The following is a 72,089-nucleotide window of genomic DNA, read 5'->3' as shown; positions in this document are numbered from 1 at the left end:
CTTGTTCATAAAAGTGAAGCTTTTCAAGCTTTAGAAAACTAGCCAAGTTTATTGAAAATGAAAAATCTTTGAACATTGTTTCTATTAGAAGTGATCATGGGGGAGAATTTAAAAAATCAAGATTTTGAAATCTTTTGTGATGAAAATGGAATTCAACACAAATTTTCCGCTCCTAGGACTCCACAACAAAATGGTGTTGTAGAAAGCAAAAATCGTGTCTTGCTAGAGCTTGCAAGAATAATGATAAATGAAAACAATCTTCCAAAATATTTTTGGGTGGATGCCGTAAGCACCGCTTGCTATGTTATGAACCATGCCTTTATGAGCTTTACAAAGGAAGAAAATCAAATGTTTCGCATTTTTGGTTGCAAATGTTTTGTTTTGAACAATGGAAAGGATAATCTTGGCAAGTTTGACTCAAAATCTGATGAAGGTATATTTCTAGGATATTCACTCACAAGTAAAGCATTTAGAATCTATAACAAAAGAACTATGGTAATTGAATAATCGATTCATGTGATATTTGTTGAGACTGACTCTTCATTGTCTAGAAAAGATATTTGTGATGATGATATTATAGAAAACTTAGGCAACATGAACTTGAATGAGAAAAGGCAAGAGGAAAAGCAAATGGAAAAGGAGCAAATTCAAAATGAAGGAACATCTAAAGCTTAACAAGGAAGAACGTGATCTTCCAAAAGATTGGAGAATGGAAAAAGGACATCCCATGGATGTGGTAATAGGCGATATCTCAAAAGAGGTAGTGTAAGAACTCTGCACCGCTAAATTAAGAATTTAAATAATTTAATTATGAGTTTAGAAAATAATTTCATAATTGACTTTGGATAAATATGGAAAGAGCATAATAATTAATATAAGTCACTTAACTAAAGGAAAGTGTAAACACCAGGTATTTCACAGTTTAAATGGATATCAGCGAAGTAATCCAAAAAATAGAAATAAAGATATGAATATTCCTATAAAAATATCTAGGTTAAGAATATCAAGTTTGGGGTAAAAATAATAAGCAGTGATGTTAGAACTAATATCGGCTATTTCGCTGTATAAAATGTGTACCAGTGAAGTGTCTTGAAAAATTAAAATAAAAATATGATAATTCCTAGAAAAATGTATAGGTTAGGAATATAAAGTTTGGTAGAAAAATAATTAATGGAGCTATTAGAACTAAGACTGTTAGTTTAAGTGAGTGTAATTATAAATAAAAAATGGCACACAACCCTAGGACATTTTGAACACCCTACTAGCAGCCCTATTTGTGCATATTGTGGCTGCTATGTTCTCTTCACCATAGTGTCATAGCCTTCTCTTCAAAGAACCTACTCAAGCTCACACCTTTTTCCTTCTTCCTTTCATCCAAACTTTGTAAACACTTGAGCATGCCTAGTGAGGGAAGGAAAGATCACTTCTTGGTGTGCCATTGCCACTGTTATGTAGTGTTTAGGTGCTGCCATGGGGGCTGTTGAAGGTTTATTTCATTTGTCTGAGGTGCCTTTCCTTATGGGGGTGATTAAAACCATTTCTATACTTCCTTGAAGCTCCAAGAAGCCATTTTTACCAATGGAAATTTGTTGTCTTACTTGGTCTGATTTTGGGAGTGCATTGGGGACCTTAAAGGTCCCTCATTTTTCTGTTTTCTAAGTCCCCAAGGTAACCTTTCACCATTTTCTTTGTAAATTCATGATAATGGCTTGTTTTGAGTAATGAAAAAGAGAAACTTGAATAATTTGTGTTGGGGGTTGTTAATCTAAGTATAATAAAGTTAATTGAACTTCTGTAATTGGGTATATCGAAGTCAGAACCTTTGGGATGCCATTAAAGCACCTCAAAAAAGGAAAAAATGCAGTTTTTCTGTATTCTGTCGTGGAGGAATCGATTCCCTACAACTGGGAATCGATTCCCGCTTGGAAAAAATGACAACAACGCACTAGTTTAGTAAAATTGTGATATCTCGAGCTATAGAGCTCCAAATTGAGTGAGTTTTAGACCTATGTGAAGATAACACATAGGTCTGCAATCCTACAAAATTTCAGATCCATTTGACAAGTGGATTTGATTGCGGTTTGAGTTTTAAGTTGCTGCCTTGCAGTGGGAAATTCTATTACCTTGCAAAAAACATAACCGGAGTTATACAACTCCGGTTGTGACATAAAATACGTCGTTGGAAAGCTTGTGATGTCTAGTATAACATAGTAACATTTTAGAAGTTTTGATAAAGAGTTGCAATTTCAGTTTTAAAAATAGTAAAGACGATTTGTGCTTGGGGGCTTTGGAAGAAGCCTGCAGTCACTAAATGAAAAAGAAAACATGTTCCATTTGACAGTGAAATTATAGGATATGATTATTGATGATGTGTTTTCCATTAAACCAGATTGTGACTCACTGGATTATTTGGTTGTTGATGACTACGTTGATACTGAGTTGGTATTAGAGGACTTTACCAATACAGGTAAGCTTTTGGTCCTCGATTTTATCTGTTGCTTGTTCTGCCAAACCTCATGGGGAATTGGTTTATGTGCATGATATGTTTTTTGAAAATTATATATGTTTGTTATGAGCATTGGATATGTTGTTGAGCTGGATTATAGAATTAAATTTGTTTATATTATGTGTATTGGATATGATGTTGAGCTGGATTATGATATAGTGCATTTGCCATATGTATATGTATGTGGGATATTTCACACGAGACGGTAATCCCTGCGCATGTCGGGCCACAGGCAATATAGTAACTCCGTGTGTGAGATCCATGGTAGACTCTTTGTATTGTGGGTTGTAGACGTACGTAATGCCTACATTTTGTTCTCTGGCTAGTAGAATGTTTACACACATGACATGGACATATACGGCATTGCACACTCATTTGATGCATTGAATGGCATGCTCATTTTATATACTGCATTGTTTACTGCTATGAATGGCACGATTTTTCCATTCCTCTTATCTTGTTATTAATCTGCTTCTTTATATACTACCTGCATTGTTTTAGAACTTATATTATACCTATAAGTGAGCTTGGGATGGAGGATTCCTTGAGGACCCCCTGTCTTCTTGAGATTTTTGTTAGAAATCTCATCCCTTCTGGGGCACATTTTTCAGGAGATGACGTTCGTGAGAAGGACATTGATAGAGACAAGAGGTCGGCACAGAGATTTCATTATTATTATGAGCCATGCATATTATGACTATCTATTTTATCTTGATAAGGCTTTAATGGGATTAGACTTGATGGATTATGTTGTTATTTGTGGTGAGCATAGGGGTTGTCTATTCCACTATTAAATAATCTGTTTATTTGTTGACTTGAGTATTTGTATTGTAGCACCATGAGTTATGGATGCTTCTGAATTGTTATTTATGAGTATGAGGTATTTCAAGATTTATTTTATCATTGCAATTACATAAGGATTATTATTAAAAGAAAAAGTCAATCCACCATGAGGATTATTAGCCTTGTTTATTTATATAAAATAATATATTGCTTCTGCGATTAATTATTGCAAGTTGCGCTTTAAATACTATTTGTATGTTAATACACCGGCTGCAGACGAGGTGTTACAGGTAACTACTAGAAACTCAATTAGAAATATTTGCAATCATTTAGCATTTGTTTCAAAAATTGAACCTAGGACCATTGATGAGGCAATTATTGATGAACATTGGCTCTTAGCAATGCAAGAAGAATTAAATCAATTTGAAAGGAACCAAGTCTGGGAACTTATGCCAAGACCTAATGATTATTATAACACCTCGTATTTCTAAATATATATTTTTATGTGATAATGTGGGTTAAAAGGGTAGGATTAGCGAAAATCCTGAAATTATGGTCAAAATACATAGAAAGGGCACAATGGTAATTTACCAAACGCGTATCCCTATGCATGAAAAACTGAGTAGAAGGTCACAAATGATAAAAATAATGCCGGAAATGGATTCAGGACGAAAAATCGAGTGGATAGACAAGTTTCGGAAAATTTGATGAATAGTGATTTTCCGGTGTAAAATATACTGCGGTATAATGGTACCGATAAGCGTGAAATTTTGATCAGTGTTTTTAGGAAACAAAAATATGACGCAACGAGAAAAATACGTAGGATATGAAATTGTGGCTTAAATTAGGTGATTCATTAAAGTTAATTCGTTTGTGGGACCCTCCTAAGGATTTAAGTGACTTAAGTGACTTGGAAGACCACTTTTACATCATTTTCTCTCTCCTCTCCTCTCAAAACCGTGGAGCTTCCATGGAAGCAATGGCCAAGCTTTTCATGGTTTGATTTCACTAACTTCCACACTTCAAATCACAAAATCTTAAACATCAAAACCCCTCCAAATCATCTAGTGAACAACATTCTAGTGGTAGGTTTTCCTCAAAAGTGAGTGTGTGGAGAACTCTTCCTCCATAACCATTTTGAAAATTTGAGTGGATGAGTAGCTTTGGGGTTCTTTTGGGTTGATTAATTGGTGGAAAACCTATCCTTGCATCATTTGAAGGCCATTGGTGGTAAGTTTCTACACCCTTTTTGATTGTACCTTGAGATCATAAAAATTAGTAGGGCTTTGATGATGTAAGTTGGGTTAGGGTAGTTAGGAGCATTAAATGGTATGTCTCCTTTAGAATTAAATGCTTAGAATGATAAATGATGATGATTGATGCAATAAAATTTATGGTGATGTGGGAATTTTAACTTAGGCAAATTTTGTGTTGAGTTTTTAAGACTTTATGAAATTGGTATATGATGTAATTGAACAATTGAATTATGGAGCATTGGTATAGGTTAATAATAGGATTATATGATGAGTATAAGTGTTGAATTGGATTGAGAACCTTGTGGGGTGTCTCCTTGTGAAATTCGAACCATAGAGTGAAAGTAAGGAAAATTGATTTGGAATTATGGTTTAGTTAATGGTTGAAGTGTTAGTGAGTAAATTGATGAGTAATGTGATTGAGATAGATGAATTTAATGAAGTTGACCATTGGGTCTTGAGGGTTATGTTTAAATTGTATTATTGTGAAATTGTGTGAATTCTTGAAATTGAATGAATTGTTGCATTGATTGATGGTCAATCTTGTTGATCAGTATAGGTTGCCTCACACGGACGCGATAGTGAAGGATTGAACTGGGAGCGTACGTTTTGGAACAATACTCTTGGAGTTGAGGTAAACCTTTGGAACTTGGGTTTTAATCCATTGTGTGCTCCACCACACCTAGTGGATGGTTGTGGTTGGATTTTGTGCCTTTGGACATTGTGTTAATATGTATGTTCATTCATTATTGATTGATTGCGTGACATGCTTGGAGCATGTTGTGTGTGAATTGTTTGGTCTCTGGCCAGTAGATGTGTGTTGGTTTGGACTTCCGCTGGAGATATCCTTTGGGGATTCCGGTCAGGTTTTGCCGTGGGGCCGACTCTGGGAGCGGTACCAGGATGATCCAAACGTGGGACTTCTGCTGGATAAGGCTCATGAGGAGTTGCAGTTGGGTTGTGCCATGAGGTCGTCTCATCCATGGGAGAGGCACCAGGAAGATCCCGAAAGTTATATGATGGGGTCCTCGAACGAAATCCTCGTCGGGTGTTCTTGGATTTGTCCCCAGTTGTTTGTGATATTGTATGTCATGCATCTTTACATAATGTTATTGTTGCACATTGAGTGAGCCATGGGGTGGAGTGATCCTCTAGTACCCTTGGTTTACTGAGATATATTTGTATATCTCACCACGCGTTTGGGGACATCATTTCAGGTCAAAATGAGCGTGGAGGATCTTCGGGCAAGAGGCCTGCCTAAATGAAGATTGGATCATGGAGTGCATATGGATAATATAGCTTTTTGGAGGATCATTTAGGATTGCACATACTAGCATTATTTTGTACCTTGGACTTAGAGTATGAACATTGGATTGCATGTGATTATATTGCCATGCCTTGGTTGTTCATATATTGTTCTAAGTCATTTGATTATGGGTTGTATTTTGGATATGAAATTGTATATCTCAAGTGTTGTATATTTTGGATATGGTGAGCATGGGAATTGTCCATGCCACTTGGTTTATGCTTAAAAACTAATTGTTGTAAATGATGTTTTATGGAAGTTTCAATTGATGAATGATTATAAGTTTATGGATTGGTTGAGCTGGGAATTAGTCAAGTGTAGATTTTGATGAAATTGAATTAGGTACATAATTGAAGAATTGGAAAATGTTGAAAATACAAACAAGGTGCTGCCCAATTTTTGTCTCATATATGATGGAATTGGACCTTTTGGCCTTCTTGGAAGTTATAGAGCTTTCTATTAGCTTTCCAATGAGACCAAGATTGTATAAATTGGATTAGTATAACTCAAGTTATGGGTAAAATACGAAAGTAGGTCGAATTGTCCTATTTTGGTGTCTATCTCCAGACCCCTGGCGCTATTAGCGCCGTGTGGCGCTAATCGCACCAACATACAGAGAAGAGATGAAATTCTGGTGCTGATCGCGCCAAGTTGGCGCTACTCGCGCTGGAATTCTAGAAACCTTCTATTGCACGGCGCTAATCGCGCCGGTTTTGCTCTGTTCACGCCGAAATCTGCGGGTTCAACATCACATTCTTAGAAAATTTATAACTTGAGCAACGGTGCTCCAAATCGAGCGCGGTTTGAACCCACACGTAGCTAACATAGAAACCTATAATATATTAATGAATGAGTAGCATTTGAGAGGTGAAGAAAGTTAGTGTTAAATTGGAATATTATAAGTTTAAGCTTTGTGGGTTATGGGAACCACTTAGCATTGTGTAAGTGAAAGTTGTATGATGTTAAGCTGTGGCATTATTAATTCCTCACAAAGTTTCGGGTTATGATCACAGTTAGTATATTGTCGGATACGATTATTTAAAAGGGAAAACGTTACGAAAAAGAAAAAGTTTTCCCGTAAATTACAAATAACTACTGTGATTGTAACTGTGCTTAATATCATATTTGATGATAACACACCGGTCCGGTAACGGGGTGTTACAATTATCCAATAATTGGCACTAAATGGGTCTTTAGGAACAAGCTTGATGAAAATGGAATAATAACAAGAGATAAAGCTAGACTTGTTGCTAAAGGATATAATCAAGAAGAAGGAATTGATTTTGATGAAACATATGATCTCGTGGCAAGATTAGAAACAATTAGACTATTGCTTGCATTTGCATGTAAGATGGACTTCAAAAATTGATTTTGATGAAACATATGATCTCGTGGCAAGATTAGAAGCAATTAGACTATTGCTTGCATTTTGCATGTAAGATGGACTTCAAATTATTTCAAATGGATGTTAAAAGTGCCTTCCTAATTGGATATATTCAAGAGGAAGTTTATGTTGATCAACCACCCGATTTTGAAAATCATGACTTTCCTAACCATGTTTTTAAACTTAAAAAAGGATTTATATGGATTAAACCAAGCTCCAAGAGCTTGGTATGAAAGGTAAAACAAGTTTCTTTTAGAACAAAGTTTTGAAAGAAGAAAGGTTGATACAACACTTTTTATAAAAAGAAAAAATAATCACATTTTGCTTGTTCAAATATATGTTGATGATATTATATTTGGTGCTACTAATATTAAATTATGTGAAGAGTTTGCTAATCTCAAGAAAATTGAGTTTGAGATGTTAATGATGGGTGAACTTAACTTCTTCCTTGGCCTTCAAATCAAACAAGAGAAAAATGGAATTTTCATCAACCAAGGCAAATATTGCAAGGAGTTACTCAAGAAGTTTGGAATAGAGAGTTCAAAAGCAATTGGTAAACCCGTTGTACATTAGACAAGGATGAAGGAGGTAAACCCGTTACGATCACCAAATATATAGGTATGATTGGCTCACTTCTTTACTTAACCGCAAGTAGGCCGAATATTATGTTTAATGTATGTATGTGTGCTAGATTTCAAGCCAATCCTAAAGAATCACACTTAAGTGCCATAAAAAGAATCATGAGATATCTTATCGGCACTACACAAGTGGGACTATGGTACCCTAAGGGTGCTCTATGTGAGCTTATAGGTTATTCCGATTCCGACTTTGCCGCTTGCTAATTGAATAAGAAAAGCACTGGTGGCACTTGCCACTTTCTTGGTTATTCACTAATTTCTTGGCATAGCAAGAAACAAAATAATGTGGCATTGTCCACGGCCGAAGAGGAATATGTTGCGGCCGATAATTGTTCTGCTCAAATTTTTTGGATGAAACAACAACTTAAGGACTTTGGGCTTGAACTTGATCATATCCCTATTAGGTGTGACAACACTAGTGCTATCAACCTAACAAAAAATCCCATTATGCACTCAAGAACTAAACATATTGATATACGACATCACTTTTAGAACATGTTGAATCCTCCAAGCAATTGGCGGATATTTTTACAAAACCCCTCTCAAAGGATGTCTTCACAAATTTGAGACGAGAAATTGGTTTAATAGATCCATCATGCTTGTAAATGTGTATGCTTTCACTCATTCTTAATCTTAATCACTAACTTGAGCGTCAGAGCTTTCCCTATGGTCATTTTGCAGGTACTCTATGGGCTTGATGTCTTGGGAAAACATTGGTATAAGGTAACTTGGGTACATGTAAGCTCTCAATGTATAATTCTAATCATACCCTTAGAGGTAAGCGTCTTGAGGTAACTTACAAAATTTAAATCCAAAAATCATAATGTATGTATTTCATCATGATATTACATTAGTTTGAATATGTGTGGTGTGAAAAGTTTGTCATTTCTATGATCTGCACTTGAAAATTTTGCCTTCTGCATAAAAGTATCTGAATACTTTATCAGAAGTATCTGAATACTTCTATTCTGCAGAAAGTATTCGAATACCATTTGAACAATATTCGAATACCTAAGTGAAAGTATCTGAATACTTCAAGAGTAGTATTCGAATACCTTACTTTTGCAGAAAATATTCGAATACTACTCAAAAAGTATTCGAATATCAGTGCATTTATTGCTCTGGTATGTGTTTTTATTCAAATATCCAGCCAACACCTTCATTCTTTTCACTCTCAGAACCCTAACTCCCTTCCCTCTCCCTCTTGCACCTACAAACACTCATAATTCCACCGTTTCACTTATTCTCCAAGGTATCCACACCATCACCATCATTCTTCCCACACTTAATCACGATTTTAGGCTCCTTCGCTGTCACTCTTATGCACCTTTCTCCTCCTTCTTTGCAGGTTTGCTCTTCCCTCTTTTGGTTCGATATTCTTTTTGGATTTCTCTTCCATTATTTTCTAGTTCTTCCTCTTGACTAACTTCACTTAATATTATTTTCATCACCCGCGGTTGCTGGTTTTAGGGAAATTTTTTAAGGTTTCTCCTGACTTGTCTAATTTCATGCTTCTGTTAATTGCCCACAAATGTATGAGTACATGCCTTATTTGACATGATTGAATTTGTTGAATTGTAATGGGTTTATGCTAAACTTGTTAACTGCGCACTATAAGTATCTGAATACCTTATGAACGGTATTCGAATACTTCACTTTCCCAGAAAGTATTCGAATACCCCTCAATAAGTAATCAAATACTTATGTGAAAGTATCTGAATACTTCATCAAGTATTTGCATACTTCACTTTCCCAGAAAGTATTCAAATATCCCTCAATAAGTAATCGAATACTTATGTGAAAGTATATGAATACTTCATAAAGTATTCTACTTCTATTTTCCAGAAAGTATACAAATACCACCCTTTGATAAGTAATTGAATACTCAGGAAAAAGTATCTGAATACTTCCTTATGCAGAAAGCTTATTCCTTGCTGGTGGCTGTCTTGGTGTCTCACCTTTGAATTCTTGATTCGTTACTTTGAGTACTTGTTGTCTATTATGATTTTCTCCATTATTTAAACCTATTGTTATTCTTGGATTGAATAATTACATTCCACTTTTTGTGGTTTTTGCTTGGTTTATTAAAAACTTAATATATTTTTTTATTTCGTGACCTGCTAATGTTTGTGGTGAGTGTTAGTTTCCTCAGGTATCCTTATCATCATCTTTATGGCTAGCTCATCCACTCCTCTTCGGACTCGCTCCAAGACTATGCCTAATCTTCTTACAGCTAAGGCTTTAGATTTCACTCGCTATTTTCCTGGTGACAGTGCTTAGCAGAAGAAATTTGCTTCTCAGTATCTGCGTAGGCGCATCATTAAGCCTAAGTATCTTGATTCTGCATTTTTTGAGGAGCAAGGATTTGAGATCACTGGCATTCTTAGGAGAGTTCACTTGCTTGGATTTGTTGAGCTTCATCGCTAGTATGTTGAGCCCATGGTTCGAGACTTTTATCAAAATCTAAACTACAATGATCGTGTGTTGACCTCCATGGTTAAGGAAGTCACGATTAAAATATATCTGCAAGATTGGACCAATTTAATTGGATTCGTTCGCTTTGGGGACTTAGAGTTTGACGGCTCTGATTATAGAGGCTATGAGGAGTATCACAGAGAGGATTTTGATATATACAAGATTAAACAAAGTAAAAATAAAACAGTAATAACTATAATCAAGAGACAACAAGGTGGATGGTTTTAAAAAACAGTTTAACAGAAGGAACGAATTCACTGCTCCATTCTTAAATAGTTATTTCCTCTGCTCAAGACTTAGCACTTTTTGGCTTTGTCCCAATTTCTTATCTGCCAACTCTGATTCCTCAGCTCATGGACTAGATGGCTCACAAGTTTCCATATTCCTATGGCTCCCTTGACTCCAACAGGTACTTAGTACAGAACCTTAAAATGGACGAAGTGGCCCCTTATTCCTAAGGTGACCAATAGTATTTTTGCCATAACACTACCTTTCCCCAATGGCTAAGCTGTCTGAAATCCCTTTCTTAAGGAAGTTCCTTTCTCAGTATGTGTTCAATTTCCATTGGTACACAATGAATATAGCTTACTTAGCCAAAGAAATACAAAAAGCTTCAGTCAAGAGTTTTGGAAATAATTCTTTAAGAGTTTTGCAGCTTATCCGTCCCACAAATAATTTAGCCCATGGCTGATATTTTATACATAATTATTCTAAACTGAAATCCCATAGACCCGAGATTCAATTCAGAGATAACAAGTGGAAAGGAAAGAAGAAACACTTATATTGAAATGAAACAAGAAAGATTACAACAAAATATCTAATGGAGAAGTTGGTTAATGCTCGTGAGGAGTCTTAATGGATGATACAGAGTAAGGGAGAAGGGTTGTCACTTAACTACAATTACAACTATACAAAATTAAACTACTAACTAATACTAGGTGATCTATTCTTTTAGGACTTCAATCCTTCCAGAATTCGATGATATTTTTGTGTTTGGAATGTCCTATTTATAGGTAGAAGAAGGAGTGGCAGTCCTGTAAATCCTTTGGAGTTGGTTTCTTGATTGAAGGAACGGGGCGGTGGAAACAGTGTTTGGAAGCTTGCAAATTGCTAGATGGGACAGTTTTGTTTGATGATTAGCCGTTTTCTTGCAGTCCCACATGCCTTGCTTTCTTCTTAGCCAATGAGAACTCTTGATTCTCTGCTGTTCACGTTTCTTGGTGCTTAAGTGGTGCACCGCCTTTGCTTTTAGACGACGTCGTTTCCACGTTTCCTGCAAAATGAACAGAAGCATTAAATGAAAGGAGCAGGTGTAATAAATGCTCTCAATCCGTTCCCTTTTTAATATGTTTTCAAAGGAATACGTCATCATCCGTTCCCCCACTGTGTTTTTTACACAAATGTGCAAAACAAGTGATTTTCATGCTGAAGTTGCTCATCAGATGAGGGAACAGATGGTATTTTGCCATCAAAATGGGCTTAGATGGGAACGAATTTACGTCCCATCACTTACCGTATAGGTGAAACATCACATGCATATCATAAAGGCAGTCGCATGTAACAACTCAATAGCATTTATCAAAACAATACATGAAAACAACATCATGCATATAAACCATCCCCCATGGGACACGGTGGAACCAACAATTGCTAAACCGAGGACACGAAAGCTTACCTTGAAAGCTAACTATCCAATGCCAAGAGTCCACACTAGCTCAAAGCCCAAACACAGCAGAATCACAATTTGTTCCGGACCAACAATAATATCAATAATCAAACTCTACAAGCATATTCATAAAGACAACGCCTTTCGCTTACGTTCTACGTCTTTAGGCTTTTCACAAAGTCACAAGCCCTTAATCATTTAGATTCTGACCTAGTTAAATTATTACAGAAGTTCAACTTCATCAATCTAGGGTCCACAAACCCATAACTCAGTTCTGTATGAACAGTGCAGCTACTGTTCTTCGAAAACCTAGAATATTCGGATATATGTCGGGGGCGTATCGGATATCAATATCCGGATATCTCTCTGCCAATATCCGGATATTCAGATTCCCATATCCGGATATCATTATCCGGATATCATATTCGGATATTCATATCCGAATATTTCACGACAGAATGCAGTTCTGCATTTCGCGATATATTCTTCCCAAAGGTGGTTCATTTCATGCATACAGAAGCTCAAACATGCGATTTAAGGTGTGTTTAACATTACCCAACCTTAGGTTATCATCTTAAGTTCATTACATGCATCAAGGTTCCACTTTTAACTAAGAAAGCTCAATGACATGGGTGGTGATCATACCACAAGCTCAAAACAGAGCAAGAAGATGCTCTTGGAGCTCTCCCTTCAGCTCCAAAGATGCTGACTTGCTAGTGTACGGAAATGGCACACCCCCAAGGCTCCTCCTCACCAAAAATGGCTTCTTGGACCAACACCAACAAGACACAAGCTCACAACCAACTCAAACAATGAAGTCAGCCCCACAACTCTACACACAGTAGCTGGACATCCAGAAAAAGGCTACCTCTCACCCTCACAATGCTACACACAAGTGTTTACAAGGAGAAAGTGTGAAGAATCAAGCAAAAGATGGCAACTTGGCTCACAAGAGGTGGAGGAAGACAATGGAACAATGTTTTCTGGTCAGCCACCCAAGGAGTCTCACGAAGGATAGTGTATGGCCTAGGGTTTTGGACCAAAAAGTTATATTTATAGCCCACTAAGTCTTAATCGCACTGTTTTAGCGCTAAATGATACGCATAGCATTTTGATCCCAAACTTTAGAATCTGAACCTACTCATTTTTCTAAGATTTAACATATTTTTATTTTATTCTTCGCAGCACCTTTCCGGTACGCGCTTTTCCATGGCCAGTATCAGTCCTGGCATCAGTTCTGGCACTAGTTTCTAGAAATATTCATAAACTTATTATAATTTTCTAGGATACTTCATCGGTACACATTTATATCGAGTAGCAGAACCGGTATCTGCACTTTTCGTCAGAAAAGCGACTTTCAGCATTATTACTCACTTACTATAATTATTAAAGCCTCAAAATAATTATTAGGGTTAATTAAGGAATTATTTCCTAATTCTCACATTTAATTAATTAATTTCCTTAATTAACGGTGTGGGTTCTTACATTCACCCCACCTTTTTAGGATTTTGTCCTCAAAATCAGAAACATACTTGTCTCGAAAGTCGGGATACTGCCGGAGAAGCTCATCCTCTCGCTCCCAAGTACACTCCTCAGGAGTTCTTCCGGTCCATTGCACTTTGACCATCGGAATGATCTTGCTCCTCAGCTTCTTCTCGCCACGATCGAGAATCTTGAGTGGTCCGACGGGAGTTTTCAAGTTTTCTTGAACTTCAACATTATCCGGTTGCACCACGTGCGAAGGATCTGCTATGTACTTCCAAAGCTGAGACACGTGAAACACGTCGTGGATGTTGGCCAAGTTCGAAGGCAAGGCAACAGGTCCTACTCTACCAAGGATCTGATATGGCCCAATAAAATGCGGGCTCAGCTTCCTCACTCTGAGTGCCCGACCAACACCGGTGACAGGTGAAAGTCTCACAAACACGTGCTCACCCTCACTGAACTCCAGTGGACGATGCTTGACATCGTAGTAACTCTTCTGGCGATTCTGCGCCTGCTTCAGCTTCTCCCTGATCATCTGAATCTACTGGGTGGTATCTTGGACAAAGTCCAAGCCAAACAACTCCTTCTCTCCAACCTCAGACCAGCAGGTAGGAGTTCGACACCTCCTACCACACAACGCCTCGTAGGGTGCCATGCCCAGGCTAGCATGAAAGCTGTTGTTATAAGAAAACTCCACCAATGGAAGGTACTTATCCCATGCTGAGCCTTGCTCCAAAGCGCAAGCCCTTAACATGTCCTCCAAGGTCTGGATGGTCCTCTCAGTCTGTCCGTCAGTCTGAGGGTGATAGGCGGTACTCAATCTCAACTGCGTACCGAAAGCTCCCTGCAGCGCCTCCCAGAACTGAGATGTGAACTTCGGGTCCCTATCACTGATGATACTCTTGGGCACCCCGTGAAGCCTCACGATCTCGCGAACATAAAGCTTGGCCAACTGCTCTGCAGTGAAGCTCACCTTTACTGGAAGAAAATGGGCAGACTTCGTCAGTCTATCCACAATGACCCAGATAGAGTCGCAGCCAACCTGAGTCTTCAGCAAACCCACCACGAAGTCCATGGAAATGCTATCCCATTTCCATTCCGGAATCTCAAGAGGTTGAAGCTTACCAGACGGCCTCTGGTGTTCTATCTTCACCTTCTGGCAAATCAAACACTTGGACACATACACAACTATGTCCTTCTTCATGCCCGGCCACCAGAAATTTCTCTTCAAGTCTTGATACATCTTTGTAGCATCAGGATGAACAGTTAACTGGCCCTTATGGGCCTCCGCCATAACCTCTTCGGTCAAAGGACCTCGAAGAACCACGATCCTCTTCTGGAACAACAAAAGTCCATCTTCATTCCAAGACACATTGTCTTGGTTGTTCACGTAGTCCAGGCACTCTCTCTGAACTTGTGCATCTTGGATCTTCTCCATAAGCTCATTCTTGACTCTCACAATCTCCATCTCGAGAAATGTACCCCCAAAAAAGGAAGTCACCGACAGGTCTCGAAATCTCTCAATAACATCAAAGTCACCAATCGACAAACTGGATAGACTCACGAATTTCCGACTCAGAGCATCAGCTACCACATTGGCCTTGCCAGGATGATACTTCAACTCAAAGTCATAGTCCTTCAGAAACTCCATCCATCTTCTTTGTCGCATGTTCAGCTCCTTCTGATCAAACAGATACTTCAAGCTCTTGTGGTCGCTGAACACCACAAACTGCATACCAAACAGATAATGCCTCCAAATATTGAAAGAAAACACAATCGCAGCCAACTCCAAATCATGAGTCGGGTAGTTCTCTTCATAAGGCTTCAACTGCCTCGAAGCATAAGCAACAACTCTGCCGGTCTGCATCAAAACAAAGCCCAACCCCTTTCCAGAAGCATCACAGTAAAGCTCAAACTGCTCCTCAGGATCAGGAAGGATCAACACAAGTGCAGTAGTCAATCTCTCCTTCAACTCCTGAAAGCATTCCTCACACTTGTGAGTCCACACAAATGGAGTCTCCTTCCGGGTAAGGCAAGTCAATGGTAGGACCATCATGGAGAATCCCTTAATGAACCTCCGGTAGTAACCTGCCAAACCCAAGAAACTCCTCACTTCGGCAACCGTCTTGGGCCTCTCCCAATCCAACACAGCTTCAATCTTGTTGGGATCCACTGCAACTCCCTCAGCAGAAATCACATGCCCAAGAAACTTCACGGACTTGAGCCAAAACTCACACTTACAAGGTTTAGCGTAAACCTTTTTCTGCTTCAGCACTTGTAACACAATCCTCAAGTGGTCTGCGTGCTCCTCCTCCGTCTTGGAGTAAATCAAGATATCGTCAATGAAGACGATCACAAATTTATCCAGGTACGACTGGAAAATCTTGTTCATGTAATCCATGAACACAACAGGTTCATTTGTGAGTCCAAAAGGAATCACCAAATACTCAAAGTGACCGTATCTCGAACGAAATGCTGTCTTAGGGACATCCTCCGGCTTCACCCGAATTTGATGGTATCCGGACCGAAGATCAATCTCTGAATACACACAAGCACCCCTGAGCTGATCCAGCAAATCATCAATACGCGGAAGAGGATACTTGTTCTTGATTGTCACCTTGTTCAGCTGCCTGTAGTCGGTGCACAATCGCATTGTCCCATCTTTCTTCTTCACAAAGATGACCGATGCTCCCCAAGGAGACACGCTCGGTCGGATGAAATCTTTCGCTGAAAGATCCTCAATGTGCTTCTTCAGCTCTGCCTACTCCGGTGGAGACATCCGGTATGGAGATAATGAAATAGGCCCCACACCAGGCAACAGATCTATAGAGAACTCTATTTCCCTCTGTGGCGGAAACTCAGGAATCTCCTCAGGAAACACCTCGAGGAATTCCCTCACCACAGGAATGCCAATGATATCCTCCTGTGTCCCACTCACCAAACCTCCCAACATGACATAACCATATGTCCCTACTCTCAAGGCCCTCCTAGCCTGCAGCACTGAAATGTAAGGTGAGGAATTGGCTGTGGAGTCACACGGAGACATCACCACGCGCTTGGTACAACAGTCAATCAATGCACTGTTTCTGGACAACCAATCCATGCCCAGAATAATCTCCAAGTTGGCCATCGGCAATCTTATCAGATCTACCGAGAACTCACGGCCATCCCACTGAAATGTTACATCGCGATGAATAGGGGAGGTAACACATTTTTCTCCGGTGGCGGTGGTCACCCGCAACGGTGGAGAGAGCACAGACATGGGCAACTCAAGCCCCACAGTAATCGGGGTGGCAATAAAGGAATGCGTAGCCCCGAAGTCAAACAAGATATCAACGAAAGATCCACCAATGGTAACAGTACCTCTGACAAGGTTCGGAGCTGTGTCCGATTGCTGCAAAATCTAAAGTGTACACGCGTCCAGTAGCAGGTGGCACTGTAGGTGCCGCTGGTGGTGGAAGGGGAACCATCTGCAATGGAGCTTCTTGAACCGCTACAGCTCTTGCCGTCAATGACAGACAATCTCTAGAGTAGTGGCCCTCCTTGCCACACTGGAAGCATATCAGCTGGCCTGAAGAACACGGCCCAACATGAGTCCTCCCCCATCCCGAACATTTGGGAGAAGGAGGTCTCGCTGTACTCCCCTGAGCGAAAGTCCTCTTAAACTGACCAGGTGCCTGCCTAGCCGCAAACTGCTTCCCTTTTCCTTTGCTCCCAAACTTCATGTCCCTCAAGGAAGTGGAACTACTAGTTCCTTTCGTCTCAGTAATCTTGGCCCTCTTGGCCTTACTCGAGTTGCAGAAGTCCTCGATGTCCCGACACTGCTGCACCAGTGTCCCGAAGTCTCTCGAAGCAGAACCAGCGAGGTAACCAACAATATCATCATTAAGTCCCCTGCGGAACTTAGCAGCCAAGAAGATCAGAGTAGGCCTCTCCATCCGAAAGTGAGCGAACTTAACCAGCTCATTGAACTTGGCAAGGTACTCATCAACAGACAACGAGCCCTGTAACAACCTGTCGAACTCCCCATGTTCCTCTCCTGCGCATCATAAGGGAAGTACCGACCCAGAAAGCAATCCTCGAAGAATGGCCATGTCATGACATGACCCTGCATCCCAAAACCACATATCCGGATATCCAATTTCCGGATATCTGTTCGACAAATATCCGGATATTTCACGACAGAATGCAATTTCTGCATTTTCGTGAAGATATCCCTTAAAGGTTCCCTTTTACCGATTTTAAACACCTAATCATGCATTTCTAGGCGTGTTCAACATTACCCAACAACAAGTTATCATCTTTTAGTCATTAGATGCATCAAGGTACCATTTTTAAGCCTTAAAACTCAAGTTAAAGGTTGGTACAACATACCAAGGCTCAAAACTCAGAATGAAGATGCTCTTGGAGCTCAACACAGCTCCTCACAATTCTGACTAAGAAGGTGCACGAAAATGCAAAACAAGATGGCTCCTTTCTCCATAAAGATAGACACTTGGAGTTCACAAATGGCAAGACCAAGGCTTCCACTACTCAACCTCCAAACTCAGCCCTCAAGACTGACTCAAACAGTGGCTAAGACTCAGAAAAAACCCTCCTTTCACTCCCACAAGGATGCTCCCAAGTGTTTACAAGGTGGAAATGTGAAGAAAATCAAGAAAGATCACAACTTGGCTCAAGAAATGGAAGGGAAAGCCAATAGAACAGTAACCAGCAAATGGTCATCCCCGAACTCACGTATAGAAATCTGATCCTAGGGTTTTGTGCCCATAATGGGAGTATTTATAGCCCAAACACACTTAAACACACAGTATTAACTTTAATTGCTACGCTTATCATTTTAATCTCAAACTTTGCATTCTGAAACTACACATTTTTCCAAGAATTATCATATTTTTCTTATATTTTTCTAAGCACCTTTCCGATAGCGCTTTTTCAAAGCTAGTACCGGTTTCTAGCACCAGTTCTCATTATTTGGACTTGAAACTCGTTTTACAAGTCCTACATATTATTTTAGTAATCATCATGCACTTACTTTAATTTTCTGGGATACTTTTTCGGCACGCATTTATACCGACTAGCAGAACCGGTATCTGCACTTTTCTTCCGAAAAGCGACTTTTAGCATTCTTAATCACTTATTATGATTATTAAGCCTCATAAATAATTATTAGGGTCAATTATTGAATCATTTCCTATTTTTTCATAATTAATTAATTAAATACCTTAATTAACGGTGCGGGTTCTTACATTCACCCCACCTTTTTAGGATTTTGACCTCAAAATCAGAGACATACCTGGTCGAAACTCGGGGTACTGCCGGAGAAGCTCATCCTCTCGCTCCCAAGTACACTCCTCAGGAGTTCTTCCGGTCCACTGCACCTTGGCCATTGGAATGATCTTGCTCCTTAGCTGCTTCTCGCCACGATAGAGAATTCTGAGTGGTCCGACGGGAGTCTTCAGGTTCTCCCGAACCTCCACATCATCCGGTTGCACCACGTGCGAAGGATCTGCTATGTACTTCCGAAGCTGAGACACGTGAAACACGTCGTGGATGTTAGCCAGGTTCGGAGGCAAGGCAAGCCGGTAGGCAACAGGTCCTACTCTACCAAGGATCTGATATGGCCCAATATATCGCGGGCTCAGCTTCCTCACTCCGAGTGCCCGACCAACACCGGTGACAGTGAAAGTCTCACAAAAACGTGCTCACCCTCACTGAACTCCAGCAGACGATGCTTGACATCATAGTAGCTCTTCTGGCGATTCTGTGCCTGCTTCAACTTTTCACGGATCATCTGGATCTGCAAGGTGGTATCTTGGACAAAGTCCAAGCCAAAAAGCTCCTTGTCCCCAACCTCAGATCAACAAGTAGGAGTCCGACATCTCCTACCTTACAGTGCTTCGTAGGGCGCCATGCCCAGGCTAGCATGAAAGCTGTTGTTGTAAGAAAACTCAACCAACGGAAGGTACCTATCCCATGCTGAGCCCTGCTCCAACGTGCAAGCTCGCAACATGTCCTCCAAGGTCTGGATGGTCCTCTCAGTCTGTCCATCAGTCTGAGGGTGATAGGCGATACTCAATCTCAACTGCGTACCAAAAGCTTGGACACAAAGATAACAACATCTTTCTTCATGCCCGGCCACCAGAAGTTCTTCTTCAGGTCTTGATACATCTTAGTAGCACCAGGGTGGATAGAAAACTGACCCTTATGGCCTTCTGCCATAATCTCTTCTGTCAACGGGCCTCGAGGAACTACAATCCTCTGCTGAAACAAAAGCAATCCATCATCATTCCAAGACACACTGTCTTGGTTCTTTACATAATCCAGACACTCTCTATGAACTTGTGCCTCTTTGATCTTTTCTAGCAGCTCGTTCACAACATCTGATGCTTCCAACTCGAGAAGTACACTCTCACACGGAGCGGTCACTGCCAAGTTTCGGAACTTCTCAACCACATCAAAGTTACCAAGTAACAAACTGGATGAACTACTGGATTTCCGACTCAAAGCATTAGCTACCACATTGGCCTTGCCAGGATGATACCTTAGCTTGAAGTCGTAGTCCTTTATGAACTCCATCCATCTCCTCTGCCTCATGTTCAACTCCTTCTGGTCGAACAGGTACTTCAAAATCTTGTGGTCACTGAACACCACAAACCTCAAACCAAAAAGATAATGCCTCCAAATCTTGAAAGCAAACACAATAGCAGCCAACTCCAAGTCATGAGTAGGGTAGTTCTCCTCATGAGGTTTCAACTGCCTCGAAGCATAGGCGATCACTTTGCCCAACTGCATCAACACACAACCTAGCCCCTTCCCGGAGGCGTCGGTGTAAAGCTCAATCTCAAGCGCAGGATCAGGAAGGACCAACACAGGAGCAGTAGTCAGTCTTTCCTTCAACTCCTGAAAACAGACCTCACACTCGTGAGTCCACACAAATGGAGTCTCCTTCCGAGTAAGGCGAGTCAATGGCAAAACCATGGTGGAGAATCCCTTGATGAACCTCCGATAGTAACCTGCCAAACCCAGAAAGCTCCTCACTTCCGTAACTGTCTTGGATCTCTCCCAATCCAGCACAGCCTCAATCTTGTTCGGATCCACTGCAACTCTCTCAGCAGAAATAACATGCCCAAGAAACTTCACGGACTTGAGCCAGAACTCACATTTGGAAGGCTTCGCATACAGCTTCTTCTCCTTCAGCACTTGCAGAACAGTTCTCAAATGCTCCACATGCTCTTCCTCTGTCTTGGAGTAAATCAAAATGTCGTCAATGAAGACGATCACAAACTGATCCAGGTACGGCTGGAAAATCCGGTTCATGTAATCCATGAACACAGCAGGTGCATTGGTGAGACCGAACGGAATCACCAAGTACTCAAAATGACCATATCTCGAGCGAAATGCGGTCTTTGGGACATCCTTCGGCTTTACCCGAATCTGATGGTATCCGGACCGGAGATCAATTTTGGAATACACACAAGCACCCCTGAGCTGATCCAACAGATCATCAATCCGAGGAAGGGGATACTTGTTCTTGATTGTCACCTTGTTCAGCTGCTTGTAGTCGGTGCACAATCGCATTGTCCCATCCTTCTTCTTCACAAAGATAACCGGTGCTCCCCAAGGAGACACACTTGGTCTAATAAAATCTTTCGCTGAAAGATCCTCAATATGCTTCTTCAGCTCTGCCAACTCCGGTGGCGACATCCGGTATGGAGCTAAAGAAATCGGCCCCACACCAGGCAACAGATCTATGGAGAACTCTATCTCTCTCTGTGGCGGAAACTCAGGAATCTCATCAGGAAACACCTCGAGGAACTCCCTCACCACAGGAATGCCGGTGATGTCCTCCTGTGTACCACTCACCAAACTTCCCAACATGACATAACCAAATGCCCCTGCTCTCAAGGCTCTCCTAGCCTGCAGCAACGAAATGTACGGCGAGGAACTGGCTGTGGAATCACACGGAGACAACACTACACGCTTGGCACAACAATCAATCATCACACAATTTCTGGACAGCCAATCCATGCCCAGAATAACCTCCAAGTTGGCCATCGGCAATCCTATCAGATCTACCGAGAACTCACGGCCATCCTACTGAATCGCCACATCGCGATGAACAGTGGTAGCATCACATCTTTCTCCGGTGGCGGTGGTCACCCGCATCGGTGGAGAAAGCACATCACTGGGCAACTCAAGCCCCACAACAATCGGGGTAGCAACAAAAGAATGCGTAGCCCCAGAGTCAAACAACACATCAACAGTTGATGAACCAATCGTAACAGTACCTCTGACAAGGTTCGGAGCTCAATCCGACTGCTGACGATCCAGAGTATAAACTCTCCCAGAAGATGGTGGCATTGCCGGTGCCGAAGTAGGTGGAAGGGGAACCATCTGAAGTCCATTATAGAGAAAAAGCAGTCCATTATGCTTTACAGTCTGCACCTATGTTTGATATTTGGGAGCAAATCAAAGAGGAGAATAGAATAGATCACGAGTTATTATAACCAATGATGCACCGACAGCGACACGAGACACGACACGACACGACACTCTGACACGTTAATTCTAAAAAATGCTAAATTCCGACACGTTGGGACACGTTTTGATATTAAATAATATTTTTAATATATATAATATAGTTTAAATTTAATACATATAGAAACTCATAATAAATCATATAACTAATCAAATATTCAAATTCCATAACATAAACATTAAGCAAAAATAATAGAACATCCCAAGAGTGTAGAGTGTAGACCACTCACAAGTTCAATTATTTTCATCTCCATCTTGAATAATCATAGCCTCTATCTCTGGCTCATCAAGGGAAAGACTAGAAAATTGAACATCTCCAACATCATCAAGTGAATCGAATGTATCTCCAGCAATATCCCACATTTGAGTTGCTCCTTGTGCATAACTAGGAGTTTTTCTTGATAAGAGTCGAAGATTGCTATGCACATAAACCAAGTCTTCGGCACGTTTTGGAGCGATTTTATTCCTCTTGATGGAATGCACAAAAGAATAAGTACTCCAATTTCATTCAGCACATGATGAAGAGGAGGGTTGTTGCATAAGTCTCAATGCTATTTTTTGCAGCATCGGTGTAAAAGTACCATAAAGTAGCCATCAAGATTTCGGATCCATAGTGTATTGAGTATTGATGGCATCAAAATCGCCAAAGGTTCCACCATTGCTAATAAAATCTGCATACTCCAAACTAATCCAGCCTCGGTCCTCCATGCCAGGAAAGAATCTCTTTAAACATTTTTATCGCTCTTGAGTAAGCATTAAATCCATGTGTGGAGGAACTCGACTAGAATCTTCCTGAAGCCATTGCTGACTATAGTATCTAAAAGAAAAGCAAAAAAATAAAAATCAACAACTTGTCATATTATATCAAGAGGAGTATTACTTTTAAACTGAATCATATTTAAAAACTTACTTGGGATTTAAAGCATGTGCCAAACAATGTAGTGGAGTTGAATTTTTTGTCTAACGATCCACAAGAATGCGATGCACCACATCATAAAAAGAGGAGCTCTCTTCCATCCCCTTCCTCTCTTTATGGTATATAGCTTTCTTCACTTTCACAATCATTGAATCTCACATATCATATATCAAGTGAAGACAAGCTCTATCAGTGTCACAAGCTCTGATCATATCATAAATAGGAGCAGTGAAGGCAAGTATATAATCAACTGAATCCCAAAAACAATCATCCAATAATTTTTCCTTCACAAGTCTGGCCCTCCAAAGATTATCATCTCTATAAATATTCCATTTTCCACTTATCACCATATTTTAGAGACCGCTCTTTATTAACTTGAACCTCTTCAGCGTCACAATCATTGAAGCAAAACGAGTATCAGCAATAGAAAGCAACTTCAAACTCACAAACTCATTATAGATTGCCAATCTCATAGAATGATTCATAATGAAATGTTTTATTGTAGCAACATCACCTATAATATCAGAAATCCAGCTGCATTCCTCATATGCTATTTGATTGTTCTCCATATTCTTTGCAGCACAAATATTTTTCACAGCCAAATTCAATGTGTGAACAAGACACGGTGTCCAGGTAATTATTGGGAATTCCTGCTCAATCAATTGCCCTGCTCCCTTATAATTTGAAGCATTATCTGTGATTACTTGAACCACATTCGCCTCTCCTACGTCTTGAATAACTTCCTTCAGCAACCTGGAAATGAAATTTTCACCATTAGTCATTCTCGAGCAAACAAACAAACACACTCAATCAGATTACAGAAGTCCAAACAAACAACCTGAAAATGAAGTTTTTATCCTTAATCTCCCCCGAGCAATCAACTGATTTTAAAAACATTGCTTTACCATCAGATACTGCCATGAAATTAATGAGAGGCCTCCTTTGTGAATCGCTCCACCCATCACTTACAATACTCACCCCTTATGAGTCCACGCTTCTCGAATAGGTTCACACAACCTATCAATATTTTCTTTCTCTTTTTGCAACAGAGTGGTTCGCAACGCGTTATATACCGGTGGCAAATAACCTCCAATATTATGATTTGCTGCATAAGTATATGAAGCTTGGAAGTAAGGGTTCTTTGCCAAATTGAATGGCAATCCTGCTGAATAAAACATTTTAGCAATCAGATAATTTAATTCTTCTCGTTCCCCAACATTGAATGCCATCTCAAGAGCACCCGTAGTTTTTCTTTTTTTCGGGCCAGTAGAAGAGCTAGAAGGGGGTAAAGGTACATTTCTAGGTGCATTAGATTGCTTTCTCTGTTCAGCTTCCTGTTCCAATTTTTCCATCTCTATCATGTCTCTATTCTGCACCATTAAGCATTTCCCAATTCCTTTGCTTGGTATTTTTAACGAGTGAGCCCTCACTCTAGTATACGAACTTTTATAATCTTTTTTACAAAAGTTACACTTCCAAGACAAATTCCCTCCTGCTTCCACTCTAGCATCCAATTGGGTAACATATTTCCATAGGGGTTTATCCAGTAATTTATTGGCAGCAGATACACTAGCAGCAGTGGCGCTATCACTGCCACTGGCAGAGGCAGAACTTGAATGATCCATATTGTAATCCTATAAATGTGTTAAACAAAAAAAAAAGTTATGATATTTATTCATCATTTTTTTTACAGGAGTACTTCAGCTAATTTTACTATTTTGTAATCTATATGCAGGGCTACTTGAGCTAAATCCACAAAGAATAAACATTTTCATTCATATATAATACTCAAAAAATCACTTGGTTATCTTTCTGTTGAAAATATTGCATAAATGACAAATTAGCGCATAATTATGTGAGTAAAACCCACATATTCATACCAAAATCCGATTAAATCTTATATGTCCTTTCAATGTTTCCCACCTAATTGAATTCTCCAATGACTATTATATTCACCGTATTTTTATTTGTCACACACAAGATGTTTGCTCTATCACATTACATTAATAATTTATCAATAATATTAGATGATCTGAGGCTCGATCCCTTATTTAATCTTCACTTATTCCATTTCTAACTAATGGGATTTCACTCACATTTGAATAAAAAAAAATTAAGATGAAAAAAAGCCTCCAAACCACTCAAATCTAAATTATAAATCTGTTGAGCTTCAACTGATAAATAGATGGATTTAAGATTTTAACTTTTGATTGTGAAAAAAATTAAGAATAAGCATGGACCTTATTAGTTTGGGCTATTTATTTGAATGACCAGAGTAAGCACTAAGCACTACATAATTAAAAATGCCTTCCATCTAAACAATCAGCCATTAAATTTTTTTTTGAATGGCTATTTATTTCTCGTGACGTACTCCTGTAATATACAAGTGTTCAGCACAATGAGTAATCCCATTGACATAGTCTTTTCTAGTTCTATTGATTCCTTTTTTTATTTTTATTGTGTTGGGTTTTTATTTAGGAAAAATTAAATTAGAGAACTTTTATCACCCACATCCTTGTTCGGCAATGTTATGATTCAACTAAAAAGTAAAGGTTATACAAGGGTAAAAACAAGAGGATAAGCCACGTTCAATAGAAAGCACACAAATAGAGTAGGTGGTGCAGCACCTGGTGTGTCGGGCTATCTTGAAGCTTCAAGCACGAGCTCTGTTGAACTTGTCAGATTCTCTCAGCCCTGCAATGCAACCCAAATTGTCATTTACCACTAAGTCACATGCTATGGTGTGTCGGACTAACACACATAATATCATGTTTGTAGGACTCTCAGCCATTAATACAAACAGGTTGTATGCATCAAATTTTTCAAACAATAAAATCATACATGTGTCTGTATGTGTAGCCAACAAGTATAGGTGAGGGATGGACGATTGGAAACTGGCACTGACAGATGGCTAGGTGAGGGACGGACGACTGGAAACTGCCCACCGAGTTGTACCCTTTTAGCATTGGTTGAGAATGCTATGAAATTGATTTATTTCAGAATCTCTCAGCAGAAAAAAATAAAAAGTATGCTAATCATAAATAATATTGTCCATATATCATAAGAAAAAACAAAAGGAAGAGCATGAGACAAAATATTGCAGAAACTAGTTGCAAGAGAGACGAAGAACACACCTGGAAACTGCAAAGCTACGATGATGGTGACCGAAGCTATGTCTAGGAGATAACTTACAGTGGAGAACAATAAATTTGAGGGGTTGGTTGAGAACGAAGAACACACCTGGAAACTGGCACTGACGGACGGCTAGGTGAGCAACGAAGAACAATGGAAGTGAGTCAGGAAGTGAGTCTGAGAGGTTTGATTTAGGGCTCAAAACATTTGATTTTATTTTTTTTATTTTAAAATTTTTTAATTTTATAAAACTGTCAAAAAATTTACATTTGTACCTTTTGACCGTGTCGGACACGGTCAAAGTCGCGTGTCTGGATAGTCAACATGTCACAAAAAGTCAACTACGTGTCAGACGCGTATCAGAATGTGTCGGTGTCCGACACGTGTCTGACACTAATTTCTCCTCAGATTTCACGTATCGGTGCTTTGGAGATTACAACTTCATAAAGCTCTTAATGAATGGTCTAACGTGGATCGTGAATTGCAACGAAAGGATGGGATCCTTTTTCGCAAGACCAGGTGTCTGTTGAGCTCCAATTCCAATTTAAGGTCAGTATTGCTAACTGAAGCCCATAGTACTTCAATGGGAGGGCATGCTGGTTTGCAATGCACCTTTCTGCGTTTATCTGCTTCATTTTGTTGGAAGAATATGCGGAAGGATGTTACTAGTTTTGTTAGGGAATGTACCATCTGTCAACAAATCAAAAATTCCACTCAAGCTCCTTTTGGTTTGTTACATCCCTTACTAGTTCCTGATGCAATGTTTGATGATTTAACTTTGGATTTCATTACTTGCTTACCAAAATCTAATGGGTTTGCCACTATATTGGTAGTTGTTGACCGATTGTCTAAATATGGTCACTTTGGACCATTGCCAGCTTCCTATACAGCTGCTACTGTGGCCCAACTGTTTTGTGACATGGTGATAAAACTCCATGGTTTTCCCAGGTCATTAGTTTCGGACAGAGATGCTATTTTCATGAGTAAATTTTGGCGCCAACTTTTTCAGTTAAGTGGCACTCAATTACATGCAAGTTCAGCATACCATCCCCAAAACGATGGTCAAACAGAGGTGACGAATCGATACATAGAGCAGTATTTACGTGCTTTTTGCTCTGATCAGAATGCACGTTGGTCTCAGTTCTTGTGGTGGGCCGAATTGCACTATAATACATCAGTGCATTCTGCCATTAACATGGCTCCATTCCAAGTGGTTTATGGCAAAGCACCAACTCTGATTCCTCCATATCAGAAGGATTCTGTTAACATTGAAGTTGTAGATATGATGCACCAGCAACGTCAAGAGGTGCTACAACTTCTCAAGGTGCAGTTACAACGTGCTCAGCAACGAATGAAGCATCAGGCAGATAAACATCGTCAGGACAGAAGTTTTAACGTGGGAGACCAGGTTTTCCTCAAATTGCAACCATATCGCCAAGTGTCTGTTGCAAAGAGGGCTCATCACAAACTGGCGAAACGCTATTTTGGCCCGTTTAAAGTTGAGCAAGTTATTAATCCTGTTGCTTATAAATTGGCTTTGCTGGAGGGAAGCTTAATTCATCTTGTGTTCCATGTCTCTGTTTTAAAACCTTTTCATGGCACCAGTGACGTTAGTTTTGCACTTTTACCAGTTTTGAGTGTGGCCAACAAACCTGTCCAGCAACCAGTTGCAGTTTTAGCTTCACGACAGATATCTGTTAAAGGGAGGGCAGTACAACAATGTTAGATACATTGGTCTTCCACTGTACCTGAAGATGCGTCGTGGGAAAACATTTCTGACTTGCGTTGTAGCTATCCAGAATTAAACCTTGAGGACAAGGTTGTCTTCGAAGGGAGAGCAGATGTTACGGGTATAGAGACTTCATCACATAAGGAGAAGCCCTATAGGGTGAAAGGGTTTCCATCATGGGCCATTGACCATGTTAAATGAAGGATGTTTTAGTCATTTCATGTAGAAACAGTTAGTTAGTTACGTAAGTGAGTTAGTTAATAACAGATGTATAACGAGGGAAAACTGTGAGTGTTATGTTCATTGAGAATTTGATTGAGAAATAAGATTGAGTTACTGTTTTATTCAGATACAGGTCCGCGTCTTGTATCATAATGTGAGTTGATTTTTTTTGGTCTAAAACTTCGACTATTCTACCAAAGAGGTCATTACACAGCAGCACCCTCTAATTAGGAGCCTAACTGATGACGAAAACACATAGAAAAGTGGCTAAATAGAAAGTTAGGATTTTCTCAAAAGAGTAACCCTCATGTTCTGAATTTCTAATTATCAAATAACAAAATTCAACTCCTACAATAAGGGTCATAAGCACCCTTTTATAGACTAATTACAAATTGATTCAAAATTCTAAATATAAAATTCTAAAAATAGTAAAACTTCATAAAATAAATATAATAGTAATTAACATCTAAAAATAAATAAAAAATTACAAATAAAAAATTACAAATAAAAAATTCAAAATACATCCCAAATCTTTAATCTTAAATTACGCCAAATATGTTGCTTTCCTTTTCTTCCTAAATAAATCACAATCACATTTGCTGCTTTATTGGTACTTGAATTCGATTGTAATTTGTTATATTTCAAATCATTATTTCTTTGAACAATTGAGCGATACTTATTAGGCTACAATTCTAGTTGACTACGAGTTTCTTGAAACAATGGTTGAGCTATGTACAATGGGCCAACTCTAACTGCATCACTAACTACTATATTATCATTGAGGGGTATATCTCATTTATCTAACTTCTCCGTTGATTAAATTTTCAAGAGTTATGTCCTTGCTTGAGACAAGTGCAGGGGATGAAGCATATATGTCCAACCATTACATGACATCATCTTCATTTACCTTCATAAATTTTTATTTATCTGAAAAATGAGATCTCATTCAACATTATTATATGACAAGTGAATTAGCATTAACAAAACTCAGTTGATTTGATGATTGGATATACTGCTCTTGACCTTTCTTTTGGAATAATATGTATCAATACCTTATATGTGATAGCCGCAAGTACATATTTATTGGATTAATATATTCTTTATAACCTTTCTCAAAACAAAGCCTATAAGCCACGTATGTACTCTTCAGAGAAGTGGTGGGGTCCCTTCTCCATCCTTAAAACCCGAATGTGCAGAAAACACAATATGTAGTGATTACCTTTTCTCTTCCCTTCTCTGGATCTTTTTCTTCCATATTAATTTGCATTTATCTTCAAAATGGAAAAAGGGGACAACACAACTATGACCAACAAGCTGAACGAATCCAAAAGATTATCGAGTGTTTATGTAATTTAATCCAAAATTATCCCGACTTTGGTCCATTTGTAGATTTTACAAACATTCACAGGAAATCCTCTTTATTTGATTTTGTTTATTGTCCGGGTCCCACTAATGAAGTTGTTTCTCAACTTGTTGATTTCTTTGCTAGGACTTAAAAGTATTAAATATCATTTTCCAAAAATGTCTGCACAAAAGAAAGAAAGAAATACTTATGGTTTGTTCATGTATGAGTTTCTTGATATGGTTGATATCTGAATCTAGGAATCCAAATTTGTTATACATGTTCTTCTTAATAATATTCGTAGTCCACGTTTTTTGATTGGAATAAAAATCAGTTCCAGAGGTTGCTCCGAAAGCAGTTTGATAGTGTTATAAAGAATCGAATAGAAGTTTGGTTTGAATGGTGACTTTTATTAACAATTTTGAAGCAATGAATGATTGGGAATGCAGTACTTTTATGTCCATCTACTGTAAATGAAATATATACTCTGGTTGAGGTTTTTTTCTTCCGTCATTCATTGTTTAAAATTTAAATTAGTAAAGTGGTAAGCATTCTTGACTTTCAGATTGATGGTGTTAACACAAAAAAGCAGTAAAAAATTTCTTCTTTTAAATGTTTTGACATTGTTATCTTGATGACACGATATTGATAGTGCATGTCATGCAGTCTCTTTCCAGCAATGGTTAATCCAAGAGTAGTGGCAATGATGGTGATTCTTATATAGGGTGGGTGATAAACCTTTGGTTTACCATGTTTTTAGGCTAAATTATACAAGAGTTATGTAGTAGAACGCATGGAATTCAAGGTTTTACAACATATAAGTCATAAGATAAGAATTTGAGCTGATGTTTTATAGTTCTTTGCATTTTTTAAGGTAAAACCACAAAGATTTGGTTCTAAAAAGTGCTAAAGAAATCATGACGAAGAAGTAGCGGCTCAATATGGACCAAAGGAAGCCAAAATCCTACAATGCAAGGGCCAGAAGAGCACGCTCAAGCGCACAAGAGGACGCTCGAGCGCTTCATGGCAGGGAAAATAGCCAAACTGGACAATTCAGGACGCTCAAGCCCACAGATGCACGCTCAAGCGCCCAATTTCACATAAATTTATCATCGAGGAGCACGCTCGAGCGCCCATTAGCATGCTCGAGCGCGCTCAGGCAGGCAAAAACAACAATTGAAGGCACAACAGCACGCTCAAGCGGCCATAAGCGCGCTTGAACGCCCAAGTACGTTCCAGACAACAAAGATTTACTAAGATTTGCTGAGATTTTCTAATGGATACCGGATTTTGATATCCGGAATTAAAGCGGAAACATATCGAACCTGATTTGAAGAGATTCATGGAAGATTGAAGCAGGATTATAACAAGATTCAAAGTCAAAAATCTGTCACCAATCTACAAGATATTAAACGCAAAAAGGAAACAATTATAAAATCAATTACAAATCTGATACGGATATGGTGGGAGATGCAATGAAGGATGTGGCTTTGAAGATTATAAATAGGAAGCTGAGGGTCAGACCAATTCACCAATTCACAAGTCCAGAGAATTACATAGAGACCTGAAGGAGGAATCCTGTTGCGGAGCGCTTGAACACTGAGGAACCAAGTCAACATCACACCAATGGAGCCTTGGGGTTCTCTTTTCTTTATTATTGTTTTTCAATTCAGTATGCTAGGCTAGTCTTTTATGTAGTTAGGGGTAGATGGAACCCAATTGAATCGTTTATGTTTATGGATTAAATTGTTCTTGAATTCTTTTCTTTTTATAATTAAATAAATTTATCTGTCTTTAATGCTTTCTATGAGTTTGCTCCTTATAGAATGATTTTGGGGAATTGTATGACAATAGGAATGTTGGTGCATGAACCCTTACTTGATAAATTTATCATAATCCTTGTGATCCAGGGATAGACATAGGGTAATTATGCAATCTTGAAATTCTTGATCTTAATGCATGTTTTCTTGAGGAATAATCGGGGAACTACAGTTCTTTCAAGATCACATAGATTTAGGGTAACAAGGAATTGAGCCCTAATTAACTTAGATAGAATTGATTGGCAATATATTAAGAAAAGGTTCTTGACTCTTTAATTCATAACATAACGAGGATATTGGGGGAAGTCGAAACCCTAACTACGCTTGTTTTAATTTGTAGTCAATCATCATCTTTTCCAATTGTCTTTTTAATCCTGAATTTTCTTTAATTGAATGTTATTACTTATTTTTAATTTTTAAGTTCTTCAAATACAATTATCTTCATCTAAATTCTTGATTGTCCAACTAAAACGCGATTAGCGAACTAGTGCTTGAAATTTCGATCCTCGTGGGAATGATCTCGTACTCAGTACATTTTATTACCTTACGACCGGTGCACTTGCCGAGTCGCAACAGTGGGTTTACAAAGCCTTAAAGACGACAACACCAAAACCATTTCTACAAAGGGAATTTCGAGAATCTGTGTGGATTTGAAAGATAAGTTACATTTTCTAATTGATTATTCATTATTATTGGTGATTCTTTTTTCTTTTTCTTTTTATAACATAAGGGGCAAAGCCCTAGAGAACAAAACAAGAGAAATTAAAAAAAAAAAGAACATAATGGAAACAGCAAAATAGAAAACATAACACTGCACAACATAGGGGAACTGAAGAGCAACGCCTTCAGGAAATAGTATATGCCTCTGTTGTGGACCCGGGTAAGGCCCATACCCGTAGAAGGCCCGAGTAATACAAGCCCAAAGGTAAACACTATAAATAGGAGCTAAAGATCACATGTATAACTGATCTTTTCTAACCCTATTTTATGCAATCACTCAGTGCACACACACCCCCTTTGGCCAAGGCCGTCATACAGTGTGTAGTGATTCGATGTCCCCAATATACCTAATTCATAGGTATCTAGAGAAAGCACAAGATCCAATATCAACCATCTAACCAACGGTTAGACATCTCTGCCTCAGGCAGAACACTGGCGCCGTCTGTGGGAAACCACTGATTTATCCCTATGATTACGTGGTTAAAGGCCATCGATCGAATGGTGAGGATGAAGAGAAGTGGGCATCGACAGCCTTCGGGACCAAGTTCCAAGCACCAACAGGTGTCTCCGATCAGGGAGGATCATGTGGATCACCAACAGGTGAACACTGATTTTGTGCATGTTAGTGATGTGCACTCTGATTCGGATTCAACTACAGCGGTCAATTCGAATGCCCCATATGTGCAGGGGCTACACCTAATAGAGGAGAAGATTATGGATGCTGCACAGATCCTAAATGTTGCGGCTCATGATTCGCGGGTGACAGATCTGGTTGTCGCTGCGGTGCTTCGAAGAATGGAGGAGATGGAGAGAAGAAGGTGCTAGGCGGGTTCGAAAGTTGGAAGCTCGTCTAGGACGAATTTCCAACCCAGATCCGGAACAAGCCATCATGCGGGTCATGACTTACCTGAGGATTATAAATCCCCAGCAGAATGACGCTCGAACCCGGGCTCAAACGAGGAGTGCTGGTGGCCGACCTCATAGGGCCACGACTAACCCGGCTTGTAACCAGGAACTTCAGCGCGAGGAAAACTGGGATATCAGAAGGGAGACAACAAGACAGAGAGAAAGCCCCAAACCACTAGATAACATACACGTATTGAGAAACCCGAACGATGTATCCAGAATCTACAGGAGAAAGTATCACAGGGGGGAATACAATGATAGTCCCTTTGTAGACGAGATTGTTGATGCACCCTTTCCAGAAAATCTGAATTTGTCGGAGCTTCTCAAGTATGATGGAACGCAAGACCCCCAAGTACACTTAGATGCCTTCGACACGGCCATGTACATCAAGGGTATAGAAGAGCCTTTGATTACGCGACTCTTTGCAACCACCTTGACAGGAGCCGCTCAAACATGGTTTTTGTCGTTACCAGCGGGGTCCATTAGATCCTTTGAAGAGTTTGGTGGAAGATTCTTGTTAAACTTCGCCACCAGCAAAAAACAGCCGAAGTCTGAGTTTGCGCTAGGGAAGATAAGGAAGCAACTAGTGGAAACCTTGCAAAAATATTTGGATCGGTTCAAGATGGAAGCTTTACAGGTGCTGGGGTTGTCTGAAAATGTCCACCTGCACCTGGTAATAGCAGGGTTACATGGCTCTTCTAGATTGGTCAAGTCCATATACAAAGACCCGGTCTGTAACACCCTCCCTGGTATGCATCCAAGGGAGTTGTTTGCTAAGCGGAATTAGAGTTTTTGACGTCATTACTTTGATACTGAAAAACCATTTTGATGCTTCTAATTAAATCTTATAATTGAAATCGAGTCACTTACAAAAATCAGAGTGCACTTTCAAAATTTCTTAACTTGCTGAAAATATTATTTTCCTTGCAGACGTTGCTGTCTTGAAAAATTCGTATGAAGTCAATTTCAACGATTCAAAAAATATTCTTTGTTATATAGAAACTAGACATCTGGGCTTCGCGTACATATAAATTACACGCGAATCGGAGGAGAATAGCCCCATGAAACAGAACTCGTAAGGTACTCAAAAACTCAGTGTATTTTTCTAAAAACCTCCTGACTTGTAAAAATCATAATAATTCGAGTTTTCAAAATTTCATTGTAAGGTTTACATAATATGAAAGTACACAACTGGAGCTTTACATCCATGTAAAGTATACCTCAATTGGAGGTCTGTAGCCCCAGAATGACAACTTGCAAAGTTCTCGCAAAACTAGTTTAAAAATTCAGGATTGGAACATGCATGAATAATTTTGCTAAAGAACACCAGATTTTCACAAGTTACAAACAGACCCCAAATTAAAACATATTCTAACAGTTTCTTACAACATCTCAAAACAATTATTACATCATACTAGAGCGATCAGCCAAATCAGCAGGAACAACATGTCAACATCAAAATTCCCAAAACGGAAGTAGCAAATAAACAAGACATCTCCAATACAAGTACATCATCATATGCCATTTCGTACTCCTGCAATTTATAAAAATTGAGCCCCCGAAGGGGTGAGAAAAATCCCAGTAGTGTGGCAATAAAACTAATATAGCAACAATATTAGACTAGGCACAAAATTGAAAAACAGTCACATCAACATTTAATTTTCCGGACAGATGCTAACATATAATCATAGTGCGTATATAACGCCAAAATACTAATCAAGATGTGTATATAACACCAAAATACTAATCAAGATGCGTATATAACGCCAAAGGGTACGTTCATAGCACCGTCGTGCACGTACTAACAAGCACAATGGAGATCCCATAGTGGCTCCTCAAGATGGTTCCAACTATGACCTATGCGGACTGAAGCCAAGTGTCCCATACCCTGGTACCGTAGGGATGCTTATATGATGCGTGCTCAAACATATGCTTATATTTATTATATACTTCAGTCTCCAAGATGAATGCATAATGTGGTATACAATGGCATGCTTGACACACACACAAACAGGAACAGGTGAAAAATGAAGTGCATATGCATGACTAGATCATGATCATATTAGCATATATCTCTTGCATATTTAATACCAAGCTGCCGAATCACAAATACTTCTATAGGCAGAATTTTCCATTAAGACAAGTCCAAGGCACATTTCATATAACATATAACAGAATACAAATCAGAGGCACATGTGAGCATCAGTTCAAAATTCTATACGCTAGCTAACAGTCACAGTAGGTCTCACCACCAAACACATACCTGATACTTTAGCTTTCTAATCAAAACAGTCCCAAGTCCATCCCACATTCATGAGGTTTACGAACCTAATCAAAATACCAACAAAATTTCTTTACTTTATTTATTTGTAAATTATAATGTTCCATTCAGAGTTCATGCTCCTAATACCAAATTCATTTCCTTGTCTTCAAATGAGATTTTCCATGCATCCAATTACTAATTTACTCTCTAACTTAATTGTTCAAATCTTTTTCTGATTTAACTTTAATTTTTTGCAGATTTAGTCATGGATAAACCAAAGGTTCCTAGACACAACCTGTACGGTTTTTAGGTCCTTCTTTAGTTCTCGGCTTAGCTTTACTTTTACCACATGTTACCAATTGATAAAATCAGGGCTTCTAAGACATGCATATTCGGTTATGAACATCAATCAAGTGCTATCAATTAATTATTCACATATTAACTACTACGAGGTGTAGGGTGCACTAAAGGGCTTAAAGCATACTGCCTATGTAGATTATTATTTTTATTTTTTTTTATAACAGCCTATGTAGATTATTGACATATGCAAGGCTTGACAAAACCTTGGTTCAAGGAATGGTCCATAATATTGCTAAGGGCTATTTTTCCAAACCCTCAATTCGGTTTTTTTTTTTTTTTTTTTTTTTTATGTGCTTACAAGCACTAGGTTCAAATGCTATTTAGTTGAGCAGAACTAAGAAAGAGGAATTTAAGGTTTAACGTCTATTAATTTCTTAAATTCTAACCGAGTTATTATACTTCAACGTTGGTAGCTTTCTGCCCTTAATTTATTCTAATAATTGCTCTTAATTGACAACATCTCAAGGTCCCAAAGGTATACTGATTAGGTTTTTGGCCACAATTCAAGTGCACAAGATTTGTTTATTTCCATAGCATTTCCTATATAGGGCGTATAATTGTAGGGACAAGATCTTTCACAAGCTGTACCTACAGTTTTAACATCAGTAACGTTTAATCAGCCTTCATTATCCAAGGACCGATTTCAACCATATTAAGGGATTAGGTTCCCAAGTTCCCTAAACATCAACTTCTACTTACAGAATCAATTTCAAGGCTGCCCAAACAGAATTTAAAACATGCGGTGTTGTGTAATTATCTTTCTAATAACAGGGCAGTCCAACAATTTTAAGTGGCTAAATCCTAGTTCACAAAAATTCCGATTGGGATTAACATGTACCACTCCTAGGACAGTTTATGGAACAGAATCAATGTAAGAGAAATTACCAAAATGCAATATCCTCCTTGTTAACCGTGAGTGAACCGAATGGTGAGGAGAAAGAATAGGAGTAACAAGAATTATTTTTCCCAACTACGCATATGAATCGAACAGTGAGATGGAGAGCAACTTGTGTTAGAGTTTTACCTTCTTTCAAGCCTCCAATTGTTAGTTATACGGGTGGAGGACCTCAACCTCACTCTCCAACCAAAACCAGCCGCATGCAAGGGGTGGAGAGACTCGCTCAAGGCAAATTCACGCTCAAGAAATGGAAAACTAAATCAGAAATCAATCCAAGAGGAGAATCAAGAATGTCACGAAATTTAATCTCACCTCTTCTCATATGCTCCTAGGCCGAACAGGAGAAGGAGGGAATGAGTGTGCAAGGAGCTTTGTCATTCTCCCAAAGTGCCCACGGTATGAGAGAGGGTGGATGGAAGGTGATGCAGAATTACTCTTGGTGTTCCTCCTCCAAGTAGCTCGCGGACTTGAGAGGGAACAAGGCTGAGTTTGGTCCAGAAATTAAATGATAGGAATGCAACCTTGTGGTTCCACCATTAACGCACAGGGGCTGGTGAGACTGACTTCAAGTCAGCAAATAGTGGCAGGAAGAAGGAAAGGATACGGCTCTTGTTTTGTTGTGTCTCTCTAAAATTATCGGTTCTGGAAGGAGGAAAGGGGAAAACAGAACTGGTTACTAATCCACACCCAATGGCCATCAAGGAATTTGGCTTGTTTCTTGTTGTTCCTTTCTTTGAGTCAGCGGTTTGAGGAGAAGGATAGAGAGGAGGGGACTTGTGAACTTTTGATGCTGGTGTAACGCATGCAAGAGAGGAAGAGGACATGTGAGCTAGATGAGTTTGCTTCTTCTGTCTAGTGGTTTTCGACTTGTGGGATGAAATAGGGGAATTAACTTTCTGAATACAAGCTTACAAAATTCAGAACTATCTACTCCTAATTGGCACTAAGTGGTGGGGAGATAAGGTGAGACATGTGTCCACTCTTGGCCACTCAATGGTTAGCATGCAGATTTTGTTTTGGGGATAAGATAAGGTCCATGAGTAAGGAATTATAGGCTGACTTAAACTCCTATTTCAAAGGGTTTGGGCCGTGGCCCATGGGGAGTTTGGAACCCAAACATTTCACCTAAGTCATACAGTCTCATGTAATTACTTATTTGTAGCTAGAGCTTTCATTAAGAGTATCTATAAATAGTCATGTCCTACACTTACATGTAGTTCAATCTCAGGACAAGAGTCCACCTTCGTAATTGTACTTTGAATATTTTTCTAGTAATTATTATTCCATGTTCCCACTAGGTAGTGGTAAGGACTTCTAAATAATTTATAATTAAACTTAATACTATCCCTTCTTAACTAGTGTTTTGATTAATTAAAACTTCTACATAAATATGTATCAACTTATAATTGCCATAACAATCATTTTCCTAATTTAATTTAATTCCACTCTAAACTTAAATTTAATTCGAGTTCCAAGCATGATACACATTCTTGATTATAATTTATAGAAGTTCCTAATTATGCGGGATGTTACACTCTTCCCACCAAAATTTGAAGTTTGTCCCCAAACTTCGTCCTACCAATTCCAAAACTATTCCAGCCGAATGCCAAACAAAATTACCTTAGTGAAAGGAACCATATCACATTCAGCTGGACATTGCACAAGGCATCAATTAATTCAGAGTATTACAATTAAATCGCACTTCATAAGTTTATCAGATAATACATAACAAAAATTTTACTTGCCTGATAGGGACTAAAATTTTCCTAAGTTTATTTATAGCAACAATTCTCTGGTTTCAGTTTAAATAACTCCTAAGACCACACTGCAACAAAGATTAAATAAAACCACATATCATCTTACCAAGCAAGAATTTCCAGCTATCTATTACCTTATTACTTAGGTTCTTCGTTTCCTTATGTGTGTTAATATCAATAACATGACATGCACATAGTAATACCCCTGCTATACTTACTGTACTTAAAAGACATGTCATTATCTACAAGAAAACTCTATATTTTTATGCATACTTGGTGGAAATTAATTCAGTGCATACGGTTACTCTCCAATTGATCATGCAAATAAAGTTTTACAATCCCAAATTAGACAATTCTAAAATAATTAGATATATCTGTCTAATACTTGTGCAAACAGAGGACTAAGTAACTAGGACCTTCAATTACACTTATTTTATCTTTAAAGTTTACATGTTACAAATTATAATTTCATTCACTTCCTACTTACTTCTTACATAAGACAAAATTTCAATTCAATCCACAATTCACAACTAGTTACCTAACTCGACAACATCACGGGCAGAATTCCATTAAAAGTTCTGGTTTTCTAAAAATCTAAGTCCATTACTATTGAGGTATAAACATTTAACAGCATCAACTAAGTTAACAGCACAATACTTAGCATTATCTTATGAAAGAAGAATTTACATAGATGAGTAGTGCCTTTGTCTAGGGTTTAGGATTTAGGAGGCACCTCAATTAACTCTAACTATGAAGCTGACTTAAAGACACAAATAAGGGTACTAAGATTCCAAGGTACTAAATTCTATTTGTCATGATCACAAGGGATGTTAAGCTCGTTCGTTTATTCTGTAGCTACTGTCTAATATTTTCCTAAAATCAAATGTGACCAAGTCTATCCTTTAACGACGTACTCAACAATTCAAGATACCAAGCAGTCACGTATACAACTAATTAATTCTAGCATGCTCCTCGTACATATCACGTAAGGTGGTACCTCTCATACAGCTCGTCAAAACACCCATATAAGAAAACTTCCTCGAGCTTTCCGTTGTCCTGGGTACCTCGGATGTAATTGACTCCACTGATCAGAGAATCCAGTAACATGATATGAACTTTCCAATCATTACACACATTACAATTTGAACAGCTATCAATCATAATCCAACACATAAACCAGGCTTTCATAATTCACACTCACAATAACTGCATTCGACATCTTAATTTCAGTTAAATATCTCTTTAGAGTGGCAATTCATAATACAAGAAGACTACAGTTACTGACACAACTATACTTTTCACAACAAATTCGATTCTGATACTCTTCCTAGCATATTCCACACATCAAATTCATTTTCCAACAGAAAAGAGAGTTCCTAATTCCAAATACTCAAAACAAAAGGATTAATACACCAAGCTCCCAATATAAGGGTTTTCATGAAGCAATCAAATTTCCATTTAAAGTGATGAGTTAACCACAATACGACCATACCTTTAGCAGCAAAGTCAAGATAAATTTTCCAATTATTTTTATGTTCATGTTGTCATAAGATGCAGCTATTTTAATTTTCTTCTTACAAAACTTTAACCTCAAAAATGATTTCACAATACATACCACACTTTAAAATCCAACTTTCAACATAAAAGGAAATTCACCAAGTCAAGTGCTCAAAACAGAGAGTGAACCCAACCGATTTCACTAAGCATCATTATTATGGAGTTCACATTCTAGACGGTTAAAACAGTTTAAGTAATTCATAAACTCACATTCTAATATATTACTAAAAATCAAATCCCAAACACTTCTTTTTAATTGCTATACCCCACAACTGATACTCAAAACTAATAATATATTTTCACAAGTTCAATTTATCAAACCGAAAACTCCTCATTAAATTTCTACCCTCACAAGCCAATACCAAAATAAAAGTTTTCATGAATTTATCAAACAGAGATTACCCACCTTTAATACAACTTAAACATCAATTCATTACTATGTCCACTCATATGGTTCCATAAAACTTAGTTTACTTATTCCAATTACTAAAGTCATTTGCTAGATTAAGTTCCTACAAAATTTCAAACATAGGTACCAAAACCACCAAACAAGATTTTCTCATTACTTGATTCTCGGTGTTTGACAGTTTGATACTACAATGTTACCGGAGAATGTGTTGGCTAGACCCATTCCCAGTCACAGCTAGAGTATCACCCCATCACACACTAGGAATCAGCAATTTCCATACTTCATTATTTATTCTTCATTCAGGCATTATTCGATTATAGTATACTACACACCAGACTCCTCTCTTGAGGAGGTTTTCGTGTCTCACAAATACTAATTCTATTTTCGTCATGCCAAGGAACGAGCGGATCCTACTCACTACATGGCACACACGACAGTAGTCTCAAGATTGAGGCATGGTTCCCACTTCAGGACAGAATCCCAAACAATCGCTTACAATATTATACCATTCAAACAACTCAATTCAACTGCAACCTAGTACAATCAGACAACTCTTGCACAATTTATTAGTAGCAAACATTTCCGATCAAATATTTAAATGCATAATATGAACAGCACAACCGAACAGAGCATACAATAAAACAGTACATATTATTCAACTACCCTAATAATATTCTCTAATATCCGCAAGACAGATCAATCCAATGTAACAGGTCAAATTCGATTATTTAGCCGGGTTACACCTTTCACTGCATAATCTGACCCCTATATATCAAGTCATCAGCAAGATAAATCTTTACAATACAGTCTAATACATCAGATAATCAAGCACTACATCATACCATCTTCAATAATCAAACTGTTCCAAATAAGTTCATCTCAACGGCTGTGAGTAAATAATACCATAAGAGGAGTTCAGTGTATCTCAGGAAAATTCTAATATTTCAGATATACTAACTTTCACAATTTAACAGAATATTTCAGCAAGTGCCAATCATAACTCAGGTAGTTCCTTGATTTAATTCTAGCATCCGGCATTCGACAAATAGTTCAACAAATGTCAATCATAATTCAAGCAATTCAGAAAATTAATTCTAGTATGCAGCAACCAACACAGTTGCATAGCTACTTTCAAACAGCAATCAATTCAGCAATTATTGAACAATTCAACAGTTAACTTTAAACAACAGTGATCACACAACATATACAAACAATATGATTAACAAACAGCAACCAATGCAACAATCACAACAAACACCTTGAATCAAAACTGCTCTGATATCAATTAGTGTAACACCCTCCCTTGTATGCATCCAAGGGAGTTGTTTGCTAAGCAGAATTAGAGTTTTTGACGTCATTACTTTGATACTGAAAAACCATTTTGATGCTGCTAATTAAATCTTATAATTGAAATCGAGTCACTTACAAAAATCAGAGTGCACTTTCAAAATTTCTTAACTTGCTAAAATATTATTTTCCTGGCAGACGTTGTCTTGAAAAATTCGTATAAAGTCAATTTCAACGATTCAAAAAATATTCTTTGTTATATAGAAACTAGACATCTGGGCTTCGCGTACATATAAATTACACGCGAATCGGAGGAGAATAGCCCCATGAAATAGAACTCGTAAGGTACTCAAAAACTCAGTGTATTTTTCTAAAAACCTCCTGACTTGTAAAAATCATAATAATTCGAGTTTTCAAAATTTCATTGTAAGGTTTACATAATATGAAAGTACACAACTGGAGCTTCCATAGTACCAGTTGTGTACGTACTAACAAGCACAGTGCAGATCCCATAGTGGCTCCTCAAGAGGGTTCCAACTGCGACCTATGCGGACTGAAGCCAAGTATCCTATACCATGGTACCGTAGGGATGCCTATATGATGCGTGCTCAAACGTATGCATAATGTGAAACATAATGTGGTATGCAATGTGGTATGCAATGGCATGCTTGACACACACACAAACAGGCACAGGTGAAACATGAAGTGCATATGCATGACTAGATCAAGATCATATTAGCATATATCTCTTGCATATTTAATACCACGCTGCCGAGTCACAAATACTTCTATAGGCAGAATTTTCCATCAAGACAAGTCCAAGGCACATTTCATATAACATATAACAGAATACAAATCAGAGGCACATGTGAGCATCAGTTCAAAATTCTATACGCTAGCTAATAGTCACAGTAGGTCTCACCACCAAACACATACCTGATACTTTAGCTTTCTAATCAAAACAGTCCCAAGTCCGTCCCACATTCATGAGGTTTACGAACCTAATCAAAATACCAACAAAATTTCTTTACTTTATTTATTTGTAAATTATAATGTTCCATTCAGAGCTCATGCTCCTAATACCAAATTCATTTCCTTGTCTTCAAATGAGATTTTCCATGCATCCAATTAGTAATTTACTCTCTAACTTAATTGTTCAAATCTTTTTCTGATTTAACTTTAATTTTTTAGTGATTTAGTCATGGATAAACCAAAGGTTCCTATACACAACATGTACGGTTTTTAGGTCCTTCTTTAGTTCTCGGCTTAGCTTTACTTTTACCACATGTTACCAATTGATAAAATCAGGGCTTCTAAGACATGCATATTCGGTTATGAACATCAATCAAGTGCTATTAATTAATTATTCACATATTAACTCCTACGAGGAGTAGGGTGCGCTAAAGGGCTTAAAGCGTACTGCCTATGTAGATTATTGACATATGCAAGGCTTGACAAAACCTTGGTTCAAGGAATGGTCCATAATATTGCTAAGGGTATTTTTACAAACCCTCAATTCGTTTTTTTTTTTTTGTGTGCTTAAAAGCACTAGGTTCAAATGTTATTAAGTTGAGCAGAAAAAAGAGGAATTTAAGGTTTAATGTCTATTAATTTCTAAAATTCTAACCGAGTTATTATACTTCAATGTTGGTAGCTTTCTGCCCTTAATTTATTCTAATAATTGCTCTTAATTGACAACATCTCAAGGTCCCAAATGTATACTGATTAGGTTTTTGGCCACAATTCAAGTGCACAAGATTTGTTTATTTCCATAGCATTTCCTATAGGGCGTATAATTGTAGGGACAAGATCTTACACAAGTTGTACCTACAGTTTTAACATCAGTAACGTTTAATCAGCCTTCATTATCCAAGGACCGATTTCAACCATATTAAGGGATTAGGTTCCCAAGTTCCCTAAACATCAACTTCTACTTACAGAATCAATTTCAAGGCTGCCCAAACAGAATTTAAAACATGCAGTGTTGTGTTATTATCTTTCTAATAATAGGGCAGTCCAACAATTTTAAGTGTCTAAATCCTAGTTCACAAAAATTCCGATTGGGATTAACATGTACCACTCCTAGGACAGTTTATGGAACAGAATCAATGTAAGAGAAATTACCAAAATGCAATATCCTCCTTATTAACCATGAGGGAACCGAATGGTGAGGAGAAAGAATAGGAGTAACCAGAATTATTTTTCCTAACTACGCATATGAATCGAACAGTGAGATGGAGAGCAACTTGTGTTAGAGTTTTACCTTCTTTCAATCCTCCAATTGTTAGTTATACGGGTGGAGGACCTCAACCTCACTCTCCAACCAAAACCAGCCGCATGCAAGGGGTGGAGAGACTCACTCAAGGCAAAGTCACGCTTAAGACATGGAAAACTAAATCAGAAATCAATCCAATAGGAGAATCAAGAATGTCACAAATTTAATCTCACCTCTTCACATATGCTCCTAGGCCGAACAGGAGAAGGAGGGAATGAGTGTGCAAGGAGCTTTGTCATTCTCCCAAAGTGCCCACGGTATGAGAGAGGGTGGATGGAAGGTGATGCAGAATTATTCTTGGTGACCAAGTAGCTCGCGGACTTGAGAGGGAACAAGGCTGAGTTTGGTCCAGAAATTAAATGATAGGAATGCAACCTTGTGGTTCTACCATTAACGCATAGGGGCTGGTGAGACTGACTTCAAGTCAGCAAATAGTGGCAGGAGGAAGGAAAGGATACGGCTCTTGTTTTGTTGTGTCTCTGATAACACATATTTTGTTGCACTTATTTATTACTCTTGGTTGGTATTTTTATGATTTATTTGAATTAAATAAAGGTCTTTTGGGTCAAATCACAATTCTAGATTTTGATTGGGTTTAATTGATTTTCGTCATAATTTTCCAGATTTTCACTACTTTCATTTTTTATCATATCTCACTCTACGGATGTCAGATTCACTCCGTTCTTGTTTAGTTTGCAGCTAACAGATAGGGCTACAATCTCTATTTCAGCTAATAAAGCCCAATTCGGACGGGAAGATGGTTGAAAACTGAGCTCAAGATGACGTGTTTTTGCTGGAATTTTAGTGTGATGTTTGGACTTTTAGGACCCAATGTGTTTAGGGCCCAAGGCCATGTTTTATTGTTTTATTTTATTTTATTCAGCTTTTATTTTATGTATGGGCCGAAGCGGTGAAACCCTAGCCGTTCTGAATGACGGCTATTTAAGGGAGACTTTAGAAAACCCTTCGGTAGTCAAATTTTGGGAGTTTGACGACAGACAAGTTTTTCTCTGAAATTTCAATTCAATTTTGTTCTTCTTCTTCATCTTCTGTTCTTTTTCTTTTTAATTTTTAATTATGTTTACCTTAGTCATACGAGGCTAAGAACCCTTTAATCAACCTAAGGGTAACAGATTCCATGGATTAGTCTAGAGGATCTGCACTTTGTTTTAATCAATTTTGTTTCCCTTCCGAACTCAGATTGATATCGTGCGACCGTGGATATTCAATCTGAGGTTCGCGATTGCGATTATGGAAAGGGATTAATCATCAGATTTGATGATTAGATTGATTGACCCTATGAACTTAAATCAAGCGGGCTGATATTCTGCGATTGTATGAGTAGAAGCACCGTATTTGATCAAATGCTAAGCGATCGCTTAGAGGGTTGTCAATTGGAAATAAGGATTCTGATTCAATTGACAATCAATCACGATTCTGATATCTTTTTATCCGAGGAAAGACGTCCATGAAACCCTAACCTTGGGTTGGTTAATTTTTAATTACGAATTTTAATTCAAATTTTATATTCTGTCTTTTAAATTATTAAAACAGAAATCCAAAACCCCCTTTTATTTTCTGTTTTCAGTAGCGATTTTCACCCAAACAATTTCCTTGAGAGACGACTTAAGGTTTCCACTTTACTGCAAATTTTCTAAACCCTAAATAAAATATTTTTAATTTGCGCTAATTCAACAGCTTGTGTCAGTCTCTCTAAAATTCTCGGTTCTGGAAGGAGGAAAGGGGAAAACAGAACTGGTTACTAATCCACACCCAATGGCCATCAAGGAATTTGGCTTGTTTCTTGTTGTTCCTTTCTATGAGTCAGCGGTTTGAGGAGAAGGAGAAGGATAGAGAGGAGGGGACTTGTGAACTTTTGATGCTGGTGTAACGCATGCAAGAGAGGAAGAGGACATGTGAGCTAGATGAGTTTGCTTCTTCTGTCTAGTGGTTTTCGACTTGTGGGATGAAATAGGGGAATTAACTTTCTGAATACAAGCTTACAAAATTCAGAACTATCTACTCCTAATTAGCGCTAAGTGGTGGGGAGATAAGGTGAGACATGTGTCCACTCTTTGGCCACTCAATGGTTAGCATGCAGATTTTGTTTTGGGGATAAGATAAGGTCCATGAGTAAGGAATTATAGGATGACTTAAACTCCTATTTCAAAGGGTTTGGGCCGTGGCCCATGGGGAGTTTGGAACCCAAACATTTCACCTAAGTCATACAGTCTCATGTAATTACTTATTTGTAGCTAGAGTTTCATTAAGAGTATCTATAAATAGTCCTATCCTACACTCACATGTAGTTCAATCTCATGACAAGAGTCCACCTTCCTAATTGTACTTTGAATATTTTTCTAGTCATTATTATTCCATGTTCCCACTAGGTAGTGGTAAGGACTTCTAAATAATTTGTAATTAAACTTAATACTATCCCTTCTTAACCAGTGTTTTGATTAATTAAAATTTCTACGTAAATATGTATCAACTTATAATTGCCATAACAACCATTTTCCTAATTTAATTTAATTCCACTCTAAACTTAAATTTAATTCGAGTTCCAAGCATGATACACATTCTTAATTATAATTTATAGAAGTTCCTAATTATGCGGGATGTTACACGGTCCGAACCTTGGTAGAGTTCACAGCAAGGTCCAAAAAATATTTGGAGCTCGAGCAGATGGAGATTGAGAACATGGATCAGAAGCATCATCCTAACCAAATGGAGAAACCTGGGTGCCGAAGGCAAAACGACCTCCGGGGTAAAAGACAAGACGACAGAACTCCGGTTAGGGGAAGGTTTGAAAAGTATGCACCCTTGAATTCACCCATGTCACAAATTTGGAGGGAAGTGGCCTCCACAGAAATGAAAAGGGTGGATAAACCCCGACCTTTGTTGAACCCAGCCGGGTTAGACCAATCTCAGTACTGCGCATTCCATGTTGGTCCCGATCATACTACTGACGAATGTTGGGACCTGAGGGATGCGATTGTAAAATATATCAGAGAGGGAAAGCTGCGTCAATATTTGATCCGGACCCAGGGATGGAAGAACAACAAGAAAAGAAGAGGAGGCCGACCAATGAGCCCATAAGGAGAGAAAAGATTCAAGGAAGAGGGCCGAGGTAAGAAGCCGGTCAGGGAAGGAGATGAGTTCGTTGAACCAGAGTTTGAGTGCAACGTGATTAATGGGGCTTTCGGTGGAGGGCGTGATACTATGAATGCCCGAAGGAAGTACCTGAGAATCTTTTATGCACATTATTCATTTCACACACGCACACCAAGTGTTGTTGAATTGCCTGACCCAGAAAAGCCAGAGCGCTAAAACGCTTGCCAGCCAACGTTTTAGTGCTCCACCATTTTGTACCACGAAATTGCCAGGCCGCTAAAACGCTCACTGTGAACGTTTTAGCGCCCTGGCTCTGATACATGCATGCTTTTAGGCTGCTAGTCTAGCATTGTGGGGGTTGTTTTTTCCTTTACATTTTGGATCCATCTTAACTAATTCTTTCAAACTTAAATCTGGGAATTGTGATCTATTATCTCTCAAATGCTTGACTTATTGACTGAATTCTTCTTTCATATTATTAGGAACATGTCTTCACCATCCAAGAAAACCAACAAAAAGAGGCCCAGGGTGACCAAGAGCAAGGAGCCTACACCTCCACCTTTTTATGATGCCAAACTATGGAGGAGTGCTGCCCATGAAGCCAGATTTAATGAGAAGACATCTTCTAGGCCCTTTGTCCGAGAGAGAAAATTCGTCTTGGACAAAGATGAATATCCTGAATTTCAGTCTGAGTTGATCAAGCGGGAATGGGAGACCTTTGGCATGATATTAGACAATAACAATCAAGCTATTTGTCGGGAATTTTATGCAAATGCTTACAATGGAGATGAAGGTGGCAAGCGCCATTTTGTCAGTCTAGTTCGGGGGAAAAAGGTGAAGTATGATGCTTACACCATTCAGAAACTCTTGAAGATAACTCACTGTGACTACATACAGAACCAAAACTGTCAGTTTCTCAAAACTTGGGAAAGGATTGACATTCCCCCCAAGAGAAGCAACCCTGGATTTGAAACTTGGACTAAATTGGGAGCTGCTGAGCTTGTGTTGCACACTATAGCCAAACCTAACGAAAAATGGCAGATGACGAAGGATGAAGTTAATCCCAAATTGATGTGGTTAAGGCAGTTGAATGGACAGGCTCGGGTATGGTTTAATTTTGTGGTTTCCAATGTATTGCCTACCTCCAACCAGGCTGAGGTTATTTTGATGTAAGCCGTGTTGATTTACACCATCATGCCTACTTCCCATCATTCTTCAAGATAGTATTTATGACATGGCACATTCTGATAGCAGTACTTCAGCATTGGGTCACAGTTCTTTGATCCAGCATCTATGTAAGAGAGCTGGAGTTGACTTTACTGATAATGGGGCGCAGGTTAAGTTACACCCTGAAATTAATGCAAAGTTGATCACTCAGTTTCGGATTGGAGGAGGAGCAGCCCCTGGTTTGACACCGGGAAGAAATAACATGACAGAAGCTGAGTCCGAGTCCGTACGACAGAAGCGATCAGCAGAACAGTGGCTGGTCAACACTGAGGTTCGTCTGGGGTTTTTACGCCGCCGTCTCAAGCTCATGCAGACGGGTCAGAGATCATTTCAGACCCAGATGTTTCAGATGCTGACAGCTCTTTGTGAGGCTCAGGGAGTAGAGCCGACAGCATTTCAGGCTGAGGAGTATCCTCATTCAGAGGAGGAGGACGTATTTGAGGCAACCGCTACAACATTCTTTGAAGAGCGCGCTGATGAGGATGAGGCTATGATGGATGCCATGGGTACTGGGGAAAAATTCCCGCCTGCTGCCGATCAGACTGCTGGAGATTAGCCTGTTGGAGTTAGCTCTGGTGTGGAGGAGGATCAGACTGCTGATGATGACTATACACCGCTTCCTACCGTAGATCCAAGATCAGATCCTCTCACCTCAGATGAGGAGGACTCGGAGTCTCACATTGACTCTTGATTTCACTCCATTTTAGTTTCTGTTATTTCACTTTTAGTTTCTTTTAGTTTTATTTTGTTGTTAGTTTACTTTTGTAATTCAGTTAAGTACATTGGGATATTCGCTGTTTTTGCATGATGCACATTGCGATAGTACTGATGCTATTGGTTTATATATGAATGTGTTTCAGTGATCAATTGCTGTTTTAGATTTAAATTAGTTGTTGGGGACAGCAACGTGTGATTGAATGGCATGCAAACTTCATGGAGATGTCACACAAATTGATGAGCCAGAACAGGGAAACATCTCAATCTTTTTCTTTTCTAAGTTTTCTTGTGTGATTTGAATTTTAGTTGTGATATTAAATTTGGATTTTAGTTGTGATATGGAATTCCATGAGGATTAGACTAATCAAAGTTTTATATGATTGATCAAATTAAGGATACAATCTTATACCTTGCATGTTGAGCTAAAATGAAATGATGGCATGACTCTTCAATGTGAAAGAGTAGAGAGATTAGTTGTGATTCATATAGAGAAAGTCAAGCATGCACTCTGAACTGTGAGAAATTGAGCCTATACAGAAAATTTTGTTCAGAGAGCACTTCACTGCATGAATAACTCTAGAACTTGCTCGGTTTCTTGCTTGAAATGGTTTATGATCTGTAGTGTAGAAATGATTGAGACACTTTCTTCTTGAACCAGAAAGTTTAAATGACCAACCTTAATGTTTCCATTGCATGAAACCCTTGAGCTTAAGCCTGTTTGCTATAAAACCAAGAGCCTATATTCATTCCAATCCTTCAGATTAAAAGTTTCAGATAAGTGATAATGGATGAAAAGTTCTGTTGGGAGAAAAGTGTTCCTGCAATAAATGATGGCACAAAATGTTGGAGATATAGAAAGAAGGAAGAAAAAGGAAAAAAAAAAGGGATTAAAGATACAAAGTGTCTGAAAGAAAAAGAAGGAAGAAAAAGACAAAAAAAGATTAAAGACACAAAGTGTCTGGAAGAAAAGGAGGAAGAAAGGTTCAAAGAAGGTACAAGGAATGAAAAGGAAGAAAGTTTGGGGGAGTTGAGAAGAATATGATAAATACTATGATCCTCCTATTATCTGAATATGATTCATTTAATCTGAACCCTTCCTTTAACATAACTTCTACCTCTAGTCAAGCCACATACCAAGCCATATTGCCAACTATACAAAGACCTTTTTGATATGCTCTATGGATCATTGTTACTGTAGAAAGTGAGAAGATGGGCAAGTCTATGGTAGTTTGAGTACAGTGAAGATTGAATGATAAGTGCACCCTTAAACACTAGAGTGCAAGAGAGTTAAATTCTCACAATTTTTGAGAAGTTCCTAGTGAGGGGGTGTTTTGATTGGAGTCTCTGTATATCATCTCTACTGATCTGTTGAAAAGTCACAAATGATGTTGGGCAAATCATAGGAAATAAGAGATTGCATGGTTATAAGCTTGTATCATGAAATGTTGATCTTCTGTAATTGAAGTCCATCTTCATGAATTTCGTCTGTAAAGAATCTCAAGTCCTTCTCTGTTTTTAATTCATTACTGAGGACATCAATGTTCAAATCTGGGAATTGTGATAAACCCTTGGTTTATAAGGTTTTAAAGCATGAATTAGCTTGATTTGTGTGATTAGATGGATGGAAAAGAAGGTTAATGTCCTGGAAAGTCCTAAATACAAGTTCTGAAAATTGTGTTAAAAATTTACATTGTTCTTGTAGGAAAATGAAGCTCAAGAAGCAAAAGAGAGAAGGGAGAAGATTCTGAAGAAATTGGAGAATTCAAGTGTTGAGCGCTAAAACGTCCAAAGCAAAACGTTTTAGTGCGCTGCTGCAAAATGAAGCAAAAAAGTGCTGGTGTCGAGCGCTAAAACGACCAAAGCAAAAGTTTTAGCGCTCTGCTGTTAAAAAAGATTCGGGTCTTGAACGCTAAAACGGTCAAGTCAAATGTTTTAGCGCTGAGGACAGTTGAAAGTAGTTGGGCATCCGTCAAAGTTGAACGCTAAAATGTCCAACAAGGAACGTTTTAGCGCCCATGTCAGTTTTTGGATGTTATTCAGTTTTGGAAATTGTAAACTATAAAAGGGCAAGGGGCCTTCACACTTGGAGATATCATCTGATCTGACTTTTTATTCTCTGAATTTCCAAATTCCTTAGGTCCTAGTCTTGTATTAGTTTAGTGTACTTTATGTAATTGTGATTGAAGATTGAAGATTCAACATCATGACAATGGAGTTTGATCTTTCCTCTTCTCTTGTTATTTCTTTTCCTATGTCTGAGTAGAGTCCTTTGTAGTTAGATTTCAATGGAACTCAAATATGAATTTATGTATGGTTGATTGAATATTATGATTATCTTTTATGTGATGATATGAAATTGTCTTTGTCAATTCTTTCCATTAAGGGAGTAGTGTAGAACAGGAATGTTTACATTATTTCTGTAACTGGAAATTTCATCATCAGTGTTCTAGTATTCAAGGGATTGGAACTAAGACTCTGATGTAATCTTTAAAATCTTAGTGCTTAATGGATGTATTAAGAAGGGACCAAGGGATTGGGGTTCTTGATTAATGTATCAACCAAGGTAGGAAGGGATTACATCTTGGTGATAATAAAAAGGTTGATTGACATCACATGGAAGATAATTCATAATGGGATTGATTCTTACATAAGTTTATGGTTGACGGACATTGATTTCTTACTACTTGTTGTAAAATTATAATTCACATTTTAGTTATTTTATCATGTCCAAATACAATTCAATTTCTGGTTACAATTATCAATGCATTCAATGAATTCTTGTTTGATTCAACTTAATATAAATGGTTAGTTGGTGTTTGAACACAAATCCTCGTGGGAACGATCTTTACTTATCATTTTATTACTTGTACGACTAGTACACTTGCTAAAGTCGCAACATATGTCATTTGGAAGTTTCTTTATCATGTATTATTTGGAGATTTAAGTTGTAAGTGTAATATGTCATGTGAAGCCTTGTAAATTATGTATGAGTTGATGTAATTATGAAGTACTCGTAATATGATGGAAGGGCCTTAGGCCTATTTTAGAATTATGAATATGTGTATGATTAGCAAATGCATGCAATTGGACTTTGATGATTGAAACATATTAAGTATTAATAAAGAAAGCAATATGATACGTATTATATAAGTAAAATAATTGTGATGGGTTGTAAGTGCCCCAAGGCATTGTTGGTCCTTGTGTGTGCCACCCAATGATTATTAGGTACATTTGAGGTCCTAGATCACATTAGCAAACTTGGGGATTTTAGTAAAAACAAAGGAAACTCTGGCAAAATTTCTAGATATTGGCATAAATTAGGCGAACTTCGGGAGAGTATATCTCCCTCCACATGGGTCCGATAGGGACGTTCCATACGCCATTTTGAAGCTTGACGTGTCCTCTATCTTGTGGTAAAATTTGATAGAATTCTGGGTTGAAGTCCGGCCTGTAGAAGGCAGAGAGTGCAGACTGCCCATTTGCTCACTGCACTTGTGGCAGTTCTGGACCGGTTTTGGGAAATTTATTCCCACTTCGTTTCTTAGTTAAATTAAGTGTATGATATATATAAAATTGAAGCTTAAGGTGTCTAGTTTGTTGTATAAAAATATGAGAGAAATTTGTTGAGTGGATTTTTTGCAGTAATTCGTGGAGTGAGGGATGTTTGAAGTTGTTTTGGGGTTGGTTGGCAATTTTGCTTGTCCAACTTCAAACGGCGATATCCGGAGCAAACAAGCTCTAAATAAATCGTGTGATAGCTTCCTAGAGAGGTAATTGAGTGTAGAATAACATATCAAAAGATGGGCGGTTTTTAGAATGCGATTTATCCGCAGAAAATTAAAGACCGAACCATATTCGGATTGGTAGAAAACGTAAAATTGAGGAATTAGCTAAGTGGGTTTATGAGAACCCCTTAATATCATAATTAAACAAGTATTCTGCAAAGAGTTTACAGTTACGGTCACAGCTTTTAATCATTACGCTTTTTATTGTTTTAAATGCTCGCGTAATAAACGGAAAAAGTTTACTCGCATTTTTTATAAATGAACTGCTGTGATTGTAACTGCCCTTAATATCATAATTAATGTTAACAATACCAGTGTACAACGGGCTGTTACACAAACTTACTTATTTCCATCAAATTTCCTCAGAAATCATATCCCCTAGTTCTATAAATCATTCATAACTTGTATTCAAAACCTAGAGCTCAAAACTCAGTCGACACGTTTTACGGTGCAACTGTACCGCGGTATTTTTACTCGGTAAAAACACTATTCACTGAATTTTCTGAAACTTGTCTACCCACTCAATTTTTCGTTCTGAATCCATTTCCAGGGTTATTTTTATCATCTGAGACCTTCTACTCAATTTTTATCTTCCTAGGGTTGCATGTTGGCTAATTACTGTTTTACCCTTCCTTTGTATTTGACCTAATTTTAAGGATTTTCACTAATCCTTCCCTTTAATTCATGTTTAATATTTTAATATATAATTTAGAATTGCGAGGTGTTATAAGTGGCAAGTACCACTAGTACTTTTCCTATCCAATTTGCATCCAGCAAAATTGAAATCGGAATAACCAATCAAAGTGGGTGGAAATCCCTTGGGATATCGCAAACCAATTTGTGTAGTGCCTACTAAGTATCACATAATCCTCTTAACAACATTCAAATGAGACTCTTTAGGACAAGACTGATATCTAGCTCAAAGACAAATACTAAACATAATATCTGGTCTACTAGCAGTCATGTATAACAATGAACCAATAATACCTCTATATTTGGTTACCTCAACTGCTTTACCATCTTCATTCTTGTGAATTGAGATATAAGTGCTCATTGGAGTGTCTATGAGCTTTGCTTATTCCATTCCAAAGTGCTTGAGAAGCTATTTGCAATACTCTCATTGGTTGATGAATATACCTTCTTACTCTTGCTTTATTTGCAATCCAAGGAAGTAGTTTAACTCTCCCATCATAGACATCTCAAACTCACTTTTCATCATGCTAGCAAACTCTTCACAAAGAAACTCATTAGTAGATCCAAAGATAATATCATCAACATAAATTTGAACAAGTAAAGTACGATCATGCTTTCTTTTAACAAATAAAGTTGTATCTCCTTTACCTCTATAAAATTTATTATCAAGCAAGAACTTGCTCAATCTTTCATACCAAGCTCTAGGATCTTGTTTTAAGCCATAAAGTGTCTTTTTAAGTCTAAAGATATGGTTAGGAAAGTCATACCTCTCAAATCCTATATTTAAACCAAGCAATACAAATTCACAATTTGTGAACATAATGGAGATTGGCAAAACTTCTCAAAGTCAAATGTTAGATTGTAGAAGCATCTTCTAAATTAAACTTATATGAGAGATGTACGTTACATACAAATTCAATCAAATCTATATTTGAGATGTAAACTTATCAAGAAGGATGTACATTACAGACAAATTTCAATCAAAGCTACATATCATTCAAATTGCATGCACATAATAAGCAAACATTCAATATTGAGAAAGTATTATAGCTCCAAACATTATGAATTTTGGTTATAATATAGTACACATCTGAAGCTTTAAAACAAGATAAAAATCATTGAAATCCAAGATCTATAGCTCAAGATATAATCAGCATAAGTCTACTCATCAGAAATAGAGAATTCAGCAACACAGTCAGGTTCATTGGTCTGTCACGAACAACATATATATCCAAAATTTATGAAACTTTACAGAATCAACCTTCAACATGTTAGCTTTCAAATGTCACTGGTTTCATCCAAAAAATATGTACAGCTTAAGTTATGACAACTTAAAGTAAGCATATACAAACCAGAATTTCAAACAGAACAACCAACTTCAAAAATTCATTGGGAACAGGGGGATTCATGAAAAATCATGAAAATTTTCAAAACTATTATTGAACATCTTATCTTTCATATCCACTAGTTTCATTTAAAAATGAATTTTTTAGCTTGACTTATGATTAAAATAGTTCAGCAATATCAAGAATTCAGCATGATAGACAACAACATATGCTTAAATCAATGTGCAATCAATGTAATGATCAAGTGTACCAAATAATTTCAACATAATCTCATGTACACAATGAACAAACCATTTATATACGGCGTGCAAAGGGTACATACCTCAAATTCAAAGTTTCCACTTAAAGTGTGTAACATTCTGCGTAATTAGAAAAATACATATAGATTGCTATGTGGAATATGGATGCATGTGTTAAATTCGAACTATAAGATAGTGCATGTTGTGTCTTAGAATTATATAGTTATTTTCCCTATAGTGGAATTGGATTAAATTAGAGGATTATTTGAATTGCCATGATAGGTGAGTATTTATTTAGGCATGTGAAACTTCTATTAAAAGTATATGAATAATTGGGTTATAATAGATAGAAAGATTAATAATACTTAAAAGACATGGGAACTTATAAATTAGTGGACTGGTTCATAAGTAGTAGACCATTGAAATTGTATATTTTGGACCCAAATCTTTGGGTTGGCCGACGGCCCTAAGGGCCTTAAGGAGTGATTAGGACTCAACCAAATCTTGCATTTATCTTAGGCTTACCTTAAGACTCTCACAAGGCAGTCCTTGATTGGTTAGGGATCACCACTTGGCAAAAACCCATCCTTGTTTCCCTCCACATGTGTGCATAGGGTGTGTTAAAATTCTGATCTTGCTTGCATTTGTGGACTTGCAAGTCAGCCACATTGCCTCCTCATGCAACCAATGAGGTGAGAGCATTCCATTTGCATGATATTCCATTGGCTTAGAATCCTAACATGGCAAACTCCCTCACCCTTAGACCTAGTCATGCGCATGGAATGGGTAAAAGAAATCTGATTCCTTGTAATGGTATCCAAGCTAAAACAGCCTTGTGACCTATGCACCCAATTGAACCAAAAAGAATTCTGCACTTGTGTCATTTTGCTCAGTACTCAAGATGTCTCATCCCTTCCATCTTCTTTATTTTAGGCGCTAGTTTGTGAGACAACCAAGCTGGAAATTTATCAACTCTTCTCCCCCTAATCCTTCCCTAGCCGTGAGTTTGTAGGAAACACAAAGAGAAAAGAAAAAAATTACATCTTTTCATCTCCACTTTTCGCCTAGACTATGAGACAACCAAGGGAGGAATCATTGCTTGAACATCTTCCCCTTTTGTTTTTCCTTGTTCAGCCGAAGTTCCATCCAAGAAGGTGAGGTATTTTTCCTCCTTCCCTTGTACAACACAACCTACTTTGGTTCTGATTGAGTTCCGTCGCACTTGCATGCAGCCTTAAAGTCAAACCCTAGAAGAGTTGGAGAGTGGAAGCTTGCTGTTGTTCGAGTTGGGGTCTTAGGTGTGGCCTTCAAAAAGTAAGTAACCTCCATCCTTGTGCTCCTTGCTGTTCAACTTAAGGGCCTAATGATAGATAGATTTTTTTAAGCTGTTTAGTTCTTCCTCATTTCTGCCTATTGAACCTCTTGGACCCTTGATTGAAAACATAAAAGAAATTTGAATGTGAACTTGGAAATGGCCTTTAAATAAAAGTGTGGGACTGTTTTGGGTTGGACCTCTTTTGTGCTTCAAGCTCTACTTGAATTAAAATGGATTTACAGCATGTTTTAGGCCCTCTTTAGCGCACCTTAGTGTTAGTAAAATTGGTATGTGCTGAGTTTTTTTTGACAGCATATTGAAGCTTTATTATTCCCTTTTGTCATATGGAAAATGTCATGTAAATGAATGAATTTTTTTGGGCATTAGTAAATGATAGAAAACCGATTCTGTATGTTGAAATTTCACTGTTATTCTTTGGTAAATTAAAAGGACAGCATGTTGTATATTCCCTCTTAGCACACCATAGGTAGCTTGATTGAAAAATTGAATAAAATCCCTTATACCTTTTTTTGTTAAAAATCGATTTTGTTTGGGGTCGAGAAACCATGGACTGCTCACTGATAACGAGTTAATGATAGTCATGTAAAGTCAGAAAATTATTAGGAAAAGCATCCTTTAAATCGATTGGGAATTAAGGGAAAAAGGAGAGTCAAAAACATAAGCTGCGTGTAGGAAATAATTGGACGTACGTTTCTGACTTGTATACCTTTGTTAGGTGCGCATATTTCGTGAGTGTGGACTATTTCGCTGCTGTTTGGTAATTTATTCGCGGCACGCGAGGTAAGTGTTAGGTGGTATTACCTAATGTGACTATTAGCTAGTGTGTAGAATTGTGAATTGTTGCTCACATGTGTCTTGGATGCATACGCTGTCATATGTTACATGTATTCCGCCTTTGAACGTATTATGATAGAAATTCTGCTATGAGAAGTAAATGTTATGCAGGAGCTTGGTATTAAAAATACATGAAATATATGCTATTACAATGATGAACTAGTCATGCATATGCATTTCATAATTCATCTGTTTTTTTTTGTGTGTGAAGCATATCATGGCATACATGCACGAATTTCATGCTGCTCACGGACTAAGAATATTTATATAAGTAAGCATACGTTTGAGCACGCATCATATAGGCATCCCTCCAGTACAGGGTATGGGACACTTGGCTTCCGTCCGCATAGGCCACAGTTGGAATTCACCTTTGAGGGAGCCATTATGGAATATCCACTGTGTATGTTAGTACGTGCACGACGATGCTATGAACGTACCTTATGAAGGCGTTATATACGCACTATGATGATATGTTAAGCAGTTGATCGAATAAGTTAAAATGTTGATGCGACTGTTTTTGAAATCTATGCCTTGTTTAATACTGTTGCATTATTGGTTTTGCTATCACACTACTGGGATTTTTCTCACCCCTTTTGGGGCTCAATTTTTATAAAATTGCAGGAGCACGAAAAAGCATATGATGACGTTTTATTTGCTGTTTACTGCTGCTGTTTGGGATTTTGGCTGCTGTTTGCGTTATTCATGAATGTTGGCTGATGATATTTTGATGTAATATTTTGGGAACTTGGACTACTGTTAGAACATATTTTAATTGCCATTTTTAAGGTTTTATGGTCAGTTTGAACGTTGGAAGATTCTGAATGCGTTTTGCGAAAAACAATTTCTAAACGTTTTAAATGTTGTTTCATAAACTATTTTGCGAGCACTTTGCGAGTTATATTTAGTGGGGCTACATCCCTCCGAAATACTTATAATTTATATGCGCGCGAAGCCCCACGTGACTAGTTTCTGATTATATAAATTTTACAATGAAATTCTGAAAGCACGATTTATTATGATTTTTGCACGAAGACAGGTTTTTTAGGAAAACGATTATTTCAGCAAGCCATGTATTTCACTAAGTTTTCACACTGTTTTAATTTCTTTTGACCAGATTTGAATACAAAATTTTAACGAGACTTAAAAACGAAATTGTAGAATTTATTCGTAACATTACGACTCTAATCCGCTTAACAGACAACTCTCCTGGATGCATACAGGGGAGGGTGTCACACTAAATGGTATCAGAGCAGTTTTGGTTCATGGTGTCTGTTTGCTTGTTGCAATGTGTGCTGCTTGCTGAATTGTTGCTGATTGTAATTGACTGTTAAACAATTGTTGTTTGCATGTGATAAAATGTTTAATTGTTAGAAATATATTAATTGTTGTATTTAGACTGTCAGAAATATGCCGTGATAGGGACAAGTGCATTATTAACTTATCTTATTTGAACTCAAGTACCTAAATGGAATTGCTGTCATGAATAGCTTGCAGTGAGTCTGATCAGCTCATTTCGTGGTATTGTGAGTTCAGAAACATGGCAGGTACCCGTGGTTCTACTCAGGGAAGATCTAGTAATGCACTTGATGACCTTCTCACTACCGTAGGGGGGTTGGCCACTTTTGTCCAGAACATGAGTCAAGAGTGGAGAGAATATCGGCATCAGAATCCGAACAACCCCAGATGCAGGACAATGCTGAGGAAATTTTCAGACGGAGGTTGAAAGACTTCCGAAACTTCCAGCCACCTACATTTGAAGGTGGGGATAATCCTGAGGCTGTAGCAAGATGGCTGCAGATGATCGAGCATATATTTGAACGTATGGGATGTCCGGAACCTCAGAAGGCTGACTATGCATCATACCAGCTGATTGGTGATGTTTTGACTTGGTGTACCAGTGCGAGGGCTCTGCTTCGAGCCCAAAAAGTTGATCTGACTTGGGCTATGTTCCGACGGGTTTTCCTCGACAAGTATTTCCCAAAGGCCATGAGAAGAATGAAGCACACTGAGTTGCTGGCACTGCGACAGAATAATATGACTGTCAATGAATATATTGCTAAGTTTGAGCAGCTGATGGAATATGCCAACTTTGATCGGAACATCTACGATGAAGAGTGGCAAGTGGAGAAATATGAAAGTGGACTGCACCCAGAGATCCGGAAGCTCATGCTGACTACAGCTAATCGTACTCTGCCTGAATTGATTAATCAGAGTCGGCAAGCGGAGGAAATTATCAATGAAGCAAGGAATCTGTCTAAACAGCTGATGCAATCTCAGGGAGGAAGTAAAGTGGGCCGGTTCTTCAGAAAAATTACCGGAATGAATAGAGGCAAGGGTCCGCAGTTGCAAGCTCGGACTGGAAACTTCAAGAGGAATAATGCTCCTGGCAATCATCTGCCGAACGACAGGGTCCCAATACTTGTACTACTTGTGGAAATAATCATGTTGGAGTCTGTCGACGTGGAAGCAATGCATGTTACAAGTGTGGTCAGCCAGGATATTTTGCTTATGATTGCCCACAGAATCCTAATCATCCTCCTACTCAGGCTCGGGTTCACCCTTGATGCAAATGAAGCTCAGAAGTATCCTAATCTGATTCGAGGTAATGTAATTTTGAATGGCTATCCAATATCTGTTATTTTTTATTCTGGGGCATCAGGTTCTTTTATGGCAAAGCACACTGCTATGAGAATAGGCATCACCTCAGCTCCGTTACCTTATGAGTTACAAATCAGTACTCCTACTGGAGGATCTTGTACTGCATCAGAAATCTGCAGAGGGGTTATTTTACAATTTGAAGGAAACACTTATGCAGTGAACTTAGTGGTTCTACCGGTATTCAATTTTGAGGTGATTATTGGTATGGACTGGTTGACGGAGAACGGAATAACATTGGACTGTCAAGCAGGGAAAGTCATAGTTCCTTCAAAAGATGGTAATTTTCAGCTTTTTGCTACTATTTCTTTATTACAAGTTAGAAAAGAGCTCCTTCGGGGAGTTGAAGGTTATCTGTTGTTGATTGAGTCTGAGACTTTGGTTGACAACCAAATTCAGAATGTTCCTGTTGTTAATGAATTCGAGGAGGTGTTCCCAGATGAAATTCCTCGATTACCTCCTCATCGGGAAATAGAATTTCCCATTGAACTTATTCCCGGAGTTGGACCTATTTTCATTGCTCCGTACCGTATGGAACCTTTGGAACTTCGGGAGCTGAAGAAGCAGATAGAAGAGCTGCTGTCAAAAGAATTCATCAGACCCAGTACTTCTCCATGGGGTGCTCCAGCCATTCTTATTAAAAAGAAGGATGGTAGTCTGCGATTGTGTGTAGATCACCGTCAGCTGAACAAAGTGACAGTGAAGAATAAGTATCTGCTCCCCAGAATTGATGATTTGATGGACCAACTGAGAGGTGCCAGAGTCTTTTCCAAAATAGATTTACGATCGAGATACCATCAAATCCGGGTCAAACCAGAGGACATTCCAAAAATAGCTTTTAGGACTCGATATGGGCACTATGAGTACCAGGTGATTCCGTTCGGAATTACAAATGCTCCGGCGATATTCATAGATTATATGAACTGCATCTTCCGCCATTCCTGGATCAGTTTGTTATTGTGTTCATCGATGACATCCTGATTTACTCTGTCAATGAGGAACTGCATGCGGAACACTTGAGGATAGTTTTGCAAATTCTTAAGGAGAAATAACTGTATGCAAAATGGTCGAAGTGTGAGTTCTGGCTAAGTGAAGTCCAGTTTCTGGGCCACATAATTTCAGCAGAAGGTATTGCTGTGGATCCCAGCAAAGTTGAAGTAGTAATGAATTGGGAACGATCCAGGACCGTCACTGAAGTGCGGAGTTTCTTTGGACTGGCAGGCTATTATCGTAGGTGTAACATCCCACGGAAAAAGGAAATATATTACGTTGCTATGAGAATTTTGGGTATTCTGTTCTTGTATGTGCTTTGTGCTTTGATTCGAGTATATAATTATTAGGAGAAAATTAATTTGAGTTAGGAAGTTTCTTGAAATAAATTAATTAGTCACATAAATTATGTTAGGCATGAGAAAGCTAATTTAGAATTACAGCCATAAGTTATTAAAAATAAAGTAAGAGGCAATAAATTAATTAAATGAATTTAATTAGTGATGGGCTGAATTATAATATAAGAGGAATTAGCATGTTGGGCCTTGTTTGGGTGAGAAGGTCGCTGGCCCATAGGATGATGAGTATTAGTCAGCTTAATTTAAAAACATTGGGACTTATTGCTGATGGGCTAATCTCATTTGATTCCATAAGTTAGTATGTTGGGCCACAACAATTGTTTTGACCTGCGGCCCAAGAGTCTTGGAGCAGCAACTCAACCCAATTCACTTCCCCATCCAATCCAATTTCCCTCATCTAAACTCAACCCTAATCCAACTCCTTTTCTTTTGTACGCCTAGGGGAGGCCAACCTCAGAAGAAAAGTTCTGACTTGATCCTCTTTCTGCAACGCTTCTGATCAGCCTCACCTCTTCCCCTGTGCATGCGCCTAGAGGGCAGAAAAAACTGACCTTGCTTGTTATCCTATGCAAAGAGCATTCAACTTTATAGAGACTTCTCCATCAGCCTCCTCTTGTGCGCTCCAAGAGTGAGAAACAGATGCCACAGTTCTGATTTCTTGGTTCACCTTTAAATCAGCCTCAACTTTTCCCCTCTTTCTCTCTTGTACGCTGTATGCAAGAGAATCAACATAAGTTTCCCTTCTTGTTGTGCGCTATCTGTTGAGAAGAAGAAACAGAGACCAGTGTCATCAACCTCACCAAGCCATCCTGCACCGTGACCTTTCTTACCTCTGTTCAGCCGTACCTTCCTCCTCAAGAAGCTGAGGCGTTGGTGGCTGCCTAGTGGTCAAACGTGTGAGCGATTTGGGGGTAGCAACAAGCAGAAATCTGAATCCATCTCTTTCTTCCTTTCTGTTTGGTATCGAAGGTAAATCAAAGGCTGAACCTTTTAACTTTTGTTCTGTTGTGATCTGCTCCGGCTGTAAAAAAACCGAACCCCTGATGATTTTAAGAAAATGTATCTTATGTTAAGATTTAAAAATACTGATACCGGTGGTGAATAAAGTGCGTCTGGATTAAATCGATTAAATTTAAATAGTATGGTTATGTCTTCTCCAAATCTGCCGGATGAGAACTCTTAGGATTCCCTCTGTTTTCGTTGTTAAAAAAATCCCTTTTGGAAGTCACACAACCTTTAGGGTAGGACCCTTCTTGGCCGCAGGTTGTAAAGGATATTTTTAGGCTTAGGAAGTTTTGGTTTAATGTTTAGGAAAGCTTGAATACTATGCTGATTTTTCTGTTTGAAATTAGGTGTTGTTAATTCGTGAATTGGACATTTTCGCTTCTGTTTGGATTCGGTACAGTGACGTTTTAGGTAATTGTGAGGAGGCTCTCCTATTTATACTTGCTAGAAGGAACACGAGACGTGATCGTGGCTCCAGGATTTGATATACTTACGCGTATTAATATTGATCGTCTTGAAATCTTGTTAATCTTGCTACATATATATGCTGCAAAGTCTAGTTATGGTATAAATTATATGATCTAGACATTCATGTGCATCATGACATTTTATTTAGTATGCGGTATGCGTCACAAAGCATAGCATTCGCGCATCAATTTCATATCGCTGCTGAAAAATTATTTTTTTAAAAACTATGCATATGGATGAGCATGCACCATTTAGGCATAACCTACGGTACCAAGGTCTTGGGACAGTTGGCTTCAGTCCACTTAGGCCACGGTCGGATCCCTTCTTGAGAAGCCATCAAGGGTAATCCACTGTGCTTGATAGTACGGCACATTAGTGCTATAACGTACTCTTGGCGTTCTTACGCATCTTGTTTAGCATATGGCAACATGTATATATATGTGATAAATCTTGTTATGTTAATTATTTCGGTTTCTAGCTTATGCTTCTTGCATTTTGGTATTGTCTCTCACTACTGGGAAATATTTTTCACCCCTTTGGGGCTGCTGTTTTCTGATGTAAAATGGCAGGGGGACGCAAAAGTACTTGAGGTATGGCTATGAGATGTTTATGCCATTTTGTTGCTGGATTCATGGCTATTTTGTTGAGTGGTTGGCTGTGTTGCAAGAAGGATAACTTCAAGTTTTATTATTATATCATTTTGAATTTTTAAGATTTGTTTACTTCTGTTTGGAACATTTCTGAACTAGTTACTGATCTTGAACTTTTGGTTAATTGCTGTTTTGGATTAATGACTATGTTTTTGCAAGTATGGATTGTTTTCTGAAAACTGTTATTTTGCGAGCAACTTAAAAGTTGGTGTCCCGGGACTACGAATCTCCAAATGCGGCATAACTTATATGCACGCGAAGCCCCTGAAAGTAACTTTAAGAATTTGCAGAAATCAAAATTTTATGGTAACTGTGCGAATTCTGAAAAATAACGCAAGACAGCAGGTTTTTAAGAAAATTCGCAGAATTCGCGAGCAACTTGCGAGTTCAAGTTCAAGGGGCTATTCACCTCGGAATCGCACATATTTTATATGGACGCGAAGCCCCGTGTATCTAGTTTCACCGTAGCGAAGAATCATTTTTAACCGACATCAGATTGATTTTATATGAATTTTAGAGAACAGTACGTTTTTCTGGTAAAAAGAAAAAAATTCCAGCAAGCGCTTATTTTGAAACTTTCGCTGTTTTCATGAATAAACAATTTTAAGTACAAGGTTTTCTCTAATCTTGAGTAGTTCAGTAAAGATTCATTGTGTTTAGCTTTTGCAAACGTTAAATCAATTTTTTTTCCGCTGCGACTCTAATACAAGTTAGCAATATCCCATCTCTTGGATGCATACAATAGGGGCGTTACACTAATTGGTATCAGAGCAGTTTTGGTTCATGGATATTTGTTTTTGGAGGAATTGTAGCTGCATGCTTGCTGATTGTGATTGATTGTGATAACTCATGGTTTGATGTGTGATTGGTTAATTAACTCGTTAGGAATATGTTAGCTGAAATAGTTTGATCGATAAGATTATTTAGGTATAAGTGACTGAAGCATAGTTACTTACCCGAATTGAACTCGACTACCTACGTGAGATTGCTGTCACAAATAACCTGCAATGAGTCTGATCAGCTCATTTCGTGATATTATGAGTGCAGAATCATGGCAGGTAATCGCGGTTCCACTCGGGGAAGACCAAGCAATGCAGAAGCAGACCTTATCACCACTGTCGGAGGACTAGCGACGTTCGTTCAGAACATGAGCCAGGAATGGCGCAACTATCAACAGCAAAATCAGAATCAACCCCCGCCATTCGACAATGCAGAAGAAATTGCCAGGCGGAGATTGAAGGATTTCCGTAATTTCCAGCCGCCTACCTTCGAAGGTGGAGATGATCCAGAGACTGCAGCTCGGTGGCTGCAGATGATTGAGCATGTATTCGAGCGCATGAGATGCCCCGAGGCTCAGAAAACCGACTACGCATCGTATCAGCTCATTGGAGAAGCACTTACTTGGTGGACTAGTGCAAGAGCTCTGCTGCTAGCTCAGAACGTTGAACTGACATGGGCCGTGTTCAGACGAGTTTTCCTGGACAAGTATTTTCCTCAGGCCATGAGAAGGATGAAATACTCCGAGATGTTGGCACTGCGTCAGGACAACATGACGGTTACCGAATATATCTCTAAGTTCGGGCAACTAATGGAGTACGCCAACTTCGACCGCAACATTTATGATGAGCCATGGCAGGTGGAAAAATATGAGAGCGGGTTACATCCAGAGATCCGCAAGCTCATGTTGACCACTGCAAACCGGTCATTGCCAGAAGTAATTAACCAGAGTAGGCAGGCGGAAGCAATCATCAATGAGGCCCAGAACCTGAATAAGCAACCAACCCAGTCTCAGGGAGGAAGCAAAGTTGGCCGATTCTTCAAGAAGATTACCGGAATGGGTAAAGGCAAGAATCCTCAGATGCAAGCTCGAGCCGGAAATTTCAAGAAGAACAATGCTCCTGGTCAGACATCTTCTGGAAGACAGAATTATGCTTGCCCTACTTGCGGGAAGAATCACACTGGAGTTTGTCGTCGACCAAATAACTTGTGCTATGCTTGTGGACAGTCAGAACATTTTGTTTCCGATTGCCCGCAGAATCCTAACAGGAATTCTACTCAAGCTCGGGTATTCACCCTAGATGCCAATGAAGCTCAAAAATATCCGAACCTGATCAAAGGTAACATGATTTTATGGCAAAACACACCGCTCTAAGAATAGGCATTACCCCGACTCCATTGCCCTACGAGTTGAACATCAGTACTCCTACTAGAGGGCATTGTACAGCCTCAGAGATCTGCCGAGGTGTTATTCTACAATTTGAAGGAAACACGTACACCGTGAGTTTGGTGGTCCTACCGGTATTCAACTTCGATGTGATTATCGGAATGGACTGGTTGTCGGAAAATGGAATGACGCTGGATTGTCAGGCAGGGAAGGTCATTGTTCCTCCGAGAGATGGTAATTCTCTTTCTTTCTCTACTATTTCATTATTACAAGTTAGGAAAGAGCTCCTTCGAGGAGCTGCCGGATATTTGCTGTTAATGGAGTCCGAGACTTCAGTTGGCAAATCAATTCGGGATGTACCTGTTGTCAATGAATTCGAGGAGGTGTTTCCGGATGAAATTCCTCGATTACCCCCTCATAGGGAAATTGAATTCCCCATTGAACTTATTCCCGGAGTTGGACCTATATCCATTGCTCCGTATCGTATGGCACCTTTGGAACTCAGAGAATTAAAGAAGCAAATAGAAGAGCTGCTGGCAAAGGAGTTCATTCGACCTAGTACCTCACCATGGGGTGCTCCAGCAATCTTGATTAAGAAGAAAGATGGTAGTCTGCGTCTGTGTGTAGATTATCGTCAGCTGAATAAAGTGACTGTGAAGAATAAGTATCCACTTCCTAGGATCGATGATTTGATGGACCAGCTAAGAGGTGCCAGAGTCTTTTCTAAGATAGATCTGAGATCGGGATACCACCAAATCCGGGTCAGACCGGAGGATATTCCGAAAACAGCTTTCCGTACTCGTTATGGTCATTATGAGTATCAAGTGATTCCGTTTGGATTGACGAATGCTCCGGCGGTATTCATGGATTACATGAACCGCATCTTCCGTCCTTTCCTTGATCAGTTTGTTATCGTATTCATTGATGACATTCTGATTTACTCTTCGAATGAAGAGCTACATGCAGAACATCTTAGGATGGTTTTGCAAATCCTGAAAGAGAAGCAATTGTATGCAAAGTGGTCCAAGTGTGAATTCTGGCTCAGTGAAGTTCAGTTCTTGGGACACGTGATTTCAGCTGAAGGTATCGCAGTTGATCCCAGCAAAGTGGAAGCTGTCATGAATTGGGATCAACCCAGAACCGTGACTGAAGTACGTAGTTTATTGGGTCTTGCCGGTTATTACCGAAGATTTATCCAGAATTTCTCTCGTCTGGTGCAGCCTCTTACTCGTCTAACTCGAAAGGATGTACCTTTTAAATGGACTGAAGATTGTGAAGAATGTTTCCTGGAGCTGAAGAATAGATTGACAAGTGCTCCGATACTTACTATTCCTGATCCAACAAGGAAGTTCGAAGTATATTGTGATGCGTCCTTGAAGGGACTTGGTTGTGTACTGATGCAGGATCGGATGGTAGTGGCTTATGCCTCTCGGCAACTGAAATCTCATGAAGAAAATTATCCTACGCACGATCTGGAGTTAGCAGCCATAGTGTTCGCGCTGAAAATCTGGAGACATCACTTGTATGGTTCTCAGTTCGATGTGTTCAGCGATCATAAGAGTCTCAAGTATTTGTTCGATCAGAAGGAATTAAATATGAGGCAACGCCGATGGATGGAATTTTTGAAAGATTATGAGTTTGAACTGAAGTATCATCCAGGCAAAGCGAATGTAGTAGCTGACGCCCTGAGTCGGAAGACTCTCCATACCGCAACCTTGATGATAGAAGAACTGAAGTTGTTTGAAGCTTTTCGAGATATGAACTTGTCGGTTGTCAGGCGAAGGCGTAGTATAAGATTGGGCAATATTAAGATAGAAAATGAGCTACTCCGTAGGATCAAGGAGGCCCAAAGAAATGAAGAGTTAGTCCATGATCTGGCCGGCATGCGAGATGTGTTATGGGATGAGAACGAAATGTTAAGATTCCAAGGTCGGTTAGTTGTGCCAAGTGCTGAATTGAAGTCAGAAGTTTTGCAGGAAGCTCATAAAGGAAATTATGCCGTTCATCCTGGATCTACGAAGATGTACCATGACCTGAAGACTTCGTTCTGGTGGCCGGGAATGAAGCGTGACATTGCTGAGTATGTGTCTCGATGTCTGACGTGTCAAAAAGTGAAGTACGAACATCAGAGACCTTCGGGATTACTTCAACCTTTGGAGATTCCCGAGTGGAAATGGGACAGTATTGCTATGGACTTTGTAGTAGGACTTCCTCGTTCGAAAGATGGTTATGATGCTATTTGGATAATTATTGACCGATTGACGAAATCAGCTCATTTCTTGTGTGTTCGAACCACGTATAATACGGAGAAACTGGCAAGGATTTACTTGCGAGAGATCGTGAAGCTGCATGGAGTTCCTACCAGTATAGTCAGTGATCGTGATCCTAAGTTCACCTCTAAATTCTGGGAGTCCTTTCAGCAAGCTCTCGGTACGCAATTGAGGTTGAGCACTGCTTACCACCCGCAAACCGATGGGCAATATGAACGAACTATCCAGGTTTTAGAGGATATGTTACGAGCGTGTGTCTTAGAGCATGGAGGAAGTTGGGATCAATATATTCCATTGATCGAATTCGCGTATAATAACAGTTATCATTCTAGTATTCAGATGGCTCCTTATGAAGCTTTGTACGGAAGAAAGTGCAGATCACCTCTGTGTTGGACTGAAGTAGGAGAGCGAAGTATTTTGGGGCCTGACGTAATTCAGGAAACCTCTGAGCAAGTAAAGAAGATAAGAGAAAACATGCAGCGAGCGCAGGCCAGACAGAAGAATTACTATGACAAGCGCCATAAGCCTTTATCTTTCGAAGTGGGAGATCATGTATTTTTGCGAATCACGCCCACATCGGGTCTCGGCAGGAGAATGGGAGTCAAGAAATTAAGTCCGCGATATTTGGGGCCGTATCTTATCTTGGATCAGATTGGCGAGTCAGCGTATCGTTTGGCTTTGCCACCTAATCTGTCAGGAATTCATGATGTATTTCATGTATCACAACTGAGGAGATACCTCTCTGATCCGTCGCACGTGTTGCAACCGGAGGAGGTCGAATTAGGAGAAAATCTGACATACCACGTTCAGCCATTTCAGATTATGGAAAGATCCGTTAAGCAACTTCATTCTAAGGAGGTTCCGTTGGTGAAGGTGTTGTGGAACAACAAATCCGCAGCCGAAGCTACATGGGAACGTGAAGATGAAATACAGAAAAGCTATCCTGAATTATTTAATGAGTAGGTAAGTTCGAATTTTGCCGACAAAATTCCATTTTGGTGGGGAGAGTGTAACATCCCACGGAAATAGGAAATATATTATGTTGCTATGAGAATTTTGGGTATTATGTTCTTGTATGTGCTTTGTGCTTTGATTCGAGTATATAATTATTAGGAGAAAATTAATTTGAGTTAGGAAGTTTCTTGAAATAAATTAATTAGTCACATAAATTATGTTAGGCATGAGAAAACTAATTTAGAATTACAGCCATAAGTTATTAAAAATAAAGTAAGAGGCAATAAATTAATTAAATGAATTTAATTAGTGATGGGCTGAATTATAATATAAGAGGAATTAGCATGTTGGGCCTTGTTTGGGTGAGAAGGTCGCTGGCCCATAGAATGATGAGTATTAGTCAGCTTAATTTAAAAACATTGGGGCTTATTGCTGATGGGCTAATCTCATTTGATTCCATAAGTTAGTATGTTGGGCCACAGCAATTGTTTTGACCTGCGGCCCAAGAGTCTTGGAGCAGCAACTCAACCCAATTCACTTCCCCATCCAATCCAATTTCCCTCATCTAAACTCAACCCTAATCCAACTCCTTTTCTGTTGTACGCCTAGGGGAGGCCAACCTCAGAAGAAAAGTTCTGACTTGATCCTCTTTCTGCAACGCTTCTGATCAGCCTCACCTCTTCCCCTGTGCATGCGCCTAGAGGGCAGAAAAAGCTGACCTTGCTTGTTATCCTATGCAAAGAGCATTCAACTTTATAGAGACTTCTCCATCAGCCTCCTCTTGTGCGCTCCAAGAGTGAGAAACAGATGCCACAGTTCTGATTTCTTGGTTCACCTTTAAATCAGCCTCAACTTTCCCCTCTTTCTCTCTTGTACGCTGTATGCAAGAGAATCAACATCAGTTTCCCTTCTTGTTGTGCGCTATCTGTTGAGAAGAAGAAACAGAGACCAGTGTCATCAACCTCACCAAGCCATCCTGCACCGTGACCTTTCTTCCCTCTGTTCAGCCGTACCTTCCTCCTCAAGAAGCTGAGGCGTTGGTGGCTGCCTAGTGGTCAAAAGTGTGAGCGATTTGGGGGTAGCAACAAGCAGAAATCTGAATCCATCTCTTTCTTCCTTTCTGCTCGGTCTTGAAGGTAAAACAAGGGCTGAACCTTCTAAATTTCTATTCTGTTTTGATCTGCTCCTTGCTGTAAAAACCGAACCCCTGATGATTTGAAGAAAATGTATCTTGTTAAAATTTAAAAATACTTTTACTGGTTGTGAATAAAGTGCTACTGGCTTAAATTAATTAAATTTAAAACGGTACGGTTATGTTTTCTCCGAATCTGCCTGACGAGAACTCTTAGGATTTCCCTCTGTTTTTGTTGTTAAAAATCCCTTTTGGAAGTCACACAATCCTTAGGGTAGGACCCTTCTTGGCCGCGGGATGTAGGGATATTTTAGGCTTGGGAAGCTTTGGTTTAATGTTTAGGAAAGCTTGAATACTATGCTGATTTTTCTGTTTGAAATTAGGTGCTGTTAATTCGTGAATTGGACATTTTCGCTGCTGTTTGGATTCGGTACAGTGACGTTTTAGGTAATTGTGAGAAGGCTCTCCTATTTATACTTGCTAGAAGGAACACGAGATGAGATCGTGGCTCCATGTCTTGATATATCTATACGTATTAATGTTGCTCGTTTTGACATCTTGTTAATCTTGCTACATATATATATGCTGCAAAGTCTTGTTATGATACAAATTATATGATCTTGACATACATGTTCATCATGACATTTTATTTTGTATGCTGCGTGCGTCACAAAGCATAGCATTCGAGCATCAATTTCATATTGCGACAAAAAAATCAATTTTAAAAACTAAGCATATGGATGAGCATGCACCATATAGGCATTACCTACGGTACCAAGGTCTTGGGACAGTTGGCTTCAGTCCGCTTAGGCCACGGTTGGATCCCTTCTTGAGAAGCCATCAAGGGTAATCCACTGTGCTTGATAGTACGGGCACATTAGTGCTATAAAGTATACTCTTGGCATTTTACGCATCTTGTTTAGCATATGGCAGCATGTATATATATATATGATAAATCTTGTTATTTCAACTATTTCGGGTTCTAGCTTATGCTTCTTGCATTTTGGTATTGTCTCACACTACTGGGAAATGTTTCTCACCCCTTTGGGGCTGCTGTTTTCTGATGTACAATGGCAGGAGGACGCAAAAGTATTTGATGTTTTGTTATGCGATGCTTGGCTGTTTTGTGTACCCGTAGCTGGATTCATGGCTGTTTGATGAGTTGGGTGACTGTGTTGCAAGAAGGATAACTTGAAGTTTTATTATTATGTCATTTTGAATTTTTAAGATTTGTTTACTTCTGTTTGGAACATTTCTGAACTAGTTACTGATCTTGAACTTTTGGTTAATTGCTTTTTGGATTAATGACTATGTTTTTGGAAGTATGGATTGTTTTCTGAAAACTGTTATTTTGCGAGCAACTTAAAAGTTGGCGTCCCGGGGCTACGAATCTCCAAATGCGGCATAACTTATATGCACGCGAAGCCCCTGAAAGTACCTTTAAGAATCTGCAGAAATCAAAATTTTATGGTAACTGTGCGAATTCTGAAAAATAACGCAAGACAGCAGCTTTTTAAGAAAATTCGCAGAATTCGCGAGCAACTTGCGAGTTCGAGTTCAAGGGGCTATTCATCTCGGAATCGCAAATATTTTATATGGACGCGAAGCCCCGTGTATCTAGTTTCACCGTAGCAAAGAATCATTTTTACCCGACATCAGATTGATTTTATATGAATTTTAGAGAACAGTACGTTTTTCTGGTAAAAAGAAAAAATTTCAGCAAGCGCTTATTTTGAAACTTTCGCTGTTTTCATGAATAAACAATTTTAAGTACAAGGTTTTCTAATCTTGAGTAGTTCAGTAAAGATTCTTTGTGTTTAGCTTTTGCAAACGTTAAACCAATTTTATTTTTTTTCCGCTGCGACTCTAATACAAGTTAGCAATATCGCATCTCTTGGATGCATACAAGAGGGGCGCTACACCCACGGACACAACTCGACCGAAATCCCCAAAGTATATCTCCAGCGGAAGTCCAAGCCAACACACATCTACTGGCCAGAGATCAAACAATTCACACACAACATGCTCCAAGCATTTCACACAATCAAGCAATAATGCATGAACATATATATTCACACAATGTCCAAAGGCACAAAATCTAACCACAACCTTCCACTAGGTGTGGTGGAGCACACAAGGGATTAAAACCCAAGTTCCAAAGGTTTACCTCAATTCCTAAAGCAATGCTCCCCAACGTTAGCTCCAACTCAATCCGCTTCTATTGAATCCGTAAGAGGTAACCTACAATGATCATCAACAACTTGATCACAAGTACCAACAACCAAACAACACACAATCACTCTCACATTCCAACCCAATTTCCATCAAACTATCTCCATATTGCCAATGGGCATCTTGTCATAAACCAAGGGATTTCCAATTGTTCTATCATGTTTCATTTTCATTCAACATCCACATTAAATTCCCCAACAACCTACATATACTTCTCATCAAACATATTCATGACTATAACCATAATTCCATCATAAATTTTACTAAGTTACAATATATATCACCTTCA

At 38.7% G+C, this 72,089-nt stretch overlaps 3 protein-coding genes and 1 long non-coding RNA gene across 4 annotated transcripts; 2 read left to right on the top strand and 2 right to left on the bottom strand.

Annotated features, from left to right (window-relative positions):
- Nucleotides 1–22,772: 22,772 nt before the first annotated feature.
- Nucleotides 22,773–24,578, bottom strand: LOC133298288 (uncharacterized). Its single transcript, XM_061497558.1, has 3 exons — nt 23,932–24,578; nt 23,335–23,706; nt 22,773–22,854 (listed from the first exon to the last, which is right to left on the bottom strand). Exons 1-3 carry the CDS (start codon nt 24,576–24,578, stop codon nt 22,773–22,775), a joined length of 1,101 nt encoding a protein of 366 aa, XP_061353542.1.
- A 9,394-nt stretch (nt 24,579–33,972) lies between these two features.
- LOC133298285 (uncharacterized) lies at nt 33,973–37,252 on the bottom strand. The gene is made up of 3 exons (XR_009749770.1): nt 36,472–37,252; nt 35,088–35,152; nt 33,973–34,358 (listed from the first exon to the last, which is right to left on the bottom strand). It is a non-coding gene; the product is annotated as an uncharacterized LOC133298285 (long non-coding RNA).
- A 21,352-nt stretch (nt 37,253–58,604) lies between these two features.
- On the top strand, nt 58,605–60,557 carry LOC133298287 (uncharacterized). The gene has a single exon (XM_061497557.1). The coding sequence runs from the start codon at nt 58,605–58,607 to the stop codon at nt 60,555–60,557; it is 1,953 nt and encodes a 650-aa protein (XP_061353541.1).
- A 3,542-nt stretch (nt 60,558–64,099) lies between these two features.
- On the top strand, nt 64,100–65,200 carry LOC133298286 (uncharacterized). The gene has a single exon (XM_061497555.1). The coding sequence runs from the start codon at nt 64,100–64,102 to the stop codon at nt 65,198–65,200; it is 1,101 nt and encodes a 366-aa protein (XP_061353539.1).
- Nucleotides 65,201–72,089: the final 6,889 nt, after the last annotated feature.

This window comes from Gastrolobium bilobum, unplaced genomic scaffold (genome assembly GCF_033153095.1).
Source record: "Gastrolobium bilobum isolate Gb01-03AN ecotype WA unplaced genomic scaffold, APGP_CSIRO_Gbil_v1 utg86272, whole genome shotgun sequence".
Taxonomy (NCBI): Eukaryota; Viridiplantae; Streptophyta; class Magnoliopsida; order Fabales; family Fabaceae; genus Gastrolobium; species Gastrolobium bilobum.
The sequence above is the reverse complement of the archived record's forward strand: the minus strand, read 5'-3'. Positions and strand labels throughout refer to the sequence as shown.

Coding starts and splice junctions, on each gene's coding strand:
- LOC133298288 (XM_061497558.1), bottom strand. CDS start 24,578: ATGGATCATTCAAGTTCTGCCTCTGCCAGTGGCAGTGATAGCGCCACT. Junction 23,707..23,931: donor GAAGCGTGGACTCATAAGGG/GTGAGTATTGTA, acceptor TTTCATTTCCAG/GTTGCTGAAGGAAGTTATTC. Junction 22,855..23,334: donor ATGATTGTGACGCTGAAGAG/GTTCAAGTTAAT, acceptor CTTTTCTTTTAG/ATACTATAGTCAGCAATGGC.
- LOC133298286 (XM_061497555.1), top strand. CDS start 64,100: ATGGCAGGTAATCGCGGTTCCACTCGGGGAAGACCAAGCAATGCAGAA.
- LOC133298287 (XM_061497557.1), top strand. CDS start 58,605: ATGCAGGACAATGCTGAGGAAATTTTCAGACGGAGGTTGAAAGACTTC.